This window comes from Giraffa tippelskirchi, chromosome 2 (genome assembly GCF_054371585.1).
Source record: "Giraffa tippelskirchi isolate mGirTip1 chromosome 2, T2T-mGirTip1v1.2.pri, whole genome shotgun sequence".
NCBI classification, from domain to species: Eukaryota; Metazoa; Chordata; class Mammalia; order Artiodactyla; family Giraffidae; genus Giraffa; species Giraffa tippelskirchi.
Window position 1 is genome coordinate 159735352 of NC_137276.1, and position 72089 is coordinate 159807440.

Genomic DNA, 72089 nt, shown 5'->3' on the forward strand with positions numbered 1-72089 from the left:
TAGGTAGCCTATCCCTTCTCCAGCAGCTCTTCCTGACCCAAGAATTGAACCGGGGTCTCCTGCATTGCAGGCAGATTCTTTACCAGCTGAGTCACAAGGGAAGCCGTTATTCAATTAAAAAAAATAGCAAAGCCTCGTGAGAAATTTAAGCAATGGCAAATGCTAAAATGAAAGCTACATCAGCTCTAGAAAGTGTGAAGGAATCTTTTAACAAGTTTGAATGATCAAGATGTATGATTCCAAATACATTTCATGCTCAGAAGAGGCTCTCTTCAGTACAGAGTTTGATGTGAACAGTGACTGTCTACGTCACTAAGAGTCTCTGCTACTCTAAACAGACACATTTTCAGATGGCAACTTTTAAATTAAATGATTCAAGAGCAAAGATACTTTGGAGTAATGAAATCACTATCACAGTATGATCTCATGCATATTTGCATCAGACTCATATAGGATGCTTGTTAAAATTTCAGTTGTGGAGATCCTGCTCAGACCTAATGAATCTGAATTCCAGAGGTGAAAGTCTTCAGATGGAAGGAAATAACAGGACTGCTTTTTAGATAAAGTTCCCTAGCTGATTCTTTTGCTTCACGCCCTCCATCTAGTAAAAACATTCAGTTCTCCTCACTATCTCTGTCAGAATCTCTGGAATCTCTCCCACTATAAGGACAACAAGAATAATAACAGCAAGTTGTGTGTTAGTCGCTCAGTTGGTCCGACTCTTTGCAGTCCCATGCACGGTAGTGTGCCAGGCTCCTCTGCCCATGGGATTCTCTAGGCAAGAATATTGGAGCGGGTCGCTATTTCCTCCTCCAAGGGATCTTCCCAACCCAGGGATTGAACCTAGTTCTCCTGCATTGCAGGCAGATTCTTTACCATCTGAGCCACCAGGGACCCAATAATAATAGCAATAAAATAATTCTAGAACCTGAACTGACATAAGTCCTTAATTTTTCATTAGGAGGAGAATCTAATTTGTGAATTCAAAGACTTAGTAGATCCCTATTAACTGGAGTTTGAGTCTGAGAAGTACTTATATAGTTGGAATCACTGGTGTAATTACAAGAAACGTTTGGTCACATTAGTTGCAGGTGTTCAGAAAAAAATTTCATCTTCGAGAATAGAGCATAGTTATCAGGTTAAAAATGTAAAACCTCCTCTCAGAAGCAATCGTTAATTGAGTTTAGCAACAATATTGCCTTTGCATTTTGGCTGATTATTTCTGAGGGAAGTCAGTGTATGTGGTATGTGGTGTGTGTGTATGGTTTTTCTTGAGGGGAGAGTGGTGTGCAGTGGTTGATAAAACATCTTCCAGTTCTTTAGCTGCAAGGTAGAGACAAGCTGTCCAAATATGAATTTCATAGATTTAGTACCTGACATAAATTAGATTGAGAGGAAGGAAAAAGTTTAACAGAAATTAAAAATAAACCCTGTGACATCTGTACTGGGTTTTTTCATACAGTAACTATTCCCAAAAACATTGTTATGATGACTTTCTAAAGAGTGAATGTGACACCTGGTGTTCTTTTGCAAGTTGAGACAGCACATCATATTTTTATAGGATTGACAGGAGACTAGTCAAATCAGTTAAAAAAATCACTAAATTATATAAAAAGCAATTGCAACTAAATGTATTTACTTCTGAATGCAAATAAAATATTCTGATGATTAACTGAAATTTTTCTAATTTATTCAGTTTCATTTGGTTTCTAAATTGATTTGGTTTGATGTTTTAGCTTAGGGGGAAAAAAACATTTAAACTTAATCTTTAAAATAAAACATTGGGTCATCATAACTGTGTATTTGAGAGAGACTAGATGTGTGAATGTGTCTGTAAAAGGGGAACCCTCATGATTATTGAGATCTTTGCTGATCAAAATATGTTGCTTAAATGTGCAGAAACAGCATCCCTTGGGGGCTTGTTAGAAATGCAAAACCTCAGCCCCATCCCATCTTACAGAATCAGAATATTCATTTTAATAAATTCCCCAGATGATTCAGATGGACATTACTGTTTTAAAAGTACTGATTTAGACCATAATATATACTGCCTCTTTATAACTGGTTTGAAAAACTATTTTAAAAGTAAGATTTGGTTTGGCTAAGGACCCTAGACAAATGAACAAGGTATAATGCCACAACACAAGATGACTTTATAGCTATAAGAGTCTTTGAAACCATCTTATCCAGCCCTTCTTTTTCACTGGTCAAGAAACTAAAGACTCAAAGGATGAAATGAAAGAATAAGCAACAGATAGGACACTGAAAGATGAACTCCGCAGGTCAGTAGGTGCCCAATATGCTACTGAGACAGTGGAGAACTAACTCCAGAAAGAATGAAGAGACAGAACCAAAGCAAAAACAATACCCAGTTGTGGGTGTGACTGGTGATGGAAGTCCAATGATGTAAATAGTAATATTGCATAGGAACCTGGAATGATCGGTCCTTGAATCAAGGCAAATTGGAAGTGGTCAAACAGGAGATGGCAAGACTGAACATCAACATTTTAGGAATCAGTGAACTAAAATGGACTGGTATGGGTGAATTTAATTCAGATGACCATTATATCTACTACTGTGGGCAAGAATCCCTTAGAAGAAATGGAGTAGCCATTATAGTCAACAAAGGAGTCCAAAATGCAGTACTTGGATGCAATCTCAAAAATGACAGAATGATCTCTGTTCTTTTCCAAGGCAAACCATTCAATATCACAGTAATCCAAGTCTATGCCTGGGCCAGTAATGCTAAAGAAGCTGAAGTTGAACAGCTCTATGAAGACCAACAAGATTAGAACTAACACCCAAAAGAAATGTCCTTTTCATTATAGGGGACTGGAATGCAAAAGTAGGAGTCAGGATATACCAGGCTACTACTACTACTAAGTTGCTTCAATCGTGTCTGACTCTGTGCGACCCCATAGATGGCAGCCCACCAGGCTCCCCCAGCCCTGGGATTCTCCAGGCAAGAACAGTGGAGTGGGTTGCCATTTCCTTCTCCAATGCATGAAAGTAAAAAATGAAAGTGAAGTCGCTCAGTCGTGTCCAACTCTTCACAACCCCATGGACTGCAGCCTACCAGGCTCCTCCGTCCATGGGATTTTCCAGGCAAGAGTACTGGAGTGGGATGCCGTCGCCTTCTCCGAGAAATACTTGGAGTAACAGGAAAATTAGGCCTTGGAGTACAGCATGAAGCAAGGCAGAGGCTAACAGAGTTTTGCCAAGAGAACATACTGGTCATAGCAAACACCCTCTTCCAACAACACAAGAGAAGACTCTACACATGGACATAACCAGATGGTCAATACCAAAATCAGATTGATTATATTCTTTGCAGCCAAAGATGGAGATGCTCTACACAGTCAGCAAAAACAAGACCAGGAGCTGACTGTGGCTCAGATCATGAACTCCTTATTGCCAAATTTGGACTTTAATTGAAGAAAGTGGGGAAAACCACTAGACCATTCAGGTATGACCTAAATCAAATCCCTTACAATTATACAGTGGAAGTGACAAATAGATTCAAGGGACTAGATCTGATAGACAGAGTGCCTGAAGAACTATGGACAGAAGTTCGTGACATTGTACAGGAGACAGAGATCAAGAACATCCCCAAGAAAAAGAAATGTAAAAAGGCAAAATGTTTTTCTGAGAAGGCCTTATAAGTAACTAAGAAAAGAAGAGAAACGAAGGCAAAGGAGAAAATGAAAGATATACCCATTTGAATGCAGAGTTCCAAAGAATAGCAAGGAGAGATAAGAAAGCCTTCCTCAGTGATCAATGTAAAGAAATAGAGGAAAACAATAGAATGGGAAAGACTAGAGATCTCTTCAAGAAAATTAGAGATACCAAGGGAACATTTCATGCAAAGATGGGCTCAATAAAGGACAGAAATGGTATGGACCTAACAGAAGCAGAAGATATAAAGAAGAGGTGGCAAGAATACACAGAAGAACTATACAAAAAAGATCTTCATGACCCAGATAATCACGATGGTGTGATTACTCACCTAGAGCCAGACATCCTGGAATGTGAAGTCAAGTGGGCCTTAGGAAGCATCACTATGAACAAAGCTAGTGGAGGTGATGGAATTCCAGTTGAGCTATTTCAAATCCTGAAAGATGATGCTGTGGAAGTGCTGCACTCAATATGACAACAAATTTGGAAAACTCAGCAATGGCCACAGGACTGGAAAAGGTGTTTTCATTCTAATTCAATGAAAGGCAATGCCAAATAATGTTCAAACTACTGCACAATTGCACTCATCTCACATGCTAGCAAAGTAATGCTCAAAATTCTCCAAGCCAGCCTTCAACAGTATGGGAACCATGAACTTCCAGTTGTTTAAACTAGTTTTAGAAAAGGCAGAGGAACCACAGATCAAATTACCAACATCCACTGGATCATCGAAAAAGCAAGAGAGTTCCAGAAAAATATCTACTGCTGTTTTATTGACTATGCCAAAGCCTTTGACTATGCCAAAGCCTTTGACTGTGTGGATCACAACAAACTGTGGAAAATTCTTGAAGAGATAGGAATACCAGACCACCTGACCTGTCTTCTGAGAAATCTGTATACAGGTCAAGAAGCAACAGTTAGAACTGGACATGGAACAACAGACTGGTTCCAAATAGGAAAAGGAGTACATCAAGGCTGTATATTGTCACCCTGCTTATTTAACTTATATGCACAGTACATCATGAGAAATGCTGGGCTGAAGGAAGCACAAGCTGGAATGAAGATTTCTGGGAGAAATTTCAATAACCTCAGATATGCAGATGACACCACCCTTATAGCAGAAAGTGAAGAAGAACTAAAGAGCCTCTTGATGAAGTGAAAGAGGAGAGTGAAAAAGTTGGCTTAAAGCTCAACATTCAGAAAACTAAGATCATGGCATTCTGTCCCATCACTTCATGTCAGATAGATGGGGAAACAGTGACAGACTTTATTTGGGGGACCTCCAAAATCACTGCAGATGGTGACTGCAGCCATGCAACTAATACATGCTAGCTCCTTGGAAGGAAAGTTATGACCAACCTAGATGCATATTAAAAAGCAGAGGCATTACTTTTCCAACAAAGGTCCATCTAGTCAAAGCTATGGTTTTTCCAGTAGTCATGTATGAATGTGAGAGTTGGACTATAAAGAAAGATGAGCCCCAAAGAATTGATGGTTTTGAACTATATTGTTGGAGAAGACTCTTGAAAGTCCCTTGGACTACAAGGAGATGCAACCAGTCCCATCCTAAAGGAAATCAGTCCGATATTCATTGGAAGGACTGATGCTGAAGCAGAACTCCAATACTTTGGCCATTTGATGTGAAGAACTGACTCATGTGAAAAGACCCTGATGCAGGGAAAGATTGAAGGCAGGAGGGGAAGGGGATGAAAGAAGATGAGATGATTGGATGGCATCACCACCTCAATGGACATGACTTTGAGTTAACTCCGGGAGCTCGTGATGGACAGGGAGGCCTGGCGTGCTGCAGTCCGTGGGGTCGCAAAAGAGTCGGACACAGCTAAGCGTCTGAACTGAAGTGAACTAAACTGAACTAAGGTCATGCAGCTGTTTTATTGCAGAGCTAAATACTTTGGCCACATATGAAAAAGATCGTGATGCTGGGTAAGACTAAAGTCAAAAGGAGAAGGGGGTGGCAGAGGATGAGATGGTTAAATAGCATCCCTGACTCAGTGGACATGAATTTGAGCAAACTCTGGCAAATAGTGGAGGACAGGGGTCTTAGCATGCTGCAATCCATGAGATCACAAAGAGTCTGACAGGATTTAGCAAGTGAGCAACAACAACAAAATGCAAACTCAGGTAGCTTGCTCCCAGTACAGATGTAGAGGGAAAGCAAGAATCATGTGAAAACAATAGTGTAATCTGAATTGTTTTTTACAGATATTTCATGCCAGAAAGAGAAGTCTCATGCCTGATCTTCACTTTTACCTCACAAAAATATACATATATGCTTATTGCTTGCTTATTTTGCTTTTTTGGTTTATCAGATGATTGAGGCAAGCTGTCATCTCTACCTAGAAGCGGATTTTAAAGTTAAATTTCTCTTTAAAACCTGTCTTTTTCTAGATCTACTCATCTCGACCATTTTGTCTTCAATAACAGACCATTCATTTTAAAGCCAGTTTGTTCACCTGGTGACAGACAAGCTCACTAAATACACACACTATTGTGGAAAAAATAGGTTGCCAGGGATCCAGGGAGAAAGGCCCTTTTCAGGACAGAAGGGCATAGAGGGTGAGGACAAGAATTTTATTTTTATTTTTAATATAATTTTTATTTGATATTGGAACATAGTTGATTTACAATGTTGTGGAAGTTTCAGGTGTACAGTAGAGTGATTAAGTTATACATATATGATGGAATATTACTTAGTGATAAAAAAATGAAATAATGCCATTTGCAGCAACATGGATGGACCTAGAGATTATCATACTAAGTATAGTAAGTCAGATAGAGGAAGAGAAATACCATATGATATCACTTACATGTGGGATCTAAAACAATGATACAGATAAACTTATTTACAAAACAGAAACAGACTCACATATTTAGAAAACAAACTAATGCTTACCAAAGGGGAAATGTGGGGAGAGGGGTAAATTAGGAGTTTCGGAATAACAGAGATGGGAATACCAGATCACCTGATCTGCCTCCTGAGAAATCTGTATGCAGGTCAAGAAGCACCAGTTTGAATAGGACATGGAAAAATAGACTGGTTCCAAATAGGAAAAGGAGTACGTCAAGGCTGTATATTGTCACCCTGCTTATTTAACTTATATGCACAGTACATCATGAGAAATGCTGGGCTGGATGAAGCACAAGCTGGAATGAAGATTGTTGGGGGAAATATCAATAACCTCAGATATACAGATGACACCACCCCTATAGCAGAAAGTGAAGAAGAACTAAAGAGCCTCTTGATGAAAGTGAAAGAGGAGAGTGAAAAAGTTGGCTTAAAGCTCAACATTCAGAAAACTAAGATCATGGCATCTGGTTTCCCATCACTTCATGTCAAATAGTTGGGGAAACAGTGGAAACAGTGGCTGACTTTATTTTTCTGGGCTCCAAAATCACTGCAGATGGTGACTGCAGCCATGAAATTAAAAGATGCTTACTCCTTGGAAGGAAAGTTATGACCAACCTAGACAGCATATTAAAAAGCAGAGACATTACTTTGCCAACAAATGTCCATCTAGTCAAGGCTATGGTTTTTCCAGTGGTCATGTATGGATGTAAGAGTTGGACTATAAAAAAATCAGAGCACTAAAGAACAGATGCTTTTGAACTGTGGTGTTGGAGAAGACCTTGAGAGTCCCTTGGACTGCAAGGAGATCCAACCAGTCCATCCTAAAGGAGATCAGTCCTGAGTGTTCTTTGGAAGGACTGATGCTGAAGCTGAAGCTCCAATACTTTGGCCACCTGATGTGAAGAACTGACTCATTTGAAAATACCCTGATGCTGGGAAAGATTGAGGGCAGGAGGAGAAGGGGATGACAGAGGATGAGATGGTTGGATGGCATCACCAACTCAATGGACATGACTTTGGGTAAACTCCGGGAGCTGGTGATGGACAGAGAGGCCTGACATGCCATGGGGTTGCAAAGAGTTGGACACAACTGAGCAACTGAACTTAACTGAACTACTATATACAGAATAGATAACTAATAAGGACCTATTGTATAGCAGAGGGAATTTGACTCAATTCTCTGTAATGACCTGTATGGGAAAAGAATCTGAAAAAGAATGGAAATATATATGTCAACTATAAGTTTTACCTTGCTGAGTCAGAGGTAAAAACTGGATAAGAGCAGATCCCTGACCATAGGGATCTCCCTTAAAGCTGCACTCAACCAAGAAGGGAGGACTCTCCAACAATAACAAATCATTGGGTTAGTGTGCTGCTGAGCAGTTTAGACTCATGTATAACACACAGTAAATGCTAATCTTCACAAAACATTGATCAAGCTGTACCTGTAACAGAAATTTTGAGATGAAATGAGTCATAGAGGAATAATTACTGGAGAATTTAAGGGAATATTTTTAAAAATATTTATAACATAAACAAGATGCAGTTCTTAAGTTGTATAATGTTAGAATTTTAAATTCTCTTTAGCATATAAATTATACTTTAAGAGCTAGAGAGCAAAAATAATGGTTAAGTAACAAATTATTATCTCAATCAGTTATGCCTCATCTCTTCTGAAGTTTTATCACTGGTCAATGTAACTACCTTACCTCCTAAGAGATTAACGTAATGGGGGTTTTAGAACTGGGAAGGAGGCAGAGGAGACAGGGGAGAGGAAAGGAGACTTTTTCCGAGTTGAAAATGGTCAGACTGAACTCCAGGCTCAGGGATCACACTTTTCCCTTTACCCACCCTTTCTTTTTTGATGATCTCATTCAGTCCCAGGGCTTTCACCAGTATCCTCAGGGTAAAAACGCTCCAGTTTGCATCCAACCTGGACCTCATTCCTGAACTCCATGTTTCAATGCTGTATGCTACATCTTCACTTGGTTAACTGATGTCTCAAATTTAATATGTTGTAAACGGGCTTCTGATAGTCTCCTCACCTCCCTTATCTGAATCTCCAGACATGCTCCCATTCTCGGTCAAGCCATTCTCTGCCTACCAGTTTTCTTAGGCCAAAAGCACTTGAGGTTGTCCTTGATGTCCCACTTTCTTTCAAACTCCATGTCCTCATTCTCACCAAAAAAGATAGTCATCATCTGCCTATTTACCATTTCAGGCCTGCTGCCATGTCTCCTAACGCTGGGTTGAGAAAAAGGATGACAAAGAGAAAGGATAAGATAACATGAGATATGTGGGCAGGAGGAGAGGGAGAGGAGGAGGAGAAAAGCAGAAGTAAAATAGAAATAAAAGCCAGAATATTTAACCTAATTTTTAAGTGTAAAGAAATATGCACATAGACAGCTAAATTATATATTTCTTTTCCTGATGTCCTTCTAAGATTGAATTTGTTCAACTGATATGTCACCCTCTGTACATTTTTAAATGATTTCTGAATATTATATTACTCTTTCCTGGCACTGCAGCGAATGCCCAGAAAAAAGAGTCATGTACAATTGCAAAATTATGTAATGGGACAGTCTACAATAGAATAAGTAAATAAACCGTGGTATATCTTAACGATGCTTTTAAACTGTGGTGTTGGAGAAGGCTCTTGAGAGTCCCTTGGACTGCAAGGAAATCAAACCAGTCAATCCTAAAGGAAATCAAGCCTGAATATTCATTAGAAGGACTGATACTGAAGCTGAAGCTCCACTACTTTGGCCATCTGATGCAAAGAGCTGACTCATTAAAAAAGACTCTGATGCTGGGAAAGATTAAAGGCAGGAGGAGAAGGGGGTGACAGAGGATGAGATGGTTGGATGGCATCACTGACTCAATGGACATAGGTTTGAGCAAGCTCCTGGAGATGGTGAAGGACAGGGAAGCCTGGAATACTGCAGTCCATGGGGTTGCAAAGAGTCGGACACAACTGAGTGACTGAACAACAGCAACGGTATCTTACAGTGAGGTACGTCACAGCAATGCAGATGAACAAACTGCAGTTCATTCAACTGTAACACAGAGGAATCTCATAAACAATATTGAGTGAAGGAAGTAAGGCATACAAGAATATATACAGTATGATTCATTTCTCTAAAGTTCAAAATCAGGCTAAATGAAATGATTGCTTAAGGAATTCATACACAGGTGGTAAAACTAAAAAGAAAGCAAAAAAAGAAAAAATTATCCCCAAAGTCAGGACAGTGATACTTGCCCTGATAGCGAATAGTGGGGCGGGGCACAAGTAACAGGGAGACTGGCAGGGGGAGGAGTCCTGGGAGTAATAGAAATACTGTATTTCTTGACCTGGATGGTGGTTGCATAGGTTTTCCCTTAGTGATAATTCATTAAAATATCTACGTTTTGTGTGCTTCTTGCTTATACTTTATATGTTAGATATACTTTGTATGTTAAATATATGTAAATGATATATAATAAAAAAGAGACATCCTGTTAGGAAATACTGCATGAGGATGATCTTCTAAGGTGCTATTGTAGTTAATCTGGGTTAACAAAGATGTTAAGGCAGGCAGAGACCTGGTAACATAGTAGACATATTTTGTACCCTATGATCCTCATCCCTCTGACTACAGATAGGAATGCATATAGAGATGCTAAGACTGTCATTGTACATTCGGGACAGTTGATATTTCTGGACTCAAGCTGGGCACATGACCCAGGAGCAATTGATAGGGAGGCATCCCTCTCCATCATTTTGACATCTCCATAGAAGAGGCAATTTCTGTCCAGAAGGGGTTATGTATGAATTGAAACAGTAAAGACCAAAACAGACTAGTTAGAAGAGGGGTGTATTGAGCGAACATTGGGCAGCTCACAAAATTGATGAAAAAGCTAAAGAATAAGGTTTGGAACATCAACAGGAGCCAAGAAAAATTAGGCTTCTAAAAATAGAGATCAAATCAATGCATAGGAAGAATCTGATCAGTATCCAGTAATTTCTGTCATTGGCATAGCTGCCATTGGGCATTGGATGCTGCCATTATTGCTTCCTCTATCACCTCTAGAAAGATTCTAAACTGCCATTTATTTCTGTGTTACTCCAGAATCAAGGTCTTAGGTAGGAGCAAATGGTTCTGGGAAAGGGACTGTCGCCCCACCCTTGAGCTTCTTTATTGGAATTCCCTTCAAATAGGAAGTGTGTTTAGATACTGCGTGGCCAAAAAAGAAAGATACCAGTCACAGGAAATATCAGAAAAAAATATATCTGGCCCCACGGGGAAGAAGAAAGAGTAACATGATTATGATCTGTGAAGTCCATTGAGCCATGTTTTAACTAGGGGGTGAGAGACTGTGCACAGAGTCATAAATTGAAAGGCAGTCAGACTGAAGCTTCTTTCTGCCCTGCAGTGTACCATTCTCTCTCTTTTCTAGTTTCTCTGCCTGTGATTGTGGATAGGGAAGAGGGGTGTAATTCTGATCCTGTACTACTGGACAATTCATCTTCAATGCAGGAAGGTGGACATCCAAATGTCAGCAATCTTCATGGTTGGTTACACACCCCAAAACATACCCTTATAGGGATCTCTGGAGTTTTAAAATTTATTATTTTTTTATTGACATATAGTTGATTTACAATGTTATACCAATCTCTGCTGTACACCAAAGTGACTTAGTTATAGACATATAGATATTCTTTTTACATATATTCTTTTCCATTATGGTTTATCACAGGATTTTGAATATAGTTCCTTATGTGATACAGTAAAACCTTGTTGTTTATCCATCTGGTATGTAATAGTTTACATCAGCTAATCCCAGACTCCCAGTCCTTCCCTCCTTCCCCTTCCCGCTTGGTAACCACATGTCTGTTCTATATGTCTGTGAGTCTGTTTCTCTTTTGTAGAGACGTTCATTTGTGCCATATTTTAGATTCCACATATAAGTGATATCATATGGTATTTGTCTTTCTCTTTCTGACTTACTTCACTGAGTATAATAATCTCTATTGCACCCATGTTGCTGCAAATGGCATTATTTCATTTTTTATGGCTGAGTAGTCCAGTACTCTTGCCTGGAAAACCCCATGGATGGAGGAGCCGCGGAGGCTACAGTCTATGGGGTCGCTAAGAGTCAAACACGACACAGCGACTTCACTTTCACTTTTCCCGTTCATGCACTGGAGAAGGAAATGGCAACCCACCCCAGTATTCTTGCCTGGAGAATCCCAGGGATGGCGAAGCCTGGTGGGCTGCCGTCTGTGGGGTCACACAGAGTTGGACATGACTGAAGTGACTTAGCAGCAGCAGCACAGTACTGTGTAATAGAAAATGTATCTACTTCAAATAACCAGTAGTAAAAATTCTTGGGCAACTTGACTGTGCAACACGCATACAACACACCACAAACTATTTTCAGATGGAAATATAGGAGGCCCAAGCATACATACGTGCTAAGTCACTTCAGCCCTGTCCAACCCTTTGTGACCCTACGAACTGTAGCCTGCCAGGCTCCTCTGTCCGTGGGATTCTCCAGGCAAGAGTAGTAGAATAGAATAGGTTGCCATGAGGATCTTTCCAACCCAGGGATCAAACTCCATCTCTTTCATTTCCTGCATTGGCAGATGGATTCTTTAATACAAGCACCACCTGGTAAGTCCTCGGCCAAGCATGCCAGTCTCCTACTATGCCTTTGGGTTCCTCAGTGTGAATTCCTTTTCTATCTTACTTTAGTTAAAATAGCATCTCTTTTCTCCTCCCCACTTTCTGGCCCTGGAAGGCAACCAGCCTAAGAGTGGCAGCTGCCTATCAAATGACTACAACTTATGCACCAAATGCCTGGTAATGTCAGTGACATAGAATCTGTCCCAGATATACTAGAAGAAGAAAATATCAAGCCTTCTCAAGGATGTTATTTATTACTTTTCTTATTTATTTGCTGTTTTGTTTTTATTTATTCATGGACCCATTTTTTTTTTTTTTTGGTTTTACACTGGTTCTGGTTTATTAGAAAGTTTCAATGCTTTTATGTCAGTGTGAGGTTACCAATTATCATACAAAGACTTACATATCTTAATGTATGTGTGTTTTAATGAAATAATGACAAAAAATAGTTCTTCTGAGTGTGCATGTTTGTCACAACGATGTATTTATTTATTTACATTTTTATTTGATATTGGAATATAGTTGATTCAGTTATACATATATGTATATCTATTCTTCTTCTTGGAGAAAGAAATGGCATCCCAAGCCAGTATTCTTCCCTGGAAAATACTGTGGACAGAGGAGATTTGTGGGCTACAGTCTATGGGGTCAGATACGACTCAGTGAATAAATCACCACATTCTTCTTCAGAATCTCTTCCCATATAGGTTATTACAGAATACTGAGTAGAGTTCCCTGTGCCACACAGTAGGTCCTTAGTTTCTTTTTTTAATCTTTAATTTAATTTTTATTTTATATTGGAATATATTTGACTTACATGTGTTAGTGTTAGTTTCAGGTGTACAGCATTACAATTCAGTTATTCATTTACATATATCCACTGTCATTCTTCAGAATGTAGATGGTTCATTCTTTTCTCTAGAATTTGGATGACAATAGAGTTTTCAGAATTAAGCTACATAATATAAATAAAAGTATATGAGTATAAACTTCTGGCTCTAGGAATGTGAAAGGGAAAGCCAGAAATGTCCCACAAAACAATCCAGGCATGTGCAATAAAATATTGCTGTTCAGTCACCAAGTCATGTCTGATTCTGTGACCCCATGGACTGCAGCATGCCAGGCTTCCCCATCCTCCCCTATCTCACAGAGTTTGCTCAGATTCATGTCCATTGAGTCAGTGAGGCTATCTAACCAACTCATCCTCTGCTGCCCCCTTCTCCTCCTGCACTCAATCTTTCCCACCATCAGGGTCTTTTCCAGTGAGTCGACTCTTCACATCATGTGGCAAAGTATTGAAGCTTCAGCTTCAGCATCAGTCTTTCCAGTGAATATTCAGGATTGATTTCCTTTAGGATTGACTTGCTTGATCTCCTTGCTGTCCAAGGGACTCTTATTTGAAAGCATCAATTCTCTGGTGTTCAGCCTTCTTTATGGTGCAACTCTCACATCCATTCATGGTACTGAAAGAAACCATACACTCTGGAAAAACCATAGCTTTGACTATACAGACCTTTGTCAGCAAAGTGATGCCCCTGCAATAAAATATGGGCAACATTCTTTTATATGCATACTGAATTTGTAAGAAAGAAAAAAAAAATCCCACACAATGAGAAATGCAGGGCCATCTAATACTAAAACAGTGAACTAATGAGCTGAAGCTGCACTGCCTGAGGGAAGCTGTGGTCGAATAGCACTTGTGCTCTGACAGCCACATGTGGGGAGCAGGGGAGGCTTTGAGCCCCACATGAAATGAAGAATTGGAAATGAGATTCGTGAATTATGTCCAGATTCATATCTGTCTGGCCATTTTGGAGAATAGGAATCTAGGAAAAGTAGCCTATCTCTAACAGGGCTTAGAATAAGGAAAACATCTTTTAAGATACTATAACCTGAGGCCTGTGCCTCATGCTTATTACATAAACACACATACACACTCACACACAGAAAGGGAAAGACAAGAAGAAGAGAAGTTTAGCGGGATCTGCTTTTCTTAATGTCATAAAACTTGTATTAGTTAAAGAGGCAGGTAAGGACCTTCTTGAGCAAAAGAATTTGCATGCAAATGCTCTGTCACTGGTGGAAACTGAGCATTTTAGGGGAATCAAATGAGGTCCAGTGGAGACAGGTGAGGAAGCAAGAGAGAGACAAGAACTGACGCAACTAGAGGTAGACAGAGTGTGAGATCGTGCATGCAAACAACTACAAATTATCAGATTGAACAAAACTTGAGAACTGACACATTTGTCCATTGCTAAATGCTTAAAATTAATGAGTTATTCTAATTTGCCAAGTGAGAAACTGTCTCACTGATATTTTAGACACATCTATGGCAAAGGACTACATTTATATCAGTGACATTCAGTTCAGTTCAGTTCAGTCGCTCAGTCGTGTCCGACTCTCTGCAACCCCATGAATTGCAGCACGCCAGGCCTCCCTGTCCATCACCAACTCCCGGAGTCTACCCAAACCCATGTTCATTGAGCCGGTGATGCCATCCAACCATCTCATCCTCTGTCGTCCCCTTCTCCTCCCGCCCCCAATCCTACCCAGCATTAGGGTCTTTTACAATGAGTCAACCCTTCACATGAGGTGGCCAAAGTATTGGAGTTTCAGCTTCAACATCAGACCTTCCAATGAACACCCAGGATTGATCTCTTTTAGGATGGATTGATTGGATCTCCTTGCAGTCCAAGGGACTCTCAAGAGTCTTCTCCAACACCACAGTTCAAAAGCATCAATTCTGCAGGGCTCAGCTTTCTTCACCGTCCAACTCTCACATCCATACATGACCACTGGAAAAACCATAGCCTTGACTAGACGGACTTTTGTTGGCAAAGTAATGTCTCTGCTTTTAAACATGCTATCTAGGTTGGCCATAACCTTCTTTCCAAGGAGTAAGCGTCTTTTAATTTCATGGCTGCAGTCACCATCAGCAGTGATTCTGGAGCCCAAAAAAGTAAAGTCTGACACTGTTTCCACTGTTTCCCCATCTATTTCCCATGGAGTTATGGGACCAGATGCCATGATCTTAGTTTTCTGAACGTTGAGCTTTAAGCCAACTTTTTCACTCTCCTCCTTCACCTTCATCAAGAGGCTCTTTAGTTCTTCTTCACTTTCTGCCATAAGGGTGGTGTCATCCGCAATCTGAGGTTATTGATATTTCTCCCGGCAATCTTGATTCCAGCTTGTGTTTCTTCCAGCCCAGCGTTTCTCATGATGTACTCTGCATATAAGTTAAATAAGCAGGGTGACAATATACAGCCTTGAAGTACTCCTTTTCCTATTTGGAACCAGTCTGTTGTTCCATGTCCAGTTCTAACTGTTGCTTCCTGACCTGCATACAGGTTTCTCAAGAGACAGGTCAGATGGTCTGGTACTCCCATCTCTTTCAGAATTTTCCACAGTTTATTGTGATCCACACAGTCAAAGGCTTTGGCATAGTCAATAAAGCAGAAATAGATGTGTTTCTGGAACTCTCTTGCTTTTTCGATGATCCAGCAGATATTGGCAATTTGATCTCTGGTTCCTCTGCCTTTTCTAAAACCAGCTTGAACATCTGGAAGTTCACGGTTCACGTATTGCTGAAGCCTGGCTTGGAGAATTTTGAGCATTACTTTACTAGCATGTGAGATGAGTGCGATTGTGCGGTAGTTTGAGCATTCTTTGGCATTGCCTTTCTTTGGGGTTGGAACGAAAACAGTGACATTACTTGAACTCAAATACCAAATTTTAGAGTCAAGACTAATACTATTGATAGTTACTGCAGAATTTTCTAGACTTAATAATACCTTGAATCAACTGGGTACTGTGGTAAGTAGATTGCCTCCCCTAAATATGTCCATTTCTTAATCCCCCAAGCCTGTGAATGTTAATTTACAGAGCAAATGAAATTTTGCAGATGTGATTAAGTATCTTGAGATGGGAATATTATTCTAGATAATCCAGGTGGATCCAATGTGACCACAAAGTGTATGTAAGAAGGAAGCATGAGGGTCAGTGTCTCACAAGGAGATGTGACCAAGGAAGTAGAGACTGGAGTGATGCTATCACAAACTGAAGAATGCAAACAGACTCGAGGAGCTGCAAAAATCAAAGAGCTGATTCTCCCTTAGAAGTTCCAGAATGAATACAGTCCTGCTGACCCACCTGAGACTGCTGACCTCAGGAACTGTAAGACAATCCATTTGTATTGTTTCAAGGCACTAAATATGTGAATATTTGTCCCAACAGCCATTGGAAACTAATGTAGGTACCTACATAATCTGAATGAGGGGATAAGGGTAAAGTAATTGCAAAGATTTTTTTATTTGTACTTCATTCTTTTTATTCATTTATTTTTAACTTTTTATTTTGTATTGGGTTATAGCCAATGAACAATGTTGTGAGAGTTTCAGTTGAACAGAAGAAGCACTCAGCCATACATATGCATGTATCCGTTCTCCCCCAAATTCCCCTCTCATCCAGGCTACCGTATAACATTGAGCAGATTTGCCTGTGGAAAATAGTAGGTCCTTGTTCTTTATCCATTTTAAATATAGCAGAGGGTACATGACCATCCCAGAGATCCAGAGATTTTTTGATGAATAATATTGATAAAGACACATGCAATCCACAATTTCTACAATTCAACAATAGAACTGTCCTTATAGAGTAGTCACTAGTAGAATGTGGCTACTGAACACTTAAAATGTGACTAGTCTTGATCAAGATGGGCTAAAAGTGCAAAACACACGTGGATTTTTAAAACTTTACTCTGAAAACATGAACTAAAGTACCTCATTAATAATTTTTTATTGATTACATGTTGAAATGATAATATTTTGAACAGATTAAGTGAAATAAAATATTTTGATAAATAGATTCAACCAGTTTCTTTTTACTTTTTTTAATGTGAACTCTATAACATTTAAATGAGCTTCTCTGATGGCTCAGACGGTAAAGAATCTGCCTGCAATTCAGGAGGCATGGGTTTGAGTCCTGGATCTGGAATATCCCCTGGATAAGGGAATGGCAACTTCCTCTGATGTTCCTGTCTGGAGAATCCCATGGACAGAGGAGCCTGGTGGGCTACAGTCCCTGGGATTGCAAAGAGGCAGACATGACTGAGTGAGCACACACACACAGACTTCACAAATGTTAAGCAAATGAGTATAATATATGAATATGTGCTACTGCAGGGTAAACATGAGTATTTTTCACATTTATTCAAACCACCAAAGTGAACTGTGTTTTCTCTGACAATTTTTAAGTCTAATGTTCTTTGAAATTTTTTATGAACCATGGTTTTTCAATCTCATCTTTTGTTTTGCATCTCTGGATATGGCATTATTTACCTCTTTCCCAAGCTAAACAAACTTTCCTTGGATTAGAATAATGTATCTGAAAGGATGAAGAATGATTTTGTTCATCTTGGCAAACACTTTAATACTGCTCTCTGTTGCACGTATGGCAAGAAAATAAATTGGATACGAATGAAAATCAATAAAATAAATCCAGTTCAGTTCAGTTCAGTTCAGTCGCTCAGTCGTGTCCAACTCTTTTCGACCCCATGAACCGCAGCACACCAGGCCTCCCTGTCCATCACTAACTCCCGGAGTCCACTCAAACCCATGTGCATCGAGTCAGTGATGTCATCTAACCATCTCATCCTCTGTCGTCCCCTTCTCCTCCTGCCCTCAATCTTTCCCAGCATCAGGGTCTTTTCAAATGAGTCATTGAATAGTAAAAGTATTAATAGATATGAATTTTAACAAGTCCCTTATAATTCCAAGCTTTGAAACCTCCTCCAATCGAAATATTTTTTAAAATGTATTTCATAATTACTTAAAAACTTACTTTAATCAGCCTAACTTATTCTTGCTGCCTAGTAAATTCTGTTTTTTACTTAATTAGGTAAGATACAAATGCTCCCTCCCAGCAAAAACAAACAAACAAAACCACTATATTTTGGTGACAATGTTGTATAACTATTCAGTTGTTGAGTATGTATCATAAAGAAGAAATGAATAATATTAAAGGTGAAATAAAAATTATGATTGCAAGCAAATTATAGGTATAACCTTGAATAAATGAAAGGTGGGTTTGAAAGTCACTTCCCTGGCAGCCCATTTGTCGATTAAATTTATCTCATCTGTGAAAGTCTGGCACCACAATTATCATTATTCATGTAATGTACAAAGATTCATTCTAAGTGCCACGTCTGTCTCCTCTGCACTTATTCCAAATGCATTTAAAGGACAATTGTTCTTAAAGGATAACTTAAAAATCAGCTTTCAAGTTCTATTTTCATTTGTAAAATCAAATTAAAATCCAAAGATCTTTTGTTCACAAAGTAAGTCCAGCAAAGGTGATTGCAGCATATTTAAAGTGTCGAAGTCTTAATTGAAATTATTATAAAATTTGGTCCTGTTGAATGACAAGAACATTCTCTTTCTTCTTTATTGAAGTCCCCAGTAATGGAAAGAACTGAAATTATGTGCTTTCTAATTATAACACAATGTAAAGTATACAGCTTCATTAATGAAATTATCTTGCCAAAACAGAATTAAGACATTAGACCTAACTTACAGCTTACCGAAAATGCAGGAGATATAAAAATAAGTTAATGACATAAGAAAAAAACCATGAGGGATTTCCTTGGCAGTCCAGTGATAAGACTCTGATTCCACTGCAGGGGTCATGAGTTTATCCCTGGTTGGGGCACTAAGATCGCACGTGCTGCACAGCGCAGTGAAAAAAAAAATTAGACAAATGTGAAACATCAGGTAAGATGTTACAGAAAACTGGCCTGGTGATTTAGAAGAGTCAGTGCCAGGGCAAAAATATGATCTCTTCTTCGTTAAAAGATGTAATAATCAAGGATAGTGTTTGAACTTTAAGTATATTCTAATTTGTAAAAAGAAAATGTAATAAGTGTTATGGTTGAGGTAAACAGGAAAATTTGCATATAGTCTTGATAATAAATAATTACCAATTATTTGGGGAAATATCCAGTTTCTTACGTATGGCATTGATATTGTGATTTTTTAGTGGAATGCCATTCTAATAAGGAAATTCATATTGAAGTACTTAGGGATGAATTATCGATGTATGTAACAATTTTTCTTTATATTGAAAATTTTTATAATTAAAAAGTTGAGGAAATGAATCTAAAATAATATCTGACAACTCCTAAATGTATGTTTTAAGTTCAGGTTGTTTGCTGAGTTTTAGATGCATATTGTCAACTTTTCAAAATCTTGATTTAGATTTCAAAACATGCATGCTAAGTCACTTCAATCAAGTTCTGACTCTTTGAAAACCTATGGACTATAGCCTGCCAGGCTTCTCTGTCCATGGGATTCTCCAGGCAAGACTACTGGAGTGCCATTCCCTCCTCCAGGGGATCTTCCTGACTCAGGGATCAAACGCATGTGTCTTATGTCTGTTGCATTGGCAGTCAAGTTCTTTACCACTAGCGCCACCTGGGAAGCTCTAGATATCAAAGAGGCATCTCCAATTTTCCATTACCAAACATGAGTTTGTGATCTTTCCAGGCAAAACATTTCTATCTGTGGTCTTCCTCATCTCAGATGAGAGAAATCTACCTTTTTAGTTGCTTTATGCTAAAAATCTTTTTTAAAAAAGCATTGGTTACATCATTTCTTCTCTCCTTTCATATAAATATGTCAGGAAATCCTGTTGACTCTAAAATCAAAATATATTCAGAATCTGAGTACTTCTCATCACCTCCACTGCCACTCTTTTGTCCAAGTCATTATCATAACTTCTTGCTCAAATTCCTTCCCTGTCTCCCTCACTGCCTTGTTTTCATCCTTGCCAATTGCAGCCTGTTCTTAACCAGCACCTAGAGTGACCCATGTCAGGGTTCAGTGCTCTTAAGCCAGGAGCAAAGTTCTGCCATCTTTAACACAACACCTTCACAGCAGTTTGGGGTTTTGCTATTTCATAGCCAATGATGAGGAGACCAAGTCCAGCAAAAGCACCTTTAAGGAGAAAACCTGAAAGCTTCATACATCAATTTCTCTCATGGGCTCTTGGTCAAATTTGGCCACAGGATCACATTTAGCAGTAAAAGAGACTAGGAACCATAGTCTTCTGTTGAATGATAATGAGTCTAGCAAAAATCAGAGTATCTGTTACTAAAGAAATCATGGAAAAATGTATATTAGGGGCTTTCAGAATTTCCCTCAGCTAACTATTCTGGTTACCTAAGTATCTTTGAATTTACTGCATCCAGACCAAAATCCTGGATTTTGTAATGGGCATTTCTCTTCATCATATCTGGATTTGGCTCTTCAAAATCAATCTGTTGACTAACTGACAAGCTAGTTCTCTCTCTTCTAATATATACTGATAACATAGGAACAGCTATAACCATAATAAAATGAGCATTTTGAAAACGGAAAGAATGGGAAACAGAGTAGTCAGTGTTTCATAGCAGTTATCAAAGCTCAGTGGACAGAAATCACACAAAATTTCCTCCCCAGGCTGTGGGGTAGATTACTTGGTTCATCTGTCTGGATCCCCCTAGTTTCTGCCTTTGAGGAATACCTCCTTTATCCACTGCTCACCACAGTCCCTGCTTCAAAATATCTTTGTCCTTTATCTTATGTGAGTAACTCTGAGGTGTTCCCTTTTTGGGGACTAGGCAGCTTCCACAACCCACTTCCTGCCAGTGAAAGACTGTGGGCACCAGTGCTGCTCTAGGGATCAAACATAAGCTCTGTTATAAGAAAGGTTAATGGTTTCGCTGACAGTACAAATTTTCAGGGGTTTGGTACATGTGAAAGGTAGCACACCCAAATATCTCAATACGCCATTATTATAATGAAGTGGAAGTGTTAGTCGCTCAGTCATGTCTGACTCTTTGTGACCTCATAGAGTGTAGCCCGCCAGGCTCCTCTGTCCATGTAATACTCCAGACAAGAATACTGGAGTGACTTGCCATTCCCTTCTCCAGAGGATCTCCCCAATCCAGGCATTCAACCCAGGTCTCCTGCATTGCAGGCAGAGTTTTTAATATCCCTCCTTTATTTACTGGCTTAAAAGTTAGGCCTATATCTTTTAAGTCAAAAATTTTAAATGGCCTCATGAAGGAAACTGAAATAACAGAAACAATAGATGTCTTTGACCTGATCTTTATATCTGGATAACTCTAGGTATCGTGTTACCTTTTGCTATTTGAGGCACAGATAGTTATATTTTTTAACTTTGAAAGATCCCAAATCTCTGGACTTTCCATCACCTTAACTTTTTAGCTGAAAAGAGAGTATCCCTCTGTATGTTCCTATGAAAACCATCTCTTCATGAAACAAGGCCAATTCTGGTTGGTGTTCATTAACTTCTTGTAGTTACCTCCAGCACGGGTAAGCACCAAGTCTGTGGCCAAGATGGCAGAGTAGTAAGACCCCGAGCTCAATTTTTCCCATGAACACACCAAGACCACAGCTATTTACAGAGCAAATATTGATGAGAAAGACTGAAGACTAACAGAAAAGTTCTCCTATAACTAAAGATATAAAGAAGGAGCAAAAAAAAAAAACCCCAAAACAAAAGGATTACAGAAGTGGGGAAATAAGATTCATACCCTGGGTGTATGACCCACAATGGAAGAATAATTATAATTACAGAGGTTTTCTCCAAGAAGCAAGGGGTCTGATCCCTGAATCAGCTCCTCATCCCTGCACTGGAAAGACAAGGCTCCAGAACATTTGGTTTTCAAGGCCAGCGGAGCTTACTTTCAGAAGAGTCAGAGGGCTGTGGGAAATAGAGACTCCACTTTTAAAAGGTGCACACAAACTCACACATTCCAGGACCCAAGGCAGTGGCAATAACCTGAAAGGCGCTGGAGTCAGGCATACCAGCTGATCTTAGAGAGTCTCCCAGAGAAGCAGGAGGCAACTGGAGCCCACCCTGGGGCCATAGGCACTGGCAGCAGCCATTTGGGGGAGCACATTCTACCACTAAAACACTGGTGCTGGCAGGGGACATTTTGGAGCCCTCCCTCTAGCTTTTTAAGGCCAAGACGCAGAACTGCACACCAGCCTGTGGGTACCACTACTAGAATGCCTCAGGCCAAGCAACCCCACCCACCAGCAGCCTGAGGGCCCACTGAACCCACAGCCACCCAGGACTCAGCCCCCTCCAGCAGAGCGCTCAGGACCCAGCCACTATACCAGTACACTGGCACCAGCCCTGGAATCCCCTGGGTCCCATGCCTGCCCACCCACAGAAGGAAACTTAGCCCCAGGAACACAGCAGACCCTCACCCTGCTGTATCAGGACCCATATAATACAGCAACTTCCCTCCTGGATATTTCTATTTTCTCTTCTGAAGAAAATAGAAAACATTAGCAAGAAAAGATGTATGTATCCCAATATTCACTGCAGCATTATTTATAATGGTCAAGATATGGAAGCTGACTAAGTGTCCATCATTAGGTGAACAGATAAAGAAGAGGTGGTATATAGGTATATAGGTAGGTATATAGATTATATAGCTATATTACTTAGCCATAAAAAATAATTAAAGCTTGCCATTTGCGATAACATGGATGGATCTAGAGCGCATTTTACTCAGTGAAATAAGTCAGACAGAGAAAGACAAAGACTGTATGATTTCGTTTGTATGTGAATCTAAAGAGCAAATAGACAACCATGCAAAACATAAACAGAGTTATAGATACAGAGAACAAATGGTCGCCAGAAGGGGATGGGATGGAGGAGAATAAAAATACATAAGGGAGATTAAGAGGTACAAATTACCAGTTGCAAAATAAACAAGTCACAGGTATGAAATGCATAGTTTGGGGAAATACAGTCAATACCAATGCAATATCTTAGTATGGTGATAGGTCATAACTAGACTTAACAGTGATGATCATTTTGAATTGTGTAGAAGCATTGAATTACCATGTTGTAGGTCAGTTATATTTCAAAAACATTCATGTCAATGTATGGCAAAAACCGCTACAATATTGTAAAGTAATTACCCCCAACTAAAATAAATAAATTTATTAAAAAAAAAAAACAACATACAAAGGACTAAACATACAGACTCGTTAAAAAAGAGAGGTTTGTGGTTGTTAAAAGTGGGGAGTGGGGAAGGGAGAATTGAATGAAGGCAGTCAAAATGTACAAACTTCCAATTATAAGATAAATAAGCACTAGGGATGTAATTTATAGCATGATGAATATAACTAACACTGCTCTCTGTTATATATGAAAGTTGTTAAGAGAGTAAATCTTCAGTTTTCATCACAAGAAAAAACTTTTTTTCAATTCTTTAAATCTTATATGAGATGATGGGTGTTCACTAAACTCATTGTGCTAATGACTTCACGAAGTTTGTAAGGCAAATCACTATACTGTACACTTACAAAGTGCTGTAAGTTAATTATATCTCAGTAAAACTGAAAAAGGAAATATAAATTAATTCAACACCAACATATCATGTTATACCAATTAAATTAGCAAACTACGTCCCCATCATTAGGTGAATGGGTAGGAAGATGTGGAACATACATAGACATATAGATATATTACTCAGCCATAAAATGAACTAAAGCTTGCCATTTGCAACAACATGGATGACTCTAGAGGGTGTTGCTGCTGTTGCTGCTGCTGCTAAGTCGTGTCAGTCGTGTTCGACTCTGTGCGACCCCATAGATGGCAGCCCACCAGGCTCCGCCATCCCTGGGATTCTCCAGACAAGAACACTGGAGTGGGTTGCCATTTCCTTCTCCAATGCATGAAAGTGAAAAGTGAAAGTGAAGTCGCGCAGTCGTGTCCCCCGACTCTTCGTGACCCTATGGACTGCAGCCTACCAGGCTCTTCCGTCCATGGGATTTTCCAGGCAAGAGTACTGGAGTGGGGTGCCATTGCCTTCTCCGCTAGAGGGTGTTATACTTAGTGAAAAAAGTCAGACAGAGAAAGGCAAAGATTGTATGATTCCCTTTATATGTAGAATTAAAAAAAAAAAAACATTCTAGTACTGATTGCTGGTCTAAATTAAAATGAAAATTGTAATACTAATTCATTATTGTTGACAGTGCAACTTGGTATGATTTAGGACTGGATTATGGAAATATGACTCAAGAACTGTAAAAGGGTTCAATAAAGCAATTGCTGCTGCTAAGTCGCTTCAGTCATGTCCAACTCTGTGCAACCCCATAGACGGCAGTGCACCAGGCTCCCCCGTCTCTGGGATTCTCCAGTCAAGAGTACTGGAGTGGGTTGCCATTTCTACTGAAAATGTTACTTAAACTGAAATATGGGGAAAAGCTACATATGCAAAGATGTTTATTGCATCATTATTTACAAATAATTGAAATCACTCAATAAGGATGCTGTTAAGTAAAGTACAATTACTCTATGGAATAGACAATATTAAAATGATAATTCTGAAGGTTATGTAGCAATATAGACAAAGCTTGTCCTGAGTTTAATAAAACAACAACAAAATGGCATAAGTAGCAGCCAACATGCAGACTCATTCTAAATTTTGCCATTAATTTCCTCAGAGCTGTCATCTCAGGAGCACATGATTTGCTTTCCAAGTTATGGCAACAACAGTTTTACCAACCATTTCACTACAGCGTAACGGCATTCTCCAGTTCCCAACTCATAATATTTGTGAATTTTCCATCTGCCACTTAGTGCATTTCACATGTAATCAGAGTTTTCATAATAAGAGCCCACTTCCAGGGCTTTTTTTTTTTTAAGGATTTCTGAACAATTAGAGCTCTAGAAAGATATCCCAAAGCACACTGGCTTTTTACAAGAAAAATGTTTTGTCTCTAATATAAAGGTTTAGAAGTGAGCAAGCCAAGACTGGTAGGGAAGTTTCCAAATGTGCTCTAAGTCATTACCATTATTCAGCTACCACAGAGGAGAAAACAGAGCTTAAAATAAACTTCTTAAAGGAGAGATCCAGGAAGTTGTACATATTAATTCCATTTGTGTATCACAGGTACAAACTTGGTCATGTCGGCATACCTAATTGAGACAACAACAACAACAACAAACCAGAAATAGGGTACTCACGTGCTCACCTAAAACTTTAGGGTACCATTACTAAAAGAGGTAATAGGTATTGAACTTTATCACCATCACCTTTGTGCCTGTTACTCTACTGAACACTAAAGATATAATAGACAAAAACTGAGCAAGATATATCCACTAGTGTTTCAGAATGACTGGATTTTAGGGGCGCCACCTCTAGATTCTATTCAAAATTGTATGAAACATTAGCTCTCATGCAAAATCACTGCTAACTTTGAAAAAAAAGGATGGATAAAAGACACATTCCTGTGAATAAAGGGAGAAGTCAGTCTTGGGCAAAAAATGGAGAGAAATAAAAGACTCCTAGAAAAGAGGCATGAGAGGCTGAAAAAGAAGAGGCATTTGCTTGAGGATAAAATGACAAGTGAAAAAACATATCTCAATACCTGGGGAAAAAAGGTAAATTTGAGAAGGGATAATTACTATCGCTGTATAAGGCGTAATAGACACAGGGTTAGTATACTTCCAAAGAAGGGTGATTTGAAATAGGGGTGCTAGTGGAGATTTTGTTATTTACACCTAACTACATTTGTATTTTTCAGACCAAATCTCCCTTTCAAGGTCCAGGCACACAATACTATACCTAAGAGTCACTGTTAATGGCTCACAACTGTGTCTATGTCCAGACTGTCCTCACTCTGCTGATATCAAATTTATAAGCTCTCCCTAGAGGCTTTCCACTTTGAATAACTAGTGGGCTGAGCATAAAAGCCAGACCCTTTGCCTAAAATTTGGGGTGACATTTAAAAGCCATCACAGTTCCAGAGACCACCACTTCATTCCATGAGTGGGCTGGGACCTCCATTTTGGTTACATCACAGCTTAAATGTTTCCTTTGACCATATAATACTTCTCTCACTCCCATATGTTGGCTTTCCTGGCCTGACTACCTCATTTTGGAAAGTAGAATTTCTCTCAAAGACTATGTAGTTCTGAAAATGGGTGAGCTTCACAGGTAACAATGTAGTAATACTTTCCTTTAAGGATCTCACACTGTTCCATGGCTTAACAGATTTTCAAGGCCACAGCTCACCAAGAAATTAGTGTCTGGCAGTAACCGCCAGACATCATATTGCAAGTTTTTGTAGAATTCTCAACATTGGACCAACAACTTAGCATGGCAACCGTCTAAATTTCCCAGTTGACAGATGAAGAAGTTTAGCTCATCTGTGTGATGACACTTGCTCTCTCCTAAGAAAGCAAAGTCATGTCTATATCATTGTCATGTTCTCAGCTTCTATTCAGTACTTTGAATATGATATTGCTTGGAAAGCATTTATGGAACTTAGAAAAGCTAGGGAGAGAAAAGGCTAAAATAAACAAAAATTGGGAACCATTCTGGATTCCTCCTTTAAAGTTAGTTCCAATATCAAGTTAGTCATTAACATGCTAAATTCTAAGGCCTGCATGTTCTTATGATTTATATTTTCCTTTTCCTTTACATTGTTACTGCTTAAGTAAAGGCCCTCATCATTTTATAGCTTCCTAATCATTTACTTAATTCATTCTGCACATAACCAAAAAGATCATTCTAAAATAAATAAACAAGAGCAAAGATATCAATAAGAAGGTTTCATGCTATTTCTATTTTGTAAGCTTTCTATGAAGATAAATTCCTTGCCCAAATGTCAAACCATTTTATACAGGGAACTTTCCCTGCCTCCCCACACAACCTGCTGCCACGTCCTCTCGTGCACCTGGCCTGGAGTCACGCCAGCTACCTTCCTCCCAAACGTGTCCTTCCTACTGCGGAATGGCTCTCCTTTGCTAGGAATCTCCCTTCTTTCATTTTTCACTTACTTAATTTAAAATACCACCTCATCATCCTTAGCTTAAACTATCACCTCTTTTAAGGAACATTCTCTATTTTTTTTTCCTTTGCCATTCAGTGTTTGAAAATGTCTTCCATGACTCCAGCTGCCTGAAAAATTAGAAAATGTGTTTCCTAGTCCAAGAAGGAGCAATCCTATCAAATTTGGAGAACGATAAAGAAAAGAGGAAATCTTCCAGTTGAGGTAAAGCATTCTCATTTATGGTAAGACATGAGAAATGAATATTGAGTTAACCCCTAGAGGGAACTCAGAGATTTTAGAATAAAACGTAAACACATACATTACAGGAAAAGGTACTTGGTGTAGTACAGATATAATGGGCTTCAAAATACTTTCCGGATCTCGCTCTCTTTATGTCAGTTCTCATTATTCACAGTAGTTACGCTCTATAAAGTTGGAGCAAACACTGATTTAGCAAATACTGAAGCCTTGCTCTAAGGGGAAATAGAAAGTTAAGTTCTTGCAAGGCCAGGTCACATTTTTGTCAACCAATCAATACAGAACCTTATTTTGCATGTGTTTTTAAAGACAACTTGTTTAACATAAATTGTTGCTTCAATAATATTGAACTATAGTTCTATAACTATAGCTTGTATCTGAATGAAGCTTATCTTTAATGAAGCTTATCTAAAATACTTCAGGCACATTTTCAGCCATCTTGCACTATGGAACACTAGACAACTCTTCAACTCTACACTTGGGGGACTATTTTACAGTGAAATCATCAACAAAAAAAGCACAAAATGGGAAAGATATGGCACTACACTGACCAAGGAAAGGATACTTGTTTACTGCATGATAGATGAAACAAGAATGTAGAGCATAGCTTTGTTTTAACCTCAGGTGGTAACGTGTTAGGCAGCTCAAACTTTTGGGGGCTGACTGAGAATGATGCCTATATAAGAGCCGTGAGGTCAGATTTGGGGTTACAGATAAATTTTAGTGAGTAGGCAAATCTACAAATACAGAAGAGGTTAGTAATGAAGATCACCTGTATTCAAATTTAGTTTTGGAATATTCAAGAGAGAAGCAAAGTCTTGTCTTCTCTTAGCAAGCAACGTTTTCCCAAACTATGAAATACATTATGTCATCTATTTGTTTACTTCTTCTGGAGAGGTCAAGAGTTTTATGTAGGGATTGTCCAAATCAGGGCAGAGAAGACCAAGAAAGGAATAACATTTTGTGAAGATGAACCAGATCAGTCACCACATAGAAGATGATGAATACTTGCTGCAATGATATGTGTGTTAGTCGCTCAATCGTGTCCAACTCTTTGTGACTCCATGGACTATAGCCCTCCAGGCTCCTCTGTCTATGGAATTTTCCAGGCAAGAATAGCAGAGTGGGTTGTCATTCACTTCTCCACAGGATCTTCCTGACCAGGGATTGAACCCAGGTCTGCCTCTTCACAGGCAAATTTTTTACCATCTGAGCCACCAGGGATAATTAAAATGGCTGCTACTGTTTAAATTTTTACATATAAAGGGTTTCCTTTTCTTTTAATGCACCAACAATTCTTTTATTTGCTCTAATCTCCTTTGCGAAATACCATTTGCTTCTATAGCTAAGTTTTTTCATTTAAAGTGAACCTAAAGAAATACTCTTTATTTCCCCTAAAAAAGGTAACATGTAGTTTTTTATTTTTTATCATGATTTTATTTGCCAAAAAAAGTCTCTCTTTATTAGCACCACATGTGACAATAGTGATGGTTACTCATTCAATGACTGTTGCTCTATTTGTCCTTCAGTTTAGGATTTGTGACAAAAACAGAAGGACATCTCCTCCTTCAGACCGAACACTTTTCTCTGATGTCATGGAAAAGAACCTTTCTCCACATCCTCACTGGATTTTCCTGTTCAGTGTTTAGCCTAGCAGAACCAAAGCCCACATGTTATTAACCAGATGTTCTGCAGAGAATTAGAAACCCTGAAATAATGGACAGCCAGGCCCCCTTAGAAGGAAGCATTCATGCAGACTGATTTGGTCTCTGATTTAGACCCAAGTTGCATGAGGTAATTTATAACCTATCATTTCCTCTCTGAGTGGCAGTGTAATATAAAGCATTCTTCTACTCCCCAACTTTTGGGTTTCAGTCTCCTGCATCCTCTGAAGGGAAAGGGTAATGTCTAACTGAAAATTTGGCATAAAATTGATTCTTTTTTTAAAAAAAAAAAGTGATAGTAGCAAAAATAGTAGCAAATGAAGGAAGGGTGAGCAGGACTGAGAGAGGAAGAGAAGGAGGGTGGGAGAGAGAAAATATGTGAGCAGGAGGGTTAGTAGTGTAAATACTGTTGAAAAAATAAGGGCAACAAGGACTAGCATGGAAGACTTTTGATTTGACATCTTGGGTACATCTTCTTGCTCTAGGAAGACCTTGAAGCAGTCATGCTGAAGGATAAAGGAGCATGTTACGGGTGATGGAGGCATACAGCCTGAGTACTCTTATCACTGGGCCCATACTATGTTGCACTTCTCTATTTTGAAGCAGACATAATCATTTTCAAATGAATAGTTTCTCATGTAACATATCCTCAAAAATTAATATAAGAATGTGTATGATTCATCTTTCATCCATCTCTCTAATTTTTTAATGCTCTTCAACTCTAAGTCTATGTCTCAATCAACAGTATCCACTCTTCAAATAATAGGAATAAAATTATTCCGAAAAGGTTTGATAAGGACCTTTAACTTGGTAATCCTTTGTTTCTTAGTTGGGTAATTACATTCATTTCTATTAATCTTCATTGTTTATCAGACTGGGGAATTGACTTGATAAATACAGAGGAAAATTCTCAAATATATACTAAAACTTTTATATATATCCTATACATTAAGAGAATGCTAGCGAATATAAAGATAGACATTGAAGATATCATTATTTGAAATGTTCATTAAAAAAAATTCTGTCTGTGAAACATACTTCTACAAATAAAAGGAAGGAGAGGAGGAAGGAAGGAAGGAGAAGAAACAAGGAAGGAAAGAAAGAAAGGCAAAACAAAAGCCATTTATTTGGAAAAGAAAACCTTGTCTCACTCTTTGGAGTAAATGTTTATGGAATATGCCTGTGAATTATGCTAGCTCTGTACCTAAATGCAAAGGGAAAATGAATAATCTTACAAATGTGGCAGGATCCCCACAAACCCCAGAAACCACACAGCCCAAACACCTAGAGCTCAGTAGGCTTTCTAACAGGACACTTTGTCTCAAGGAAGGTCACAGTGACCTTACCAATTGCTGAGTCTGTAAATAAGTAATTATTGGATTATAAAGCAAAGAGCTCCACAGATTGCCTAGTCTGAAAATAATAGTAGCATAAAAGGAAATCTGTTCCTTGCCCGCATACCAATTCCCTCTTGAAAATATCCCTCAGCTCCCAACACCTTAAGTTGAAACAACAGGGAAAGTACCATCATTTGCTGACTACCTACTATGTTTCTGACACTTTACAGATATAATTGCAGAGCCCTGAATCTCATTAATACTACATACAAGGGGGTTTCTGCCAAGAAGAAATTATTCACAGCTATTATAATAAACACATAGAGCTGTAATGAGGATTAAAAGCATGCTGGGCTCAGAACTGCACAGGGAAAGGGGCAGGAACACTGAGAAGGTCACACATCCAAATACCAGGGACACAGTGCCCAGTTAAGGATGAGACTTAATCATGACAGAGGATGCCCTCCGCCCCCTGCAGGCTTGTACATATCAAGCAGCAAATAACTTGCTAGAGATGGCTCCCCTGTGAGGTGCAACCAACTGGGAATGGGAACACCAAACACACACAACACACACATACACACACACACACACACACACACTAACCCCTAGCACACTGTGTGTGAAAGATTGAAAACAAAAAGATGGAGAAATCAGGAAGGTAGCCAGAAAAAGGAAAAAAAAAAAAAAAGGTCCATCATGCACACAAAGAGGAACCAAGATTAGAATGATAGCCGACATCTTTCTACAGAAGTCATACAGAAAACAGTGGAGTTTCTCACTGGGTCGATGTGCCTCCAAGTGAAGTTGTTCTGTCTGGGCAGGGGGAGCTGGAGGAGGCATGGGGCCCCAGCCCCACCATTACCCTGCGACTATGGCCATCACTGCCCTTGGCACCCCTGACTCTGCAACCCAGACACAGCCCCCAGGCCCTAGCTCACATCTGCATGGGGGTGGTCCCTGTACTCTGCCCAGGGACTGCCAGGGTTAGTCACTCTTTCAGCTCCTCTTCTGATTGTGGTCCCCTCAGTGGCAGCTGCTGGGGTGGCTGGAGCCCCTTCCCACTGGAGGACCAAAGGAACAGATCGATGTTCAGAGGCAATGAATTGGTGCAGCCCAGACATGCATGCAAATTTGTTACTCCCAAGACCTTTTTTTTTTTAGTTTTTCCAGATCATGTTGTATCTGACCTAGGCCTCAGGTTTGAGCACCAGTATTTTCAGTAAATCTTCCCTGTTGACTCTAATTTCAGTCAGAGTTAACAACACTGTTTTGAAAGGGTAAAAGAATAAAGAGAAAGTGAAAGTAACATAAAAGGTCAAAAATTAATAAGCAGAATAAACAGTCATTTATTTATATTTGCTAGAAGTTTCATATACACAAAATACATTTAATAAAACCCATTTGTGTGGGTTTCAGCAGGATTACAGATGATACTGTTGAAAGAGAATGTGACAAAATAATAGCTATGTCTGGGTAATTGCACAGAGACAAAGTGTTTCTCTACTTCTTTATATTTTTTGCCTCTCTCCAAAGCAGGTTTATAATTGCTAGTTTATAATCAGGAAAAATAAATTTAAAAGACACAAAGATAAAAATGTGCCTTCCAAGTAATTCTTATACACTTAACCATGAGGAACTTACTTCTGCCCTGGGGCAGTTCCCTTACAGGTGATCCAGGTGGTAGGGGTACATTACTAGATAGCACACAGAGATGCGAATCAAAGAGTAAGATAACCTTAACCTTTGTCTGAGTTTGGAACAACCAAGATTCCAAAGTTGGCATATGCACAGCTAGCAACTCTTTCAACCATTCCTAGAAGTGGACATCATTGGACAACTAGCTTCACTTTGCGACTGCCTAAGTTCTTTGCAGCCAAAGATGGAAAAGCTCTATACAGTCAGCAAAAACAAGACCAGGAGCAGACTGTGGCTCAGATCATGAACTGCTTATTGCCAAATTCAGACTTAAATTGAAGAAAGTAGGGAAAACCACTAGACCATTCAGATATGACCTAGATCAAATCCCTTATGAGGATCAAATCCCTTATGAGCATACAGTGAAAGTGACAAATAGATTTAAGGGACTAGACCTGATAGACAGAGTGCCTGATGAACTATGACAAATAGATTTAAGGGACTAGACCTGATAGACAGAGTGCCTGATGAACTATGGACAGAGGTTCATGACATTGTACAGGAGACAGGGATCAAGAAAATCCCCATGGAAAAGAAATGCAAAAAAGCAAAATGGCTGTCTGAGGAGGCCTTACAGATAGCTGGGAAGAGAAGAGAAGCGAAAAGCAAAGGAGAAAAGGAAAGATATTCCCATCTCAATGCAGAGTTCCAAAGAATAGCAAGGAGAGATAAGAAAGCCTTCCTCAGCGATCAGTGCAAACAAATAGAGGAAAACAACAGATTGGGAAAGACTAGAGATCTCTTCAAGAAAATTAGAGATACCAAAGGAACATTTCATGCAAAGATAGGCTCGACAAAGGACAGAAATGGCATGGACCTAACAGAAGCAGAAGATATAAAGAAGAGGTGGCAAGAATACACAGAAGAACTGTCCAAAAAAGATCTTCGCGACCCAGATAGTCACGATGGTGTGATCACTCACCTAGAGCCAGACATCCTGGAATGTGAAGTCAAGTGGGCCTTAGAAAGCATCACCACGAACAAAGCTAGTGGAGGTGATGGAATTCCAGTTGAGCTATTTCAAATCCTGAAAGATGATGCTGTGAAAGTGCTGCACTCGATATGCCAGCAAATTTGGAAAACTCAGCAGTGGCCACAGGACTGGAAAAGGTCAGTTTTTGTTCCAATCCCAAAGAAAAGCGATGCCAAAGAATGCTCAAACTACCGCACGATTGCACTCATTTCACATGCTAGTAAAGTAATGCTCAAAATTCTCCAAGCCAGGCTTCAGCAATACGTGAACCGTGAACTTCCAGATGTTCAAGCTGGTTTTAGAAAAGGCAGAGGAACCAGAGATCAAATTGCCAATATCCGTTGGATCATCGAAAAAGCAAGAGAGTTCCAGAAAAACATCTATTTCTGCTTTATTGACTATGCTAAAGCCTTTGACTGTGTGGATCACAATAAACTGTGGAAAATTCTGAAAGAGATGGGCATAGCAGACCCTCTGACCTGTCTCTTGAGAAACATGTATGCAGGTCAGGAAGCAACAGTTAGAACTGGACATGGAACAACAGACTGGTTCCAAATAGGAAAAGGAGTATGTCAAGGCTGTATATTGTCACCCTGCTTATTTAACTTATATGCTGAGTACATCATGAGAAACGCTCGGCTGGAAGAAACACAAACTGGAATCAAGATTGCCAGGAGAAATATCAATAACCTCAGACATGCGGATGACACCACCCTTATGGCAAGAGAGTGAAGAAGAACTAAAGAGCCTCTTGATGAAGGTGAAGGAGGAGAGTGAAAAAGTTGGCTTAAAGCTCAACGTTCAGAAAACTAAGATCATGGCATCTGGTCCCATCTCTCCGTGGGAAATAGATGGGGAAACAGTGGAAACAGTGTCAGACTTTATTTTTTTGGGCTCCAGAATCACTGCTGATGGTGACTGCAGCCATGAAATTAAAAGACGCTTACTCCTTGGAAGGAAGGTTATGGCCAACCTAGATAGCATATTTAAAAGCAGAGACATTACTTTGCCAACAAAAGTCCGTCTAGTCAAGGCTATGGTTTTTCCAGTCATCATGTATGGATGTGAGAGTTGGACGTTGAAGAAAGCTGAGCGCTGCAGAATTGATGCTTTTGAACTGTGGTGTTGGAGAAGACTCTTGAGAGTCCCTTGGACTGCAAGGAGATCCAATCAATCCATCCTAAAAGAGATCAATCCTGGGTGTTCATTGGAAGGACTGATGTTGAAGCTGAAACTCCAATACTTTGGCCACCTCATGCGAAGGGTTGACTCATTGGAAAAGACCCTAACGCTGGGTAGGATTGGGGGTGGGAGGAGAAGGGGACGACAGAGGATGAGATGGTTGGATGGCATCACCGACTCGATGAACATGGGTTTGGGTAGACTCCGGGAGTTGGTGATGGACAGGGAGGCCTGGCGTGCTGCAATTCATGGGGTCACAGAGAGTCGGACACGACTGAGCGACTGAACTGAACTGAAAGTTACTGGAAAACTGCCCATTCAAAGTTGATACCATGATTCTGTTCTGTTCCTATTTGTTTGACCCTTGAATCCAGACACTGGAACATCTTCATTTAAATAAGCTGTCATTTGGGGAATGGAGGACAAAAGTTCAGGATCAGTCTTTGGCTCTTATATTGATTCAGCCACCCAAGGACCTCAAGCACAACTATATAAGAGTATAAATTAGAAACTTATATAAAATAAATTCAGAATCTTTCCACCTACCTCCCCAAGTCCCAAATCAGTATAATAACATTTTGTAAACTTGCCATGTTTATCCTGCAGAGGTGTTTTGGTTTAAAGGAAATGAGCCAACATTTTAAAATGGGTTATTTCTAGTGAGAATGCAAAAATTCATACTCTCTGAACCCACTGGTTCTAACGGCAAAACTTAGCCAGGTAAAACAAGTAGTTAGGCATGGTCGAACTCATTCCATATTACCTTTCAATCAGTTCAGTTCAGTTCAGTTCAATAACTTAGTTGTGTCTGACTCTTTGTGACCCCATGGACTGCAGCACACCAGGCTTTCCTGTCCATCACCAACTCCCAGAGCTTGCTCAAACTTATGTCCATTGAGTCGGTGATGCCATCCAACCATCTCATCCTCTGTTGTCCCCTTCTCCTCCTGCCTTCAACCTTTCCCAGCATCAGGGTCTTTTCTAAGGGGTCAGTTGTTCGCATCAGGTGGCCAAAGTATTGGAGCTTCAGCTTCAGTATCAGCCCTTCCAATGATTATTCAGGACTGATCTCCTTTAGGACACACTGGTTGGATCTCCTTGCAGTCCAAGGGGCTCTCAAGAGTCTTCTCCAACACCACAGTTCAAAAGCATCAATTCTTCTGCACTCAGCTTTCTTTATAGTCCAACTCTCACATCCAGACATGACTACTGGAAAAACCATAGCTTTGACTAGATGGACCTTTGTTGGCAAAGTAATGTCTTTGCTTTTTAATATGCCGTCTAGGTTGGTCATAGCTTTTCTTCCAAGGAGCAAGCTTCTTTTGATTTCATGGCTACAGTCACCATCTGCAGTGATTTTGGAGCCCAAGAAAAGAAAGTCTGTCACTGTTTCCATTGTTTCCCCATCTATTTGCCATGAAGTAATGGGACCAGATGTCAAGATCTTCATTTTTTGAATGTTCAGTGTTAAGCCAGCTTTTTTACTTTCCTCTTTCACTTGCATTAGGGACATTTTATTGCCCAGTTGTTATCGGCCATATGAGTTTATAACACTTGATTATATCTTCAGGAGTGTGTATCCCTTGCTGATGAAAATGGTGTTTTATCTACAGAAACAAAATAAAAGGACTAGAGTAATAACATGCTGGTAAAGATCCTAGGATAGATTAAGTTAGAGGAATGATTGAAGTGAGACCTCAGAATCTTTGAGCTACAAAATGTGCTAGGGATTACATTAGGCTTATGAACTATTTTATTCTATTTGCTATTTGTAATGATATTATACATGGGTATTACTAGTTACACTTTATAGATGAGTTTTAGAGGTAGAGAGTACATTTCCATAGCAGCAGAGGTTAATATGGCAACTCTTCATTCTTTATGTCATCAGCCACAGACTTGGCCAATGGGAGGAAAATGCAGACTCAGACAGAATGTCTTTCAACTAGCATATGCTGGGATTTCTCCCTGCTACAAGAATTTAGGGTGTTTTGTTCTCTACTATATTGAATTTTATCTGAGTACTAAGCAAGACTCTTGCATCCCGAAAGAGTTAGCACCCTATAATCTAGGGGTTAGGTAATCATAGGATAGCAAAGCCAGAAAGAATTTAGAAAACATCCAGCCTGGTCATTTCCAAAACTTTTACTTTTAGAATAGGAACACCTCAAACAAAATTTTACCCAGAAGACCCACATATTTAACAGATAACTTTAGGGCTGCCCTTCCTGTTGTGAAGTGGAGTCTAAATTACTAGCGTTCATGTCCCTTCCTCAGTAGCTCCTCTGAAGAAGGTTTCTGGTGTGCCTCTCAGAACCATGAAGGAGAAAGGAGTACTGAAAAAAAAAAGTCCTAAATAAACCTTGTATTATCTGAAGAGGGAATCTAAAAAGTCTCAGATCATACAGAAATTCAGTGATCAGAGTGGGAAGTGAAAGAGTTCAGGCCACAACTGAGACATTGACTCAGCATGAAAGACAAGGAAAACAGTAATAACCCCTGCTCTCCCAGGGCTGTGGTGAGATATAAGATAGTATGGTTTAATCTGCAAAGTTTGAGAAAAGGAACACTCACCTTATTATGATTATTTTTTTTTAATGTGAAAAGCTCTGCAGTCTAGCCATGCAGTGTTTGCATCACTCGGCAGTGTGCTGGGCAAAACTATTATTTCATCATTTCTGACTGTTATATTTTGAATTTTCAGTTCATATGTGTGGTACTTCCCTTTTCTATAGCCAATAATAAAATAAAGTGATCAGAACCTGTGATATGCCAGGTACTTCTTTCAGAGGCCCCACAGTTCCTGCCACCTTGGAAACTGCATCTAAATTTCTGAAAAACCTGACCTGGCCAGTCTTTCCCTTATCCTCTGCTTGCACTGCAGGTGCTATGAGGAGCTGTTTGATGGCTCCAGTGGCAGCCTGGTTCTTCCCAGCAGAGAAGGACCTGTCAGCCTCTCACTCCCCCTGGCTCCGCTCCAGTGAGTCAGCCTCTCCACCACCCCCTCCACCTCCTGGCAGCTGGAACTGAAGGCTGGAAGTTGGTGGCCAACTGCGGTGCCTGGCTGTTCTGTCTGCCGCTAATGACCGCCCCCGCTGAATCAGGGCTCTATCGCTGTACCTTCCCTTCAAAAAGGTCCAAGTAAAAAGAAAGGAAAGGCCATTCTGACCTCTGACCTACATTCCCACCCAAGCGTACAATGCTGTTTTCGACTATTTTCCTGTGTTTAGTAGGCATTAGCAGACCGAGTGTAGAAGCAGGTGGGTGACATTCTTCAGGCCTATTAAACTAACCCTTGAATATGGAAAAGAACCGTGCTACTCTGACCTTGCTACTCTGGAAAAGTAAAAAGGGGAATAAATGTAGGCCTGGCTGCTGTTCACTACAATGAAATATAAAACATGACACTTCAGAAGTAAGGTATTTTTTAAACCTTTTGGATTTAACAACCCTACCTCTGGTGTCCAGTCACCTTTTCTATGGTATTCAAAGTTTGATCAGAAAAATCAGGTTCAGTCAAAGACTTTACTTGGCAGTGACTTTAATTGCCCCAGAGTTTTGCATCTGTAAATCCAGCAGGGAACACAGGCTCAGATAACAGCTCATAGCTTCCTAAAGGTAGTGCCATATTTCTCTCTTTTGATCATCATCACAGGCCAAGGTTGGCACCTATTATTTTTTCAGTTAGACAAATGAAAAGATCGAGCTCAGAGAGGTGACGAGATTTTCCAAAGTTGCACAGCAAGGACCCACTTCTCCCTTGTCATCCTCTGGTGCTAACACTGCATCTCTTCCCATCTGTAAGGACTTCCACGTTTGTTTGTATGTTGCACAATTCTAAGGAAGCATCCCATCCTGAAGTTCAGAGTTCATTATTCAGAGAGAGTAGATATATAAACATATCTTGGGAAAGGGGCACTTTTTCCTAATTCTTTCGAAGATGCTGTATGTGCTACTGTTGGTTCCACATAATGTCCTTTGCCTCCTGTCTCTTAGCTGGTACCTCTCTCTCCTCTGTGGAATTCTGCAGGTTCTTCCATTGATAACTGCTTTAACTGAAGCTTTGCAGGGAATTTTCCTTCATGAGGGTTCTGTGAGTCCCTCCTTGAGAATCAGCAGCTCAAACAAAAATAGTACACAGCAACAGCAACAACAAAAATTAAATAAAATACAATAAAAATGAAAACATATTGCTTACATTCTGAACTTCTTAAGGAAAAAAATGAAGGGGATGCTAGGATTGCGTGCCCAGCAACCTGCCCCTGCCCCTGGCCTGGTCTGCACCCCTGATTGGAGTTTGCCCAATGGTGGCATGACTTCTTTTCTTCCTACCTGTCCCAATCTCTTTCCCTTCTCCACCAGTTTGGTTCCCCACAATTTAAAAATCACTATTTTTTGAAAACTGTTTATATTAACACACTTGTTGGCATGGATATTAAGGCAAGTGCATAATGGCTGGACTGTTTAAAAAAATAATCGAAAACAATTTAGATGATACAAACAAACATTAACCCTTCATGAAATACATGGTCTCCTTTCCAAGAACCAGTACTCTTGCCTGGAAAATCCCATGGAGGAGCCTGGTAGGCTGTAGTCTATGGGGTTGCTAAGAGTCGGACACGACTGAGCGACTTCACTTTCACTTTTCACTTTCATGCATTGAGAAGGAAATGGCAACCCACTCCACTCCAACGTTCTTGCTTGGAGAATCCCGGGGACGAGGGAGCTTGGTGGACTGCTGTCTATAGGGTCGCACAGAGTTGGACACAACTGAAGTGACTTAGCAGCAGCAGTTCCTAGAACTGCAAAATGGGGTACAAGATAAGAAGCTCTTATAGGATGAAGAACAAGGAACAAGGAAGAGACAAGTATTAAAATATCTGCTTGGCTAGGGTAACATAGTCAACCTTTTAGGGAGTGAAAGTCCCAGAGTTGGCTTGGCATTTGGAGATTGGCTGATAGGGAAATACTGCATTTCTGTTCAGGTGGACCATTTATAGGGAAGGCAAAGTTATCAAAGTTTTGGTTTGCTGACTGGGCAGGAATGGCTCCAAATGGGGTCGAGGAAGTTATTTCAGCACAACTAGTATGCATACCCCTTTCTAGAAAGACATGTCACTTGGGACAGCAAAAAACTCCCAGAGTTAAGTGCTTGAAGCAGGGTTGGGGGGTAGGGTGGGGTGGATAAGGAAAAGCACAGCCTGTTCTGGCCTTTCAGACTTTGTGAGGGGGTGGTCACTGCCTTTGTGTTCCTTTCCTTTTGAGAGTGCCATTAACTACCAGGTAACTGGTTCTTTTCTTTCCACTTTTCACTGTTACTCATATGCATGATATTTCCTCTTGCTTTTCTTTCACACTGAAAGTCTGTCCAGTGAGTGCCGAGCCATCGGACTCAACCTGTGGGAGCAAAACGAACTCTGTGCCTGCGCACCGGGAGCGCGCCTACGAGTACGTGCAGAGAATAAGGAGAACCTGGATCCTTCTAACATGATGCCACCACCTAATCAGACACCAGCCCCTGACCAGACGTTTCCACTATCTACTGTGACAGAGGAATCGTCTATTCCGAGGGCAGATTCAGATAAAAAGTGGGTTTATCCTTCTGAACAGATGTCCAAGAATGCGATGTTAAGGAAAGGGTGGAAATGGAAGGATGAGGATATTAGAAAGACATGTATAATATCATTAGGATTCACAACCAGAATAACGAGCAAGCTTGGAAGGAGATTTTGAAATGGGAAGCCCTTCACGCTGCCGAGTGTCCTTGTGGTCCATCCCTGATCCGTTTTGGAGGCAAAGCGAAAGAGTATTCACCACTGGCAAGAATTCGCTCCTGGATGGGTTTACGAGCTGCCTTTCGACGGGCACGACTGGATTGCCAACCGTTGCGGGACGGAAGTGTGATACGTCATTGACTACTACGACGGTGGTGAGGTCAACCAAGACTACCAGTTCACCATCCTGGACGTGCAGCCTGCTTTGGGTTCGCTCTCGGCTGTATGGGACCGGATGAAGGTCGCCTGGGGGCGCTGGACTTCCTAAGCACTGCTTTGTCAGAGATGAGAAAATAGAAACGATTTTTTTTTTGAGAAGTACATTAAACTATTTTCCCCAAACTGAATTGCGCTCCTGATATAACAGGAATGTCCAGGGGGTCATCCTACATTTCATGTTACTTAACAAAGGATACTCAGCACCTGCTCTTCTGAGTTCCCTTTGTACCCTGCAGTTGATGGCACATCATTTTAAGTTCGGAGAAGGCAATGGCACCCCACTCCAGTACTCTTGCCTGGAAAATACCATGGACGGAGGAGCCTAGTAGGCTGCAGTCCATGGGGTCGCTAAGAGTCGGACTCGACTGAAGCAACTTAGCAGCAGCAACTTTTCTCCAAACATTTTCTTAATTTGCCTCCATTCTTCGATTTGTTGAGTCCTACTTTTCACTCCTTTTTTTTTTCCTTTTAGTTTGCCAAGATAATTTATTATTTCTTCCCCAGGAAAGTACACCTTCCTTTACCCAATCCTCGCCCTTCCATCTTGTGATTTATGGACATCTTCGTTCTTCACTTCTTTATCCTTGGAATTTATTTAAAAGAATTTTTTTTTTTCTTTAAGACTATGTTTGCTCTTTAAGGCTCCAATTTTTGTTTTTGTCTCCAAAGTCTGTTCACAAATGCCAGGCAGTTTGATACAAATAAAGCAAGTTACCAATTGTTTTCACAACAGTGGAAAAACAGACCATGGAAGCTGGTTAATGGACTCTTCTGGGACGGAGGTCCTGCTGGAAGCATTAACGTTCCTCCTAATCTTTTCTGATAAACATGCCTTACAGGGAGATAAGAGAAATCAAAGGCTGCTTTTTGAGCCCTGTAGTTTTGAAGTCAGCCAGTGTGTTTCCTAGTAGATGACATTTTAACTCTCTTCCAGATAAAAAAGTCTGAGCCTCAAAATCAAATATTTCCTCGCTCTTCCCGCAGGCTCCCTTGTCAAACCCTCTGACTGACTGAAAGCACCAAGCACATCGTGAAACAAAATCTTTTAACCATAGGAGGATCAAGGAACATGTTACCTGGAGAACAGGTGTGGTTTTATGCAAATGAGCAGCTAACATAGTCAGTGTAGCTTGACTTTACTTTATGCATTAACTGGGTTCCCCAAAAGCTTAATGAACATGAATATTTATGAGGTGAATCATATTTTGTCATAGTATCGCACTGTAACTATGGAAGTCTAATACAAATGTTAAGATTAGAGGCCAAATTTAAATACCATAGTATGCAATTTAAAAAAGGCTGCCTTGGATAATTTACAATGATGTATATTTACTTCCATCTTGTCAAAGCCCATGAAAAGCAATCATAGACCATGTAGATTATCTTCGGGCATTCATGAAAATATACATAGTAAAATAAATCATTCTGAGACTCCCTACTTCATCTTAGCTCCAAGAATTCATTCTAGCTCAAAGAAACGAAGACTACTTTAATAAGGCAATGGCACCCCACTCCAGTACTCTTGCCTGGAAAATCCCATAGACAGAGAAGCCTAGTAGGCTGCAGTCCATGGGGTCGCTAAGAGTCGGACGCGACTGAGCAACTTCACTTTCACTTTTCACTTTCATGTATTGGAGAAGGAAATGGCAACCCACTCCAGTACTCTTGCCTGGAGAATCCCAGGGATGGGGGAGCCTAGTGGGCTGCTGCCTATGGGGTCGCACAGAGTCGGACACAACTGAAGTGACTTAGTAGTAGTAGTAAATAACTTAAATAATAACTCCTAGAAGTTCAACAGACTGTCAAATATACAATATAAATATTCTACTTTTCCTTTTTTTTTTAAATAAATTTATTTTAGTTGAGGGCTAATTACTTTACAATATTGTAGTGGTTTTTGCCATACACTGACATGAATCAGCCATGGGTTTACATGTGTTCCCCATCCTGAACCCCCCTCCCACCTCCCTCACCATCCCATCCCTCTGGGTCATCCCATTGCCCCAGCCCTGAGCATTTGTCTCATGCATTGAACCTGGAATGGTGTTCTGTTTCACATATGATAATATACATGTTTCAATGCTATTCTCCCGGAACGTCCCACCCTCACCTTCTCCCTCAGAGTCCATAAGACTGTTCTATATATCTGTGTCTCTTATTCTGTCTCGCATATAGGGTTATCATTACCATTTTTCAAATTCCATATATATGCATTAGGATACTGTATTGGTGTTTTTCTTTCTGGCTTACTTCACTCTGTATAATGGGCTCCAGTTTCATCCATCTCAACAGAACTGATTCAAATGCATTCTTTTTAATGGCTGAGTAATATTCCATTGTGTATATGGACAACAGCTTCCTTATCCATTCGTCTGCTGATGGACATCTAGGTTGCTTCCATGTCCTGGCTATTGTAAACAGTGCTGTGATGAACATTGGGGTACACGTGTCTCTTTCAATTCTGGTTTCCTTGGTGTATATGCCCAGCAGTGGGATTGCTGGGTCATATGGCAGTTCTATTCCCAGTTTTTTAAGGAATCTCCACACTGTTCTCCATAGTGGCTGTACTAGTTTGTATTCCCACCAACAGTGTAAGAGGGTTCCCTTTTCTCCACACCCTCTCCAGCATTTATTGCTTGTAGACTTTTGGACAGCAGCCATTCTGACTGGTGTGAAATGATACCTCATTGTGGTTTTGATTTGCATTTCTCTAATAATGAGTGATGTTGAGCATCTTTTTATGTGTTTGTTAGTCATCTGTATGTCTTCTTTGGAGAAATGTCTGTTAAGTTCTTTGGCCCATTTTTTGATTGGGTCGTTTATTTTTCTGGAATTCAGCTGCAGGAGTTGCTTGTATATTTTTGAGATTAATTGTTTGTCTGTTGCTTCATTTGCTATTATTTTCTCCCATTCTGAAGGCTGTCTTTTCACCTTGCTTATAGTTTCCTTTGTTGTGCAAAAGCTTTTAAAATAAACAAATGGAACCTAATTAAAATATTCTATTTTCTTATTTATCAGTGCCTAGAACTCCAAGGCCATAAATAAGTAAAGCCAATCACCTAAAGGCCCTAACTACAAAAAAAATTTCCATAAAACATTGTAAGACAATTAGATAAATTACATTTTGGGAAAGAATTTTGAGAAATATTATTTCTAGAAAATCATGAGGAAGATAAGCAGCTTAAGTATAGCAGCAAAACCAAAGCAGGAAATAAGCAGTTTAGTTAATCTTTTCTTCTAAATCATCACGCTTTTTTTTCCCCCTCAAATGATCTCAGGACCACCAAATTTATTGTCAATAGCCCTAACTTTGAAGTAATTCTTATTTTTAAAATGCTTTGATTTCTTAATTTAAGATAGATGAAAATGGTGCTAGTTAGGGGACTTTTTAAATTAAATAGTCTAGGAAGATCTGATGAGATGATGAAATGATGAGAGTTCAAAAAAAACATGACAGAATGGAAAAAAAAAAACCTAAAAAGAAATTGAAGTAGAATTAGAACTTGATGCAAGTGTCCTTGAGGAAGATGGAAACTCGGAGAGTGACTCTTCGTGTCTAGTTGAATGCTTAGATGGATGATGTTTTGCGACAGCTGATAAGTTTATTTTCTTAACAAACCTTTAATCTTAGAGAGTTCTATGCTATGCTATACTATGCTATGCTAAGTCGCTTCAGTCGTGTCCGACTCTGTGCGACCCCATAGACGGCAGCTCTCCAGGCTCCGCCGTCCCTAGGATTCTCCAGGCAAGAATACTGGAGTGGGTTGCCATTTCTTTCTCCAGTGCATGAAAGGGAAAAGTGAAAGTGAAGTCGCTCAGTCGTGTCCGACTCTTAGCGACCCCATGGACTGTAGCCTACCAGGCTCCTCCGTCCATGGGATTTTCCAGGCAAGAGTACTGGAGTGGGGTGCCATTGCCTTCTCCGAGAGAGTTCTAGACTTACAGAAAAACTGTAAAGGTAGTAAAGAATTCCCATGTACCTACACTTAATTTCCTTTGTTGTTAATATTCTACATTAGCATGGAATATTTATTTGTTAAAATGATTGAACAAACATCAATAATTTATGAGTAACTAAAATCCCAACTTTATTTAGACTTCCTTAGTTTTTATCCTAATGTCTATTTTCTGTTCCAGAATGTCATGTAAAACACAAGGTTATAATTAGTTGTTGAGTCTCCTTAGGCTCTTCTCACCTGTGGCAGTCTGTCCTTGTTTCTGATGATCTGCCAGTTTAGAGGTGTCCCGGTTTCCCCAGCCATTCAAAAGCAGACATTCTATGAAACATTTTGTAAGTTGAAGTGTTGTAAACTGGAGAGGCGATTACCCAAGGGCAATTCCCTTACATCTTACTAACATGTGCACAAAATAAATCAAGACAAAGCCCAGAACAGACACAGTTCAAAGCGTGTTTGCCTGAGGTTGAGATGCTGAGTGTAGCTCCTGAGGAAGGATCTTGGTGGTGTCACTCTTTCTGCTGGCTGCAGAGCAAACACTGAACGCTATTTTTGCTTTTTGCCTTTGACTGTAAAAATGAAAATGCTCTTGCCTTTAGCAAAAACAGATACTAACGTAGGTCTTTCTTAAAAGCAGAGGGGCATCAAGCAAACTGTCAAAAAGTGGAGCGTACCTGCACTGTGATTAGGGGTTTTGTAGAACAACTGGGATTTGTGGGATAATTTTCTCCTGATTAGACTGGATTTAGTTATGGAATTTGGAAAGGATGACCACTAAAGACAAGTACCAGTTACATCATATTCTCCAGAGTGCATATTAACAGCATGTTGATCAATGCCATCAAGTAATTCACATGGATGAAATAGTGTTTTTCAGTTTTCTCCATATTAATGTTACCCTCCCCCAACTGCTCAGTTGTCAAGAATCTGCCTGCCAGTGCAGGAGACCCAGATTCGATCCCCGGTCTGGAGGATCCCCTGGAGAAGGAAACGACAACCCCCTCCAGTATTCTTGCCTGAAGAATCGTCATGGACAGAGGAACCTGGCGAGCTACAGTCCATGGGGTCACAAAAGTGTCGGATCCAACTGAGCCACTAAACAACAACATCCCCCAACTGCACACTGTAATTTTTGTGCAGCCAAGACTTACAGTGTGGGAAGTTAAACCTCATTCCATTAAAGGCAGAGTTTCTACATAAATTATTTGGACTTCTCCTGCATGGCATATTTGTCTCTTCTCTGCCATTTATGTGTTTTTATTCAAACATTTATTTATATCAATATAAACTCACAAATATTAATATTTCACTTTGGCTTATAATCTAATATTACTTTTATTGATTTTGCAGCTCAGACTGTTCCAGATTTGGCCATTGGAAGTGCTTTCAGTTGGTTCCTATGTCCTTCAGGCATATCAGTATCATTGTTATGTTTTTGAGTACTTCTTTATTATCTGGCACTGTAAGATGCTCCAGATCCATCTGGCATATTTCCTCCCTCAACACTAGAATCAGTTATTGCTCCAAGGAGCCCTTTCATTGGATAATGATATTAGAAATCACAGGGCACTAAGTGTACTCATTGCTACTGGAAGGGGTAATATCTTTTAGGTCAACTGACACAGCAGAGTTGTATGTGTGTATGTACTCTAACCTTATATACGTATATCTGCATAGATTTCTATGTTTACGCATCTGTGCCTATGTTAAATTAAACATGAGTTTACACTGATTTTTCTGACTCTGGCTGGTTATGACATGGGTCATTCTAGGTACTTCTCACTGTTTATCTATACCCTCTACTCCAGTAGTGAAAAATCTTGACTCTCAGCAACTACCATGCATTCACTTAATTGTTCATTTTCAGTGTAATGGATAGCCATGGCTAGATTGGTAACCCATGCCCCATTGGAAACAACTTTATCAACTAGAGTATGGCTTATGTTCAGTTTCTTTTGCCTTTAGTCTCACAGACTCGGCTCATTTCCAAAGTTATTTAGGTCATCACTTCCTTCACCCTTCATACTTTTCATACACTTTTAATACATTTAGTTTGTTTTGTCACATGCCGCATTATGTCATGGGTTCACCTAACCTCCTAAATAATTTTTACATTTGCATATTTTAAGGAACACGGTGTATAATTTCTATGGTTTGGGATAAATGCGTAGTGTCAAGTGTCAACCATTACAGTATCATTAGAAGAGACTTCCCTAAGAAACTCAGTCTCCTCAATCCTCCTCACTCCTCCCAACCCCCAGACAATCACTGAACTTTTTGCCATCTCTATAGTTTTGTTTTTTCTAAATGAAATATAATTTTAATTATGCAGTTTGTGGTCTTTTTACACTGTTTTCTTACACTTAGTTATATGCGTTTCCATTCTTTTGTGTCTTTTCTGACTTTTTAACTCATTTCTTTTCATTGTTAATGAGAAATTCATTGCAATTTTTTCCTTGTTTCTCTCTAGGTAAGCTGTTTCCCATCTATCCTAGCTCCTCTTAAGATTTTTTCTTTTGTTTTCTTTGATTTGAATATATATGATAATATTTAGATGTTGCTTTTTTTTCACATCTATGTTGCTTACCACTCTCTGAGTATCCTGGAACATTAGTTTGGTATCTGTTTGGAAAGTTCTCACCATTATTATTTCAAATATTTTTTGTTCCATTCTTCTTTATGTTTTTTTCTGCTATTCAAATTATACATGTTATATCTTTTGAAACTATTTTATGGTTCATGAATGCTCTGGGTTTTGTTGGTTTTTCATTCCTTTTTTCTTTGTATTTCATTTTGGGAATTTGTACTGACATATCCTCAGGCTCATTGTTATTTTTCCTTAGCTATTTCAAATCTATTGATGAGCACATTAAAGCCATTCTCCATTTTTGTTAGTATTTTTTATTCCTAGTATTTCCTTTTGGCTCTTTGTTAAGGTTCCCAAATCTCTGCTTACATTGCCCATCTGTTCCTGTATGTCATCTTCAATTTTCATTGGAGCCTTATATTAATCATAGTGAACTTACATTCCTTGTCTGATAATCCCAACCTCTCTCTCATATCTGAATCTATTTTTAAAGATTGCTTTGTGGCTTCAGACTGCTTTTTCCTGTCTTTCAGCATACCTTGCAATATGTTTCAGAAATTGAGTCATGTGATATTTGACCATATAGTATTAGAGTTTACGTTAATCTGTTTAGGAGTTGGGCTGTAGTCAATATTTGGTGAAACTGTTAAGTGTCAGAGATTTCAAATTCATCTATTGTCCTTGTTTTTGTGTCTTTCTTGACTGGGCTTCCCTTTTTACTCCTCAGAAGGACTCTGTATCTTGAATTTCTCTCAGCTGTAATCCACTGATGTTATACTGGAGCCCTCTTTGGTTGTGGTCAGTTGTGACAAAGGGGGAGTGTTGTATAATTTTAGGTTTACATTTTAGTGGATCTGTTCTTGGGGCTATGATAATCACAGGTGTCAATCTAGTAGAATAGTTTTTCTTCCTTTAGATGAGACAAGAAGATCAGAGCAGCCTGGAGTAGAAGGAATGTCCTTACCCCAGGTGGGTTAAGGTTCTGGTAAAATCTTTGCTCCTGGAGGCTAAGAGCTTTTTATGAACAATGCTCTGGACTTACTCCACAATGATTATTCTCATCTTTTGCTTGCTAGAGAAATTCACCTTAAGAATCTTATGGGGTTCCTGGATACAGAGCCCATAAATATGTGTCCCTCACTCAGACTGTCCCTAGGAAATTATCATTCTCATATTAGTCCAGACAACCTCCAACAATTTGTCAAAATTAGCATTTACGTGTTCCTACCAGCTAATGATTCCAGTAGCTTGTACTTCATGTAAGTAAATCTTAGCTATTATCCTCTGGGTTGTCCTGTCTTCTCCAGATTTAAGGGTAAAAGTTTGCCCTATGGTCTCAGTTTTCTAATGGGCACTAGAAAAATCATTGGTTTTCAAGATTTTTTCAGCATTTTCTTATTGTAATGATGGAGATGTTGACTTCTAATTTCTTTACAAGTCAGAGCTGAAACTGAAAGTCAATAAATTCAATTTTAATGTATTAATATTAAATGTGAGGCTCCTCTGGTATATCTAAATGAATTTTTTCTTAGAAGAAGAAAAGTTGTTTTCTTTTTATTTTGAATTGTTTCAACTCCTCCCTGGAATTATGGAGTCCTTGAAACAACAGTAGATGATATGGTCTTCTATACGTATATTGGAGGAGAAAACATTGTCAGTGTTTTAAAGGATTAAGTCACTCTACTGATTCTGTTTTAACTATGCGTGAGGTTAGTGTGGTTGGTCTTAACCAGTAAGTTCGTGAATTTCTATCAGATAAATCACAGCAGTGAGCCCTTTTGCTTACCTGCCTCAATTTCTAATGCCTTAGAAAAGGACCCACCAACATGAGACTGTAATAAATATTGGCCTGATCATTAGATATATAAGATGCTCCTAAGAAGCGGAGTTGACATTAATGACTTCCTAGAAACATCAGTAGTCCTCCAGCTTCAGATAAATAAGCTTGTGCTTCTATATATACCCACTGCATTATGTCAAACTCCTTTCAGATAGATAACCTCAATGTAATTTCTCAAACAACTCTCCCATTCTTCTCCTTCACTGATCACTCAATCTCCGCCATAAAATCCGTAAAGAATGACCTCTCTTAAGGATAAAATAGGGGTATGTGTGAGTGTACACACTCACACACTCTACTTGATCTAGCTACTAAAGTCCCATTTTAATTTTATAAGCTTTATCAAATGACTAACTTCCATCAGTTCATTCTGTGTTTTAATACCACCATCTCTCCTTAATCATTGTGAGATACTGTCTTAGTTCAGGCTGCTATACAAAAATATGGACTGGGAGGCTTAAACATATATTAAACATATATTTCTATTTCAGTTCCCAGGGCTAGAAGTAGAAGATCAGGATGTCAGAATGATCAGGTTCCTGGTGAAGGTCCTCTTCCTGCTTTCTTGTTGTTTCCTCACATGGCAGAGTGAGGGAACTCTGTTCTTTTTCCTTCCTTTAAGGACACAAATCATATCTTAGGGGCTCCACCTTCATGAACTTGTCTAAACCCTCTTACCTCTGAAAGGCCCCACCTCCTAATACCATCCTATTGGGTGTTAGGGTTTCAACACACAAATTTAAGGGGTGACCAAAATATGCAGTCCATAACAGATATGCTCACCCATACTCACCCTACTCCATTAAGGATCTAAATAAATAGAGAATGTATCATATACACAGATTGGAACACTTCATATTGTTAAGATGGTAATTCCCCCCAAATTTCTCTATAGATTAATTATAAATTCAATCAAATTCTCAGAATTTGATGTGCCCAAAATGCAAGTCCTTTGAAAAAGGGGTAAAGAAGGTTAAATGCTTATTTCCACAGAACCAAAGAACAAGGACCAAGGAAAATTTAGGCTGTGACTAAACTGTGACTAAACACTGTCAGAGGCATGTGACTCTACATGGATAAAAGTCCATTCCTCGCAGCAATGTCTGAGAGAATTTGTGAGCAGTGTATACTTTTTATCTTATTTAGCTGAATCAAATGAGAGCCTGCATATATTTATCACCACATAAGTTTATCTGCATACAAACATCAATGTATCTCAGAAAAACAACTTATGGCAAAAATTCTTGTCTTTGTTATTTTATTCAACTTCTCCATGTCATTGATTATGCATTTACAACTCCAACACTAAAAAACTAAATTTCAGAATATAACTGATGATAGGTGAACATTGTTCAGCAGTGACAGAAACAAGGAATAAAAGGCCGATCTGTGACTGCTAATTTAGTGTTTGTTTTTCCCAGTGGGATTAGAAGATTTTGACATCCATTGACCAAGGCATCCTTAAAGGTCTCCTCAGATGGACTAAACTTTAGGCAAGATTCTTTCTGACCAAAGGCCCCTAACCTACCTTTTTTAGACCATCTACTTTAGAAAACTTGGCATTGTAATTTCTTCCTCTGACTCTTTGAGATGTAAATCTTCTTCCTCTGGTCTCTTCCCTTTTAAATGTAATATTCAAGAAAGATAGGACTTTGGTCTCCCAGTCTCCCTGGGGAAGATAGAAACTTAACTTTAGTGAGCATCAGTTAGCAAAAGCAGATGGTCTAAACACAGTGACCAATCTTTCCAGCAAGTCCTCCAGTACTTTTCCATTAAAGTATGTGTGTGCTCAGTCGTGTCCAACTCTGCAATCCCATGGACTATACAGCCTGCCAGGCTACTTGTCCATGGAATTTTCCAGGCAAGAATACTGAAGTGGTTTGCCATTTCCTGCTCCAGGGGATCTTCTTGACCCAGGAATCAAATCTGCATCTTCTTGTCTCCTGCATTGGGAGACAGAATCTTTACCACCACACCACCTGGGAAGCCATTAATACACCCCTACATTTAAAAATTCTCTTGCCTTTAGTTTCAGTGAAATTAAATTCACTCTCTCCCCCACTGCTATAACCTTGACCCCTATTGCAATAGTCTTGATGAAGTCTTCCTTGCCAACAAGTAATCTGATGCAATTTTTCTTTATCAACACAAACTAGTTATGTGCTATAATAATGTGCAACCACACAATGAATTTCAGCTTGCAAAGTGATTTTGATCTAGTGTATTATTGTAGCATTGTAAGACTGAATTAATATCCCAGTGTTCAAGAAAATGAACTTAATATTCATAGAAATTAATTCTTGGCTAATGTTGCAATTATTAAGAGTTAATAAATTGAACCAAAACTTGAACCCAGAGCGCTTATATCCACATCAAAGTCTCTTCCACCTGCATCTCACCAGCAGTTTTTCTCTAACATCTCAGCAATGTTATGTTCTGCAAAAATATTCAGATATTTAACTATGTTTACTAGTTATCAGTCCTTCCTGAGTGGGGGTGCTGCTGCTGCTGCTAAGTTGCTTCAGTCAAGTCCGACTCTGTGCGACCCCATAGACTGCAGCCTATCAGGCTCCTCTATCCATGGGATTTTCCAGGCAAGAGTACTGGAGTGGGTTGCCATTGCCTTCTCCAGAGTGGGGATGGGAGGAATCTAATTGAAAATTTTCTGAGAGCACACTGATTTGGTGATCTAATATCATGGCTGACTACGCAAGTAGAAGACAATGTATTTTTCCCACAACAATGTTAAAACAAAGTTTGACATCTATGACTATTAATGAGATCGTACTTATTTTGCTATATTGCTATTAGTACATGTATTCCATTATATTACATTGTACACACCATCTTGTAGACTCATGGAGACAGACTTTAGCTGGAAAAAGCCATTTGCCTTTATTCAGCCATAAGTAGATTTAAGACTTAAGTATGTGTGCTTTCACCAAAAATGTTTAAACATTATTTTCTTCCTCATGCAATGCCTTCCTCACTATTACTTGAATAATGGAAAGCATAAGAGTCTTTTAAAAATGTAATTTGCCTTTTTCTATCTTTTCCTCCCCTCCCTACTGAATCCTCAAAGTAAAATTAGTTAAAACATGATTTTCCTGGGAATCTCTAATCTTGATAATAAATGACTGTGGAACTGCTGAAGCGTGGTGTGCTAGTCTTTATCAGGCTGCATGAGCAGTACCAGAACGGTTTGAATAATTATGAGATTATCTGCCAGTTTATGAAGAGAACTAGGAGACAGACAGAAAAAAACAGGCTACATGATCAGCATCTATAATTAAGTGAGGCAACTGTCACGTCTTTCCCTCTGGCCCGAGTGCTGAAGTTTTAGACATCAGAAAAATGGAAAAGAAAACCAAAATCTTCATTTCAGTCATTTGAACAGAATCCATGCAGAAGAAATTACCCAAAATGAACTATTATGGAAAATACAAATATATACACATATGCTGTGCTGTGCTCAGTCGCTCAGTCATGTCTGATTCTTGCAACCCCACAGACTGTAGCCCACCAGGTTCCTCTGTCCATGGAATTCTTCAGGCAAGAATACTGGAGTGGGTTGCCATGCCCTCCTCGTATACACATATATAGGTACACAAAAATATTAAGCTGACCTTGGTGTTAACTTAAGAATTGAATATTTAGCCTAATAAACTATTCTGATTACTTGAAAGTAACTGTATATGTCAGATCTAGGTGGTCTATTTTTCTGAGAGAAATACTTTCCCTTCTGATTTTGAACATATATTGCATAGCCTTTTGCATTAGAAGCAACTATAAGATTTCTCAGTGTCATGGGGTCAACATCCAAAGCACTGGTGATTGTCCTGTAATTGTGAAAAATTAATACAGAGAAATGTATTTATACATAGAAAATTGTTTATAGCATATTAAACTCATGTTTTTTGGTATCTAGTTATAATAACTGGAAATCCCAAATTATTTCAAAGATCACTGTAAAAGCCTTAACAAAAATAAAAACAAATAACATTTTAACTTGGAAAGTAACAGCATGGAATGCTTCAGAAGACAGGATGCTTTGGCAAGGAGGTTGCAGATTCAAATGGATAATAGTTTCTTGAGGGCATGACTCTTGCCTTATTTATCTCTTTCTTTCCCCAAATTGCTTAGCATGAAACCTCACACAAAGTAAATGACAAGTAAGTGCTGAGTTGACAGTGTCAAACCTTTCCAGACAGGAAGTTTTCATCTAAATATGAGTTGCTTCAGTGTTGGAAAAGTTTAATACTACAGGCATTTGGTTGTTAAAGAATAAAAGCCCATGTTGACTTCATATAGAGAAGGCAATGGCACCCCACTCCAGTACTGTTGCCTGGAAAATCCCATGGACGGAGGAGCCTGGTAGGCTGCAGTCCATGGGGTCGCGAAGAGTCGGACACGACTGAGCGGCTTCACTTTCACCTTTCACTTTCATGCATTGGAGAAGGAAATGGCAACCCACTCCAGTGTTCTTGCCTGAAGAACCCCAGGGACGGGGGAGCCTGGTGGGCTGCTGTCTATGGGGTCACACAGAGTCGGACACGACTGAAGCGACTTAGCAGCAGCAGCAGCAGACTTCATATAAAAGTGATTGTCCACTTTGTTGCCTTCCTTCCAACGCCTTCAACAGATTCCCTTCATTATACTGAAATCCTCACAGCAGCAGAGCCTCCATGGTATGCGGAGTATTTAGTAGATCTAGTACTTTACCTACAGTAATTACAAAAGATATTTGATGCTTTTCTTCCGTCCTCAAATGACATAAGCAAACCCAAACTTCTGAGCAATATTATCAAGAGAAGGACTTCCCCAACGGCTCAGTGGGTAAAAATCTGCACTTAATGCAGGAGAAACGGGAGACGCGAGTTCGATCCCTGGGTCACAAAGATCCCCTGGACAAGGAAGTAGCAACCCACTCTACTATTCTTGCCTGGAAAATTCCATGGAGCCTGGCGGGATACAGCCTATGGGGTCACAAAGAGTTGGACACGACTGAGTGACTAAGTACACAGCACCAAGAGACTAACACAGTGAGAGCTAATTATACCTGCTGTGTTCCCAGTCCTCTCCCTGATGAAAGGTGATTCTTCTTTGCATCTCTTGCAAAAACTTCTTGTTGCTCCACCTCAATTAAAATCCTCAGGAGCCAAGAACCTGAGGTACCTGCCTAATGTGGGGGTTCTAGGAGCTCTAGAGTTCATAAATCCCACAGTAAACTCCTTCAGAGTAGGGAGAAAATGCAATTTTATCTCACCAGCAGAATACCATATGTGCTCAGAACGAGACAAAGAAAGCTCGACTATTATTTTCAAGACCTTTAGGATAAACCTCATTTTCTCAGATGCTTTTCATAAGCACGCCATGAGAATCATCATTAGCGGACTTCCTGGCACGTCTTTCTTGCCTAGAGAACTAAAGCTTAAGGAAAAGATGGAAAAGGAATCAACATCCAGGCTGAGTTAGGAGGATTGGAGAAAAATATGCCTCATTTTTACTTATAAATGTCTCACCTTCATGAACGTGATATTAAAAATATTGGGGAAAATTGCATTTTAACGAGGCAAACATACTTTTATTTTAATTGGTGAATGAACCGACAGATGCAGATATTCATTGACTATAGCTTTAAGGTACTATTTTGAAGAAATAGTGGGAAAAGCCTTACCTCAATGATGTCTTAGATGATTACTGACATGCAGACCAGCTGTGCTAAAGCACCTTTTCTTCTGCTGGGACAATTTATTCCCTCCATGCTACCACCTCCTGCAGTTCAAGAGAACATATATTTTAATTCCAAGGATGAAACAGAGGGAAAAGATCTGGAGATATACATGAACTTTCAAATGATCACTTCTTTGGGGATAATAAAACAATATATTACCTAGAAAAAATCGCTTATTAACATATCCACATTTGAATCATAATAAGAAAGTAAATAATGCAGGAGAAAGTGTTACTTTGTGAAATCTGTCTAATGTTTGGCTTAAAAGAAAGAGTGAGTAATATTCCATTGTGTATATGTACCACAGCTTCCTTATCCATTCGTCTGCTGATGGACATCTAGGTTGCTTCCATGTCCTGGCTATTGTAAACAGTGCTGCGATGAACATTGGGGTACACGCGTCTCTTTCAATTCTGGTTTCTTCGGTGTGTATGCCCAGCAGTGGGATTGCTGGGTCATATGGCAGTTCTATTCCCAGTTTTTTAAGGAATCTCCACACTGTTCTCCATAATGGCTGTACTAGTTTGCATTCCCACCAACAGTGTAAGAGGGTTCCCTTTTCTCCACACCCTCTCCAGCATTTATTGCTTGTAGACTTATGGATAGCAGCCATTCTGACTGGTGTGAAATGATACCTCATTGTGGTTTTGATTTGCATTTCTCAGCCATTAAAAAAAATACATTTGAATCGGTTCTACTGAGATGGATGAAACTGGAGCCCATTATACAGAGTGAAGTAAGCCAGAAAGAAAAACACCAATACAGTATACTAATGCATATATATGGAATTTGAAAGATGGCAACGATAACCCTATATGCGAGACAGAATAAGAGATACAGATGCATAGAACAATTTTATGGACTCTGAGGGAGAAGGTGAGGGTGGGACGTTCTGGGAGAATAGCATTGAAACATGTATATTATCATATGTGAAACAGAACACCATTCCATGTTGGATGCATGAGACAAGGGCTCAGGGCCGGGGCAATGGGATGGCCCAGAGGGAGGGGATGGGGAGGGAGGTGGGTGGGGGGTCCAGGAAGGGGAACACATGTAGACCCATGGCTGATTCATGTCAATGTATGGCAAAAACTATTACAATATTGTAAAGTAATTAGCCCCCAACTAAAATAAATAAATTTATTAAAAAAAAAAAAGAAAGAGTGAATTTGGAAAATACAGAATATATACCAGTACTAAGTAAATAACAGAAGATCGTGGCAAAACACTTGTGATGCCATCTCATATTTATTTATATGTCAACTTTAGAGTTTTATCTACTTACATCTGTGTAACATTGTCAGGACAGATCATTTAAGGTTTTTCTTACTCACGATGGAATTTACAAGACATAAAGATAGAGAGAAATATTCTTTCCCAATCAGAAATATTCTGCATGTGGTGATCTGAGTAACTCTTCTTGCACTAATGATTGGTTCTTATTTTTGCTTCTTTAGCTTATACAACATAATTTAAGAGTATACATACTAAAAACAAATCCTTCTACCTGGCACTCTGGGTGCATTGGCAGTGAACCTGACAAGATCCTGCCAAACATGATATGAAGGAATTTTCATTGTGGTGAAGGATGCTATGTCATGTTTAGATGGTAAGAGCTACAGCTATGTGCATTTAATGAATAAAATATGAAGGAAGACTCATAGAGCAGGCTGGGAGATATCATCAATAGTTTATAGAGAAAAGAATAAACATTAAGCAGAAATGTGTTAAAGTCTCATTTTGTGTGTTCTGAGTCACTCAGTCATTTTTGACTCTTTGCAACCCCATGGACTGCAGCCCGCCAGACTTCTCTGTCCATGGGATTTTTACTTCAGGGGATCTTCCTGACCCATGGATTGAAGCCCCGTCTCCTTCCTTGTAGGTGGATTCTTTACCCATGAGTCACCTGAGAAGCATTTACACTCCCATTACTCTGTGCTTTTATGCAGATGACACTGTCTGTACATGAAATGGATATTTGGCTTGAAAAAAAGTAGATGTCAGAAAATATAACTACATAAGATTTTGGTATTTAGCATATACGGCATCCTGCTTTCAGAGGCAGAAGAGAGTAGTGGATCAGTACTTGCACTTTAGAGTATAATTGCTAAGGAACGTGGCTGGCCTCTTCTAGAGTGTGTGAGTCTGGGCATCTCACACTTTACTATCCTAAGTTTGCTTTACCATCTTAAGTTTGCTTCAGCATCTGCAAAGGTTCAGAGGATGATTGTTAAAGTTTAATTCATGTAAAGCTTTTAGTTCCTAGCATGTGAAAAACACACTTGAGTGTGAGTTGTTATTATTTAAAAAAGATCAAGATGATAACATTAAAATACTTCCCAGAAAAAAAATAAATATTGTATGTTAACATATATATATATATATATATATGGAATCTAGGAAGATGGTACTGATGAACCTATTTACAGGGCAACAATGGAGATGCAGACATAAGGAGCAGATTTATGGACACAGTGGGTGGGGAGGAAGGAAAGGGTGAGATGAATGGAGAGAGTAACATGGAAGCATATACACTACCATGTGTAAAATAGATAACCAATGGGAATCTGCTGTCTGACTCTGGGAACTCAAACTGGGGCTCTGTAACAACCTAGAGGGTTGGAAAGGAGAGGGAGGTAAGAGGGAGTTAAAAGAGGGCGAGGGCACATGTATAACTATGGCTGACTCATGTTGATGTACGGCAGAGGCCAACACAATATTGCGAAGCAATTTTCCTTCAATTAAAGCAAATAATAAAGCTTAAAAAATACTTCCCAGAAAATAATTGTAAAAGTAAAATCTTATCATTAAAGTTTTGGTAATACACAAGCCTCTTCCTTTGTCATTACTCTGACTGATTTTCTCCTAAGAAATCACGATGATTATTCTCTAATTACCTTTCAGTTGAGTTATCAAGAGGAAAGAGTAGGAGGTAAGCTTCAGGTACACAAAGCTTTATGACCTACATTTCTAATGTTGAGAGTTGCCCACAATTCTTTAAAAATACAGAGATTCGTGTGATTGTAGAGCTGTATGCTATCAATACAATTATTGGTTTCCCTGTTTCTCTCACTTACTGTCCAATGTTCTTATGATCTAACAAGGTGGGGAAAATCAGATTTTCATTGCTATAAGTGACCTGGGTTGTATGATTTTTTTCCTCTTTAGAAATAGTGGTAACAAAACATGGGCACATCCTACATTCATAGGACTGTGAAGATGAATAAAATAATTGGAAATAAGCAGCCCATTTGTTTTCAGCTTTAGTTTTCATTATTTTGAAAGAGCTGTACTTAGTTTTGTCAGTACTCCGTTCACTTTCCACCATTCCCATTGGGGATGGGAATGAACCAGACTCCAGAGTATGTCCACATGAGCCTTTCATCCTTGTCCCTGCAAGGCTCCTCATGTCTGTTCCTTTTTATGGAATGCCTTACAGCCAACTTTGGAAATCTAATCTCAAATCAGGGTAGGCTTATTCCCTTCTCCAGGAGATCTTTCCAACTCAGGGTTTGAACCCAGGTCTCCCACATTGCAAGCAGATTCTTAACCATCTGAGCCACCAGGGAAGCCCACACTAACCGAATGATTTCAAATTTGATGTTTGATTGTCTATTTGTAACTAATTCAAATGTAAAATTTGAAAAAGAAAGTATCAGTATTCCAGATTGCCATTAAAAAAAATACCAAAATTTGAGTAGCTTAAAACAACAGAAGTTTATTCATTCAGAATTCTGGGGCTAGATGTCCAAAATCAAGATGTCATCAGGGTCATCCAAGCCTCTGTGTAGAACACTTCCTTGCTTGTTCCTGTCTTCTAGTGGTGGCCACAGATTGTTGGCATTTCTTGGCTTGCAACTGCATCAGTTAAGTCTCTGCCTGGGTTCACTGGCATTATCCCTGTATGTATGTCTTCATGTGGCACTTTCCTCTTCCTATAAGGATACCCAACATATTGAATTAGGACCTATCCTAATGACTTCATTTTAACTTGATTACATCTGCAAATATCTTATTTCCAAACAAGGATACATTCACAAGTGCTAGGGGTTAAGATTTCAACACTTCCTTTGTGTGGACAGAATTCAACCCATAACCAGGAATTTTACAAAGTAGAATATTGATACAGATATAAGATATTATTTTCATATTTACTTTCCCCAAACTGCTTAGAATAATACTTTAAATATAGTAAGATATTAGAATAATATTGTTTTGAATTTAATTCACATTTTACTCCCATGGTGACATTAGCTACATTATATTTCCTTGATAACACTATGGAATAAAGTTCTAAGTTTAAAAACATACCAGGTTTTCATGATGACTATTGTTATCCAGTGGAATGAAAAGGATTTTTCTGGAAATCATGGTGAATTTCTTGTTCAATTGAGTGTAAATTTTTAGAGTCAGGAAATTCTAGACTGTATTTCTCTGTGCATTTTTCTTCAGTTTCCGAAAGCACTATTTCACCTTTAGAGGTTCTATTGATTTTCTTCACTGTGTCACAGCTTTGGAAACACGAATTTGCTAGTTACTTATAAAAGTCACCTATGTAGCCATCTGAGAAGCTGATTACATGAGTTGTGAAGCCAGTGTGACCTTATATCTAGATGTCTGACTTTGGAGATCTCTGTAGTGGATTTTCTTGACCTTACAGGCCCTCTCTTTCCCCAGCTGTTAAATAAAAAATTTAGAAATATATGATATAAACACTACTTTCCAACAAAAGTGATTGCCTTTTATGATGCATCCATGCCATCACACAGCATTACATTTGTAATCTTAACAAATACACCCTAAGATCATATATATTTGCAACTAACTCCAGGTAGTCTTAAACTTAAATTATATGAATACAGGGACTGTTATGTTAAGAATAAACTTTAGATTTTGTTTTCTATACCTAATGATACATGAAAATATGAAAGTTTTTTTTTCAGAATTGGGTAATGCTAATGATATTTGTGATTATAGACTTGCTGAATAAATAAGAAATCTAATTATATTTTACAATTTTAGGTCTAGTATCTGGGAATTTTGACTCTTAGACCAGGATTTCTTGACATGGTACAACACTGAGGCTTAATTTTCAGCTTCAGTGCTAGGTGCATATTTATTATTTCTGAGTTATTTAAAAATGTATTTGTAGTTACCGGTGCTGCTTCTCAGATAGAACAGTCATCCAATTTGTACAATTACTTGTCAACCCTTCTGCAATAGAAGGGCTCATCACATTTATCATATGCAAAATTTTACTTAACTGATGGCTAAAAGTTTTGAAACTAGAGCTCCTGGATTTTGTAAATTTTATTTAATAAACCAATTAAGCTATTTTCTTTATAATCCATGGAGGGTTATCTGCCAATACAATGCTCTTACAACTAAATTGTCTAATTGAAATATGCTCAATCTGTCTGAAATTGCCACTGAAGCATTTTACTGCTGCAGACCAGCAAAACTTGGATGGGTTTTAGATTCATCTAACAACTTGGGAGACAGATGGTGTGAAAAAGATACAGATGTAGCAGCTTCCATCGACTTTTAATATGCCCCATTTTTGCCATCTTAAGCATTTTCACCAGCAAATGAAATACTTGTTTTGCTAAATCAATGATTTGCATATTAAGTTGAAGAAAAATACATAAGCCAATAACTTAAAATTTCAGTCATTATTGTTATAGGGAGGAAATTTTCCAAAAGAAATCCTTAATTTTAGAAAGTATAATTATTTCATTAGTCACTAATTCATTTACATATTTATTTTATATGATAAATAATTTTTGAGAACCTGTCTTGGTAGGCATCATGATAGTCACTTGGGGATGGGTATAAACATAATTAGCCTGTAATTCTTGTTCTTCAAGGACATTTTAAGTAGAAAAAATAATGAATGCAAAAATTCCAAACTAGTTAAAATGTGGGCAATGTCATAAAAGCTAAGTGTCAACAAAATTCAGACTTCGGAGAGATTATTTGTGGGAACTTTATGAGAAAAATAACATTTAAAATAGAATTTGAATACAAGATTGATTTTAATAAATGGAGATAGATGTGGCATTTCTTGGAAACCTAGACTAGAATTAGCAAAGTCAATGGAAGGAAATACAACTATCTGAAGCAAAGATTAAATTGGAAAGGTTGTTAGTTTTGAACTTTGATTAAAGGTATTGAACTTTACTCACTAAATAATAAGAAACCATTAAAAAAGTTTTGAGTAGAGGAAGGTTAGGTTTGGTGAGGTTTATTTGGGATAGTATATAGGATGGTTGATATGTGTATAGCTCTTGAAGGAGCAAAAAGTGCCAAGTAAAAAACAATGCAGGAGGCTGCAAAAAAGAAGAGTTCATTTGAGGTCTTAAGAAGTACAATTGGAGAGACACAACTTCAGATAAAACCAAGAATATGTTCTGGGAAAGAGAAAGAGATAAAGACTTATAAAGACAAAAGATGGTTATTAAAAGTTGCCTGATGAGAATTGTGATTAATTCAGATGCAAATCAGGAAATATTTGCCCTTAAGGAATTACCAATAATTTTAGGGTAAGGGTCCAATAAGTATCTTGAGTTTTGGCAGATGTTCTGGATAGCTTCAGTAGGACACTCAAGTGTCAAAAGGTCAAAATCTATCCAGGTTCAAATGAATGTCCATAGGTCTCCTAGCACCATTTTAGAGCATTCTCTTAGCCATACCAACTCCATTTCTATTTTCCTTTCACAAGAGCCTGCTGCTGAGATATTTTATTTACTGAAATTGTCTAGAAGAGATGAGTGAGAATAAAAACAAAAATAAAGGTGGAGTCAGAAAAACTTTAAATAAAAAATAAGGTTTAATGATTGATTAAATTAGGAAATATTTGTCTTTAAGGAATTGCAGTGCAGGAGACGTAAAAGACACAGGTTAGATCCCTGGGTCAGGAAGATGCTCTGGAGAAGAGCGTGGCAACCCACTCCAGTATTCTTGCTTGGAGAATCCTATGGACAGAGGAGCCTGGCAGGCTACAGTCCATGGGGTGGCAAAGAGTCAGACCTGACTGAAGTGACTTAGCACACACATAGGTGGTGGGGAAAAGCTGTGAGACAGAAATGTCAAAAAAGGCCAGGACTAAATCCCAAGGACCAGGAAAATAACTGCTTTTCTATCCAAAATAAAAAATCAGGTAAAGGCACTGATTTAAGAGGGAATGTAGAAAATAATTTGCATTATTTCAAATAGCATTGTCTGATCGAAATACAATGTGAGCCCATATTGATTTTAAACATTGCAGTAGCCACATTTTCAAAAGTAAAAATAAGCAGGTAACATTAATTTTCACAATGGCTTTTGTGTATCCCAGTGTATCCAAAGTATTGTTATTTCAATGTGTATGGCATCACCAACTCAATGAACATGAGTTTGAGTAAGCTCTGAGAGTTGGTGATGGACAGGGAAGCCTGGCTTGCTGCAGTCCATGGGGTCGCAAAGAGTCAGACACGACTGAGTGACTGAAATGAACTGAACTGAATCAGTACAAAAGTTTATTAGATATTTTACCCTGGAATTTGTCCTGTGTCTTTAAAAATGATGTGTATCTTATAATTTTTGAACATCTAAATTTAAATTAGGCTCCTTTCAAATGCTCAGCAGCCAATGCGACTAGTGGCTATCATTTTGGATGAAGCAATTTTAGAAAGTTATGTGAAAATATCCAAGAAGTTGAATGGAAAGTTTTCACCATCAGATGGAATTACTCATGTGTATGGTGGTGATTAATAAGACTTTTGAACATCTAAATTTAAATTAGGCTCCTTTCAAATGCTCAGCAGCCAATGCGACTAGTGGCTATCATTTTGGATGAAGCAATTTTAGAAAGTTATGTGAAAATATCCAAGAAGTTGAATGGAAAGTTTTCACCATCAGATGGAATTACTCATGTGTATGGTGGTGATTAATAAGACAGACTCAGATTATGGATATACATGACCTCCCCCCACCTTTTCCTTGTCTGGAAGGGTACAAATGTAGGCTTAAAACTAATGGGTCCTTTGTGAAGCTTGTTGTTGTGTTGTTCAGTTGCTAAGTCATGTCCAACTCTCTGCCACCCATGGACTGTAGCAGAGCAGGCTCCCCTGTCCTTCAATATTTCCTAGTTTTTCTCAGATTCATGTCCATTGAGTTGGTGACGCTATCTACTCATTTCATCCCTTGTCACCCCTTTCTCCTCCTGCCCTCAGTCTTCCCCAGCATCAGGGTCTTTTCCAATATGTCGGCTCTTCACATCAGGTGGCCAAGGTATTGGAGCTTCAGCTTCAGCATCAGTCCTTCCAATGAATATTCAGGGTTGATTTCCTTTAGGATTGATTGGTTTGATCTCCTTGCAGTCCAAGAGGCACTCGAGAATCTTCTCCAACACCACAGTTTGAAAGCATCAATTCTTTGGCACTCAACTTTCTTTATGGTCCAACTCTCACATCAATACATGACTTCTAGAAAAACCATAGATTCCGACCTTTGTCACCAAAGTGTGTCTCTGCTTTTCAATTCACTGCCTAGGTTCATAATAGCTTTCCTTCCAAGAAGTAAACGTCTTTTAATTTCATGGCTTCAGTCATTCTCCGGTGATTTTGGAGTCCAAGAAAACAAAATCTGTCACTGCGTCTACTTTTTCACCTTTTGTTTGCCATAAAGTGATGGGACCATCTGCCATGATTTTAGTTTTTTGAATGTTGAGTTTTAAGCCAGCTTTTTCACTCTCTTCTTTCACCCTCATCAAGAGGTTCTTCAGCTGCCACAAAATCAAGCAATAACAATTATTGAACATTCCTAGAGTAAATTGTGTTTGTATACACTTTTTTTTCATTTTGGATTTGTCTGTCAGTGATTACTTAATTTTCAGATGACTCCAAGGAACTTGGGCCATTAACATTTTTATGCAGCACTCTGATTTTCCCAGAACTTGCCAGCATTTTGATTACTCATTCCTAACACTATCACTGAAAGAAAAGACAGTCTTCTCTCTCCTGTCCATCCAGGAAACCCTAGACCAGAAGAGAAATGAGTAGGGCGGGGTCAGATTCCAGACCAGAGTCATTCTCAGAGGAGCGATTTTTAAAAGCCGATTTAAGGAGTCTGAGTAAAGCAGATAGTGGTTCATAACCTGGAAAACTGACTCCTTGGGGAGTTCTTTCCACAGTCTCTTAGAACTGATGTCCCTGGCTTCTGTGTCTTTTTCTTGGGACACACTGAGAGTCATTTTGACTCCTGCATTAAATTACTTTCATGTTTGTTTCTAGAACATTCAAAATGTGATAAACGAGGGTGGATTGATGTAATTTAGGGATAGGGGTTGGGAAAGACTTCTCCTGAGCAAAAATCTTTGAGAAGGTACTTGAGGGGAAAATTAGGAATAAATGAAATAGATGTTGGAGGTGCCATTAGCAGAGAGAGGGAAGAGAGAATGATGAAAGGGAAAGCCAGGTCAGGGAGATAGATGCAGAATGGCAAGTTAGATTTTATAGGCTGAATTTTAAATGTGGGTGGGATACTCTGTTGGGAATTTAATTCAGCACCTCAGAGCCAAATCGGGCTTTTCCAGCCATGCTATTGTAAATTCCAGAAAATGGATTGAGAATCAGTCAACAAAATACCTGATTAATACAGTGATTATAGCATTGAATGAGGCTTCCCAGGTGGCTCAGTGTTAAAGAATCGCCTGCCAAACAGGAGATGAGGGTTCAATCCCGGGTCAGGAAGATGCCAGAGAAAGAAATGGCAATCCACTCTGGTATTCTTGCCTGGGAATTCTATGGACAGAGGAGACTGGCGAGCTATGGTCCATGGGGTTGCAAAGAGTCGGACATGACTGAGAGACTAAACAGCCACAGTAGCAACAAAGATAGAAGTGGGTAAGATCACTAGGACAATGAAGAGACATGTAACATGGGTATCATAGGCGTATTCTTGATAAATGTCCATATTTCCATGTGCAGGAGGGATAAGAAGAGTGAGTGGAGAAGAACAAAAAAAAACTAAATGGGTAGGAAAAGAAATGACACAAGGAGTGTACATGACCAAAGAAATGAAATATTTAAAAATTGAAAATTGCATAGCAGTCACCTGATAAAAATTATAAGGAATTTGTTAAATGGAGTTTGAAAAACAAAAAAAAAATTGATTTAGCTGTACATTAGTATGCTTAGTAACAACAAGTTTAGTAGTAATCACCAATGACCTGGCAAGAGTGTCTTGGAGAAATGTAGACAGACTGAAACAAATATATTGCTTGACATAAAATATCCATTCTAGGTATCTAAAAGGAACAAGTGATGAAGCCAAGCTGCAGGAGGTCTTGGAGAGAGGAAGTCTTAAATATCATTTCTAGTTGTTTAGTAGTGAAAATAGAGATGTCGTAATAATGTGAACATCTGTAAGAGATGAGGATTGGTTGCTCATTTGTTTAAGACTGTTAAAGACAAACATTACAATAGGCTAAGTGATCAGGAGAGAACAGAAATACAAAGAAAATTTAAAAAATAATAGAAGGAGAAAAAAATCCCAAAGTAGAGACAAGTTTTTCATATCAAGACAGGGGGAAAAAAGATTAATAGATTTATAAAAATATGTATAAAACATAATGAAAGAAGAGGTAACTAAAATAAGTTTCAATTGTCTGCACTTTCCCTAATACAGTCATTTGTATGAAAAGGTAAGGATAGCAGTAAGACTCCTTTAAAAGTGGGAAAAAAAGACTTTTTTACAACTAGAGAGTCAACTGGAGGAGAAAAGAAACATTCAGGAAATAGCTATAACAGTATGGGTTTGCAATAAACTCAATTAACAGTTTCATGAATTTCATTTGCTTTTAATTATAAATTGGGAGATAGCTGAGCTCAAGAGTTGGCATGGCAGAAGTTCACTGGACAAGGGATTGACTTTTTTTCCCCATTTTGACAATTGTTTTTCTGCATATTACAGGCTAACACAAATTTGTTACAATTTTGCAATAGCTGATTATAGCATTTCTCAGAGATATCCATTATCCCTGTGGAAGAGCAGTGTATTTCCAAGCAACTTAACAAGCAAAATTGTCATATGTTTACCACAACTTCTTCACTTTTCTCTTTGCACTTGAATGGATTTCAAGAGACCCTTGATCAATGTTTTCCTCAATGACAAGAAATCTTCAAACACATCTTCAAAGAGCAATCGATACTCATTGCTGAAAATCAGAATTATTTAACCTTTACAAGATGAAGTCAGAGCCTCTCCTACTTTGCCTTTTGAAATGGTATTGTACTTTGTTAAAATAAATAAATACATTTGAGATGGAAGTGTCTCACAAAATGTATGAATAAGAAGCAGATAAATATACATTGCTACATTGTGAAATGAAAATATGAGAACAGCTTCTGTGAACTATGTAGATCAGCTGGTAAACACACAAGGTCAAAAGGCTGTGTCGCATGCCCTCGTGCACAGCCAAAACTTGTAACTTGGTCCTTAGCCAGAGACCACACATTTAACTCTTGGTAAACACCTCAAAAATTAATACCTTTTCTATAGGTCCAATGATGGTCACAATAGAGAATTTCATGAATGAGAACAATTTGGGGCCGTTGGAAATAAAGGGTCTTTGAATTAAGACACTTATCTTCTAGCCCCGACTTCACCACAAATTAGCTAGGAAGTCAGAGTCAATGCATTCATTTTCTTTTTCATTCTATCGTGCATCCATATACTTATTACATAATTCTTAGCATATAGTATGTGCTAGGCAATGCTCTAGGTGCTAGCAATTCAGTGATAAACAAATAGAGGCCACACTATGTGCAAGGGCTATGCCAATAGTCCTAATAAGCTGTTTGGATTTCAAACTGAGAGAGGAAATCACTGAAACTTTTCAGAAGAAAGTAATATAATTTGGTTTATGTTTTCTAAAACTCATACTTTCTTTTATCCATAATGTACTATTGTGGATACAAGAGTGAAAGCAATTCCAAACCATTTCCACAATCATTCCTTCATTGAACATGCAAAGGAGGCAAGGAGGTATTGTAGGGCTCGTTTTGTTATTGAAATTCTCTGAGATAGCACATTCAGTTTATGAATAAATACTGACTAGTGACAGAGGCAAAACAAGGGTATAGTTTATTAGTTCTTCTGATACTACTGCTTCATTTCAGTAGGTAGCTATGAATATGCTCATCCAATCAGCCACCATGTGCATTAATCTCTGTGCACATAATTGATCTCACAAAACTGCAGAAACGTTAGCTTTATCTTAGAAGAGTGAAGCTACACAATGTTCCTGGCTCAGAAACCAACATTTCTCAGTGGATGAATTTGGACTTGAGAATCATTTCCTCCTGTCATGATCTTCAACCAGATTGCAGTTTCATAACCATCTTTAATTCCATCATGTCTCCAATCACCTAATCATAAGAACCTCTGAAACTCATTCCTTCACAGTTTAGACCCTTACTAGTTAACTTTTGAGTTATCTAGCTTTTATCTAGCATTTCTATTTCTTTCAGTTTACAAAATTTTAGCCCTCGGTAGCTTTCACACACTGGAGAGTTTGAAGACTCAGTTATGAAGAAGAAAATTCTTCAGGATATTCAGAGAGAAGCAGGAGATATGTGTAAAACATAGATTTAATGCTGCATAGCTAACTACACATAAAAGGCTTAATAAGGAAGTCTCATAATTAATTCACTAAACTCCTGGAGGAGTGAGGGCAAGTTTCATAAAAACGGTAACATTTGAGTTGGCTCTTAAAGAAGAAAGCTGGAATGAAATTCAGTCTTTATCCAGATTTTTTTTTTCCATCTCTTAACATCAGTGCTTCTCGAATTAAGTTCTTAAAGTGCAGTTCTCAGCACTGTGAAAATATCTTCCCTTCAGGATCTAAGCAAGAGATCCAGTCCATATTATGCAATCCAAAGCCATTGGCATGATGCTGCTTTCCTGTTCCTGCTTCATTTTTACCATGGAATTTCTCAATGTACAGTAATATACCACTGTTGCTCAAGATTATTTTAGATCAACAGACATTTTTAATAGTAATGGTTTTGAAAATATTTAAGGTCCATTAGGAAAAAATGTCACTAGTATATCAAGTGCCAAAGCTTAGAACAACTTTAAAAAGTAAAAATAAATGTACAGTTATTTAAATAAAAAACAAATAATTATATTTTGGTATATTTGGCCAAATGCTTGCATAGAGCAAAGATGCAAATATCATTGAATCACTGAAGTTTGGAAAATTCCATTGTAATAGATGGCCCTAGGATATTCACTATCAAACACCACCTGATAACACTTCAAGAAACCTTGACCATATCTTGCGTTTTCATAGCCTTGTGCCTTTCCTCAGGCCACTTCTTGTCTTGAATGCTGGGTTCTTTTATTCAGTTTGCTGTTGTTGTTCAGTCACTGAGTTGTGTCAGACTCTTTGCAACCCCATGGACTGCAGTACACTAGGCTCCTCTGTCCTCCACTCTCTCCCGGAATTTGCTCAAATTCATGTCCATTGAGCCTTTATTCAATTATCACCTCCTTTTCTAACACCTAGTTTGTATCTTTTGTTATAGCATTTAATATATACTCTAGTATATATTAAAATAATTTTTGGTATAGTTATCATCTCTGCTGTGCTGGGAACTCTGTGAGAGGAAGACTTATATGGGATGTATTCCTGGTTGTCTGTTCTGAGCAGAGGGCCTGGCTCACACTTCCCAATGCGTGAATGAATCAGAAAGTACAGTGTAGGTGTTTAGTTACTATTTGCTGAATTGACTTGATTAGGCCACTGAAAAATCGAGCTCCCTCAGGTATCTGTTGTTAAATGTCACTTCAGACTTAGACAGCAGTGAGGAATCATGGCTTCTGAAACACCATATTTAAAATAAGCATCCGTTGCCTGGGAACAGAGCAAGTCCTCCCAGCAGTTTTATGGATTATCTTATCAGGTTGGCTTATATCAGCAAAAAACCTCTATGAGCATGGGAAAGAAAAAGAGAAAAGAGGAAAGAGAAAAATCATCATAATCACGGTGGTCAATTTTACCATTTCCTTACACTTTCTTCACCTCTGATTTCTATCACATGATAGGTATTATTATTATTAATGGTGTATTTGTTTTTGTTGTCGTTGACTGCTTTGTGACCCCATGGAATGTAGCCGGCCAGGTTCCTCTCTCCGTGAGATTTTCCCAGAAAGAATACTGGAGTGGGTTGTGATATTTCCTTCTCCCAGGGATCTTCCCAACCTAGGGATGGAGCCTGTATATCCTGCGTTGGCAAGTGGATTCTTTACCACTGAGCCACCAGGGAAGCCCCATAGTGGTGGTATTATTATTGTAATTCCCATAATCCATTAACATGATACAAATAGAAGTGAAAATAAAGTACCAACCTGCATCCTTGCCTCCTTGCCTTCTTTATTTTGTAAATGTTCACTTTTATGTTATTTTCTTAATTCATAAATCATAACTACTTTAGATCAAATTTTATATCAAGATGAAGACCAGTTGTACACATGGGTAACATATTCTATTTATAAAGCTGTCCCATCAGCCCTTCCATTTGGCCAAACATGTAATTCACTAGAGGAAATTGACTTTTAAAATTATGTTAAAGTAATTTTTTAATTAAACTCTTTAGATATGCATTTAAATTATACACACATTAGGTATGCCTATTCCCTTTAATAAACAGATTTGGATATGATCTAGAAAATTGTTTTGAGGACTAAAGACTAATTCTAAGCACTTGATATATGAAAGTCTGCTTTTTTTTCCCCCAAAACCTAGTTACTGAAGAAAATTTCCAGGATATTTCATAGGATATGTGTGTAACACTCTTTCTTTTTTCCTACACTGCATAGATGAAGTAAGTTCTCATGGAATTGAATAAGTTTCTTCTAAGCCAAAATTGTCAAAAAGATCATAAATCAAAGAAAGAAAAAGGAAAGTTCTCAGAAAAAAAAGAAAACTATTGCCTTTGCTTTACTAAAAGCTAGAATGAAATGATTCAAGTAATATATCACACGGAGTTCAATCCAGGAAGTAGAAACACTAGGAGTACTGTGGTTTTATTATAGCAGTTGGATATTACCCAACTGTGGGATAAGCTAGAAATGAAGTTTAGAATGAAGAAGCTGGAGGATCAGAATAAAGTTAGTAAGCAGCCTTTCTGAAGCACTGGCAATGATGGAAATATTAGGGCTTGCACGGGAATCTGGGAAGCCAGTCAAACCTGTCTGTTGATGTGTGACTATGACAGGGAGCTGATGGGAAAATCTATGAAATGGTTCTGCCTCTGCATCTTATAGTGAGTCTAGGGTTGCAGCTGTCATCAGTGCCAGCAGTCAGAAAGAACTGGGCATAAAGCCTGAGTTAGTGAGGACACACTGACACCCTCCAGGTCTATTAACCACAATAACCTTCAGAGCCAAGTAACTCCTGATTCACTTCTGCCTTCCTCCACATCTTGCAAAATTTTAGTTTTGGTCAACTCTGCCAGGAAATCAATCCTAGAAACTGTAGTTTTAGCTTTTCCAAGTTTACTCAGAAAAAAAGAAAAATCACCAGCTTTTTGAGTTCAAATTTCTTTGAAGCGTTAGTGTATTAAAGCTATCAAGTGAATAGAATGTATGTTCTAGAGAGATTCTGATTCTAAAGTGTTTTGAATGGAATCTACTTTCTAAAGTAAAGGGAAATTTTAAGTAAGCATTGGATAGAATTGTCAATAATAATCAGAGAGGTAGATTTCCTCAAAGATCTTGCATAATATATTGGTATAAGGAGAATCCATATTAAGTAAGACACCATGGTCTGGTGGCTCAGATGGCAAAGAGTATGCCTGCAGTGTGGGTTCGATCCCTGGGTCTGGAAGATCCCCTGCAGAAGGAAATGGCAACCCACTCTAATATTCTTGCCTGGAAAATCCTATGGACAGAGGAGCCTGGCATGCTACAGTCCATGGGGTTGCAAAGAGTCAGACATGACTGAGCGACTAACACACATGGTTATAGAAAAACAATTGTTTGAATCCTATGATATGTTGACTTTCTCAGTTTGTCAAATTTGGACTAATATTATAGTTCAGTTTAGTTTTCAGCACAGAGCAGCTTTCTGAATTTTCACCATGGAAACTGGAAACAAATGGCCTCTAATATAGCCAAAGTTCCAAGATGAAACTTATCCAAGAGCAGTGAGTGGCAATGTCAGTTCATCTGGATTTATAACTGAGCGACTTTCGGTTCACTTCACTTCTTTAACTATATGGATTGTGTGAGCTCAGCTGAACCAGAGTCTACCCTTTATCAACTATGAGAGCTTTAGCAAGTTACTTTCTCTTTCTGATCTTTCTAGTCTTTGTTCATTTAATCATTTATGCATTCATTCAAGCAGCATGGCCTGCTGCAGTTCATGGGGCCGCAAAGAGTTGGACACAACTTTGTGACTGCATAACAACAACCATCTACTTGATTTTTTACTGTATTACCCAACACATATGTTTCTTCTCTAGAAGGGGTCCTCCACAGTAAGTGCTATGAAGATAGTCAGTATGTTTTGCCATCCTAGATCTCAGAGAGTTCTTGAAGATTCAGGGAAATGTCACCTGAGAAAGATAAAATTAATTAGAGACCTGAAAATAATTGCTTAGTCAAAAAAGTAAAGACTAAAAGTGGGGAAAAGAGATAACTGCTGAGTTGAGAATGGTAAAAATAATAATGTGTTTTGCATAGAGTAATCAATGAGCTCAGCAGACATTGGCAAACATCTCATCTTCCCCAAGCTGAGATCCAGTGATGGAAAGAAATGCCATAGAGAAAAAAAGAGACAATGGCATCAGCAGGAGTCTCAGAGAAACAGAAAAGTGGTTCCTGACCGTATAGGAAGCTGTAGGACTTCAACAGTGTTTTGCATTAGAGAAAATTTTCTATAGATAGTATGAAAATATTCAAATAAAAGACAAGAGGCAGGGTGAGAATTTCAATAATCTCTTCTAACCCTTTCTTTCTGTTCTTCTAAATATTGCTTCTAATAAGTGAGATGTGGCTACTGAGCAGTTGCAATGTAGCTGGTCTGAGCTAAGATGTGCTGTAAGTGTAAAATATACACCAGATTGTGTAGCCTTAGCATAAAAATGTAAATATATTATTAATAAATCTTGCATTGATTCTATGTTGAGATTAAAATGTTTTAGATATATTGGGTTGCATATATTATATTACAAAAATTATTTTCCACTTTTTCTTTCCATATTTTAATGTAGTTACTAGCAAATTTAAAATTACATATGTAAGTCTCATCATTTACCTATTGTCAATGCTGCTCTAAATCATTTGCTCCCTGGGTAACCACAGAATGCTGATGATTCTTGTAGAGTTTTTGCTGACCAAAAGGGGAAATTTTCTTTCTATTAAATCAGAACACTAGAGAAGGTTACATTTATCCCTGAGATGATACCCACCAGTATCCCAGACAGAAACCATCTAACTAGATTATACTGTACTGACTTCAGGAGAGCAATTTAGAAGATTATGTGGGAGTTAAAATATATGCACATAGCCTATTGTGTATCAACAAGATACGTGCTCAGAGAAGACTCCTACACACCACTTAGAATACAGGTTTAAATTTTTCCACCAATAAAATCACTTTAAATAAACAAGGGAAAAAAAAAATAAACTAGCAATAGTACAATGACTGCCACATACAGTAGCTAAATGGCAAGGATTGTTTTAGAGAAAATGAATTTTTCATGAATGTTCTTTAAAAAATATCTTGCCAGGATTTTTTTCTTTGAT

At 38.7% G+C, this 72089-nt stretch overlaps 1 long non-coding RNA gene and 1 pseudogene across 1 annotated transcript; both read left to right on the forward strand.

Moving 5' to 3' along the window:
• The first annotated feature begins 21135 nt into the window (after positions 1-21135).
• LOC145539435 (uncharacterized) lies at positions 21136-29190 on the forward strand. The gene is made up of 3 exons (XR_014077796.1): positions 21136-22694; positions 27168-27293; positions 28859-29190. It is a non-coding gene; the product is annotated as an uncharacterized LOC145539435 (long non-coding RNA).
• A 10316-nt stretch (positions 29191-39506) lies between these two features.
• LOC145539612 (holocytochrome c-type synthase pseudogene) lies at positions 39507-40301 on the forward strand (annotated as a pseudogene).
• The last annotated feature ends 31788 nt before the right edge of the window (positions 40302-72089 follow it).